We start from the raw sequence: 72,089 nt of genomic DNA, 5'->3' as shown, positions 1-72,089 counted from the left end.
TAAGGTTTGTTTTAGATTGTATTTTTGAGGGTGGGTGTGTTTTAGGTTTTAGGTGGTGTGGGATTGCATTTAGGTTAGGAGATAGGGTGAGAAATTAATTTTGGAGAGTTGAAGGTTTGTGGGCCTTAGGTGGGCTTAGGGTTTTTTTCGGATTCGAAGGTGGAGCGGTGGAGCGTTATGTAAAATGCTGGGTATCCCAAGTCTCATATTGCATTTATTTATTTTTTTAAGGATCTTGGGGATCTTCGGATTGATCAAATGCCACGTGTTGGCAAATTGGGCTTTTTAAGCCCATTGGCAACTTTTATTGAAATTCGGTATTTTGGTTTCGGGAGCGGAGCGGTGAAGGTGGGGTACACCAAATCTTTTTGTGTGAGCCCACTAGACCATCAGGGGGTCTTAGGATCCTCCAAATCGATCAAAATGTCATTTTTCAATAATTTGGGCCTTTAAGATCCATTGGCAACTTTTGTTGAAAAATCTATATTTTTGGGCCCTTTCAAGTAGGGCCCGTTCAAATTTGGGTATTTACACAGTAAATGCATAGCTCCCATGTGAGGAGAATCTTCATCATCTCGTCCACTCGTACTATCGTGACTTAGGTCACTTTGGGAGGCTAGTAATGATGTCAGCCTGGTTTGCTATAGGCACTTATATGTTTTGTGCAGCCCACCACACAAAACATATATAAGCTTGTGGCAACGTTTGGCTGGTAAGGTATTTCTGCTCTGTGAGGGAAAGGAAATCCCTTGGGATTTTTGACTAGAACTGTCTTTGCCTTTCATTATTACCATTCGAAGACTTCTTAGTGTGCTCATGTTGCTACGAGTACCCCTTTGAGTGAGGTTGTACATTTTGTTGGCTCCCTTATGCGGGAGTATAATTAGTCAACTGCTCGGCTACGGCAATTGCAGACATGATATCTTGCACACGTTGCCTTTGAAGTTCTGTCTGAACCTAAGGCTTGAGCCTTTCTTGGAATGAGAACAACTTGTCTTTCTCTAACATGTCATGGATATCAAGCATCAAGATGGAAAACGGCTTGACGTAGTCGTGAACTGTACCTATCTGATGGAATTGCCTCAACTTCCTACGGGCAATGAACTCTACATTCTTTGATAGAAACTGGTGCTTCAACTTATTTTTAAGATCTTCCTATGTATCGATGAACCAATTACCACTTTCCATCTCAATGTACTTTGTTCGCCACCATAGTTTTGTGTCACCTGCAAGATACATAGAAGATTGTTGTTACCTTTACCTCTTCTGAATTTGGACGAGTTACATGGAAGTATTGCTCCATATCGAACTGGAAATTTTCGAGTTATTTCGCATCGCGAACACCATTAAAGGTGCGTGACTCGGGGACTCGCAAAAGCGAGGGAAAAACATCACTACTAGTAGGCCGATCATTACTGACGGCTCTGACAAGGAAACCTACTTTCATAGTGAGCTCCGTGATCCATTCATGTAAGTTGGCTAGGGATCCTCGGGTATCTTCCTCGAGGTCAACTACTTTAGCTCTGAGGGTCACGAATTCTTTTTCCAACGTGTTTTGGCAACTATCTAATTGTGCAATACCATCAACGAGATCCAATAACTGGGCCATCTTATCTTCGAGTAGCTCAATATGTTCCTTGTTTGTATGTGGTGGTAGTGTGGTTGGAGCGGGTTGGTCCGCGGTACTTTTCTCTCCTCTTGCAATTGTTCACGTGAACTAAATGAAAATTGGGGGAAGAGCTTCGTGATTAAACCAACGTGAACCTGAACCAATGTGGTTTGGCTACCAACTGTGCTCTAACAACTGAGCTCTAATACCAACTGTCACAGTCGTATTCTTTCGAAGCGAGGTTGTGTTGGCCAAGGGGGTGATAATCTACAAACAAGCCTGTAAAAATGATCGTACACCACAAATGTAGCAAGCGAACAAGATAACGGAGCAACGCGAGGCAAAGTCCGGAGGCAACTTTGTTGATATTACACGGTGTAACACGTTACAAAAACAATAGGTGTGTTACAACCAATAGATGATGCTATGACATGCAGGACTTCCACGTAACTTGGCGTGAGGGCTTCAGTCAACGTGGGTGTAGGCCGGGGATTGGGAAGTACTAAACACCCTTCCTACAAAGAGTACGCTAAGTCTTTCCTAAATTTCTAGAAGGAAACATAAAAAATAGAGGCCGGTCATACTCTCTTATTACTAAAATGTCACTAAGCTAACATATATGCCCTGTCATGGGGCTGATATGGCTTAATATTGAGCCTTACATAGTATTACATGGGCGTTCTCAAGTGACTCCGGGACGAACTTACACCTAACTCTAGGTAATAGAATGTATGGCCGTCACACACCGCGACTCCCACCATGGTTCCTACCGTGCAGTCTCAGACTTTCATAGTGAGTGTTGTTTTCCGTAGGTTTGATTCATATTTATTTTATTTGTATTCTTCGCATTATTTGACAATAATTTTTAGTTATTATAATGATATTAAAACACTAGAGTTTAAAATCCTACTTTTAAAATAATCAAGCACATCTACCAAGCGAAATCATATCTTCGTGATTACAATCATACAAACATAAATATTTAAATAAAATTAATTCAAGAAAAAGATATCATATATATTTTTTATGATCAAAATATATGCCACACTCATATAGTGAATTTTATCGAAAGGATTTGAAAATGAAAATATTCTACTGTCATGGTAATATAAATAAAAACTTTTTATAAAGGAATACCAGTGTATCATGCTTAAGGATGAAAAATAGCTACAACATAGTTGTGAATTCTCGATGAAATCAAGAGGGAAAGAATTCTACCTCTACTAGATCGATGTTCCTACACTTCTGAAAGCGCCCTCGATCTGCGGGGTGCGCGGATCCGTTTTTGACCTTTGAGGTTTGGGAGTCGCCACCTAGTTATTACGGCCTAGGAATCGAATATAGACTCAAAACGGATAAAAACGACTAATCTACTAAAAAAAACTGAGTCCGGGGATCAAGTTACGGGGTTGGAAGGTGTTAGGCACCAACCCCACCTGGCAAACGCCGGTCTCTACTAATTCCCAAATAAACTACATCGCTAAAAGACCTAAATAATAAAAAGATTACGAAATTTATACCTTTCCGAAGACAACGTTCTCATTCCCTCAGATCTGACAGAGTAACTACTTGTACAGTATTCCTCGCTTTGTTCTGTCTCCAGATTTGATTTCTGATCTCCGAGGCGAGGTATCTCTTTTTTAGATTTTGGTTCTTCGGATTTGTTTATGAATTTTGGCGTGTTTTTGAAGGGCTTCTAGTTGTTTTTCAAGTTAAAATTGAAGTATGGGTGTTAGGTAAGGAGTTGGACTTCAAAATTAGGGTTTATGGGAGGCTAGGAAAACTTTTTGACCTACTTCTCTTGGGGTTTATTATTTGAAACGAAAATAGGGTGTGAGGAACCCTATTTATAGATTTTTTTTAAGGGTTTGTTTAGATAGAATTAGTGTTTAATTATAATTCTTTTAGTTAGAGTTATATTTTAATTAGAATTATTTTAGGTAGAGTTGTATTTTAATTAGAATTATTTTGGGTAGAGTTATATTTTAATTAAAATTATATTAAATAGAGTTATTATTTAATTAGAACTCTGTTAGGGTTTTGACTTTTGGTCTTATTTGATTGACTTTAAGATTTTGACTTTAGTCTTACTTGATTGACTTTAATATCTTGACTTTGGTATTACTTGATTGACTTTAATTTTGACTTTAGTCTTACTTGATTGACTTTAATATCTTGACTTTAGTCTTACTTGATTGACTTTAATTTTTTGGAGAACCCCCCTCTATTATATCTTTAATTCTTTGGACCCCCAAATAGAGGGGTCCTTGAATAAATATCTTGGCAACCATCAACAATTTTGCCTGAGAACCTAATTGATCGAATTTTTTGGTTCAAAATTTTAAATTAATTTTATTAATATTTCAATTTAATTATTTAATATTTTATTTATTAATTTCAAAAATTTTAATTATAAAAATTGTAAAATTACCGTTTTATCCTCGAAGAGGACTTTTTGTGTTTTAAGTCGATTTTTGATGGTCCAGGATGTTTTGGAATCGATTTTTCGTAAGGAATTCAATGGGAATATTGGTTTGTGTCATTTATAAAATTTTTTGTGTGGAATAGTCGTGAACTTTATGAGGGGCATAATCGTAATTTTGTCAAATTTTGTGAAAATTGGCGAAATGATTTATTTGATTTCGATTTGTTATTTTATGTATTTGAATGGGTTTTCCTAAGCGTAACGTAGGCTCTAGGGATGTTTTAAGGTTAGGGGTATTTTGATAATTTGATCATTTTTTAGTGATTTTTATCGTAAAGTTTCTTTTTGTCTGTAAGATGATGATTTTTATGTTTCTGGGGTTATATTTTCCTAGCGTAGCGTGATTTCTACAGTTTTGTCAATTCGAGATACCTCATTCGGATTTCTGAAACATATCTAGTAACAAAATAAAGCATTGGAATAAACATCCATCATTGAGAATCGTTGCGATCGGGTTGACGAGTTGATTGATCAGGCGAGTGCAAAAATGGGGTGTCCACAACTTTCAATTCCTTCAAATCTGTCGAACTCCTTTACGTATATATTACTTCCTCGTAACTAAATACTCCAACTTCACGTAAGAAGTTTGAAGGTTGAATTTTACCAATTTTTCTTCTTGGGTACAACATAATTAAATTTTATGAGGTAGTATAAGGAATTCCAATGTTGTTGTAAACTATAGCTGAGGATTAAAAGATCAAGTATTTCTCTTGATGGCAATACACACACACACATACACATATACTAATAAAAAATGTCTAATTATGGTTACTTTTAACCATGGTTTGATAAACTCTTATCATGCCCATAAGCTGCCACTTTGGCATTGATGGTCAATTCGTCGTGTCATGCTAATAACCCTAGAATACTTGCAAGATGACAAGCAAGTGGTTAGGTGTCAAGGTTATCAACCATCTTGACCAAAGTCAACACTAGTTGACTAGGTCAACTGATCATGGGTTTGACTTAATTATTTAAGTTTAGTGGTGGGTCCCACTAAGATGTAATAAATCAATATCTTATAAATATATTTGACTTTGGTCAACTTATGTTGACCGCGATTGACAAATTTTGGAAATTCATCTTCGAATCCCTTGACCAGACTCCATTCTCTTCGGACTTCGACTTGTGGATATATCATTTCAATTATCTTTTTGAGATCCATCCAATGATGCATTCGTCTTTTTAAAACTACGTTTCCCTTATACTCCATCCTTATGATGCTTTCTTACTTACATTTGTTTTTCCATAAATTCTTTCAAATTCAATTTTTTTTGACAAATCTTTCGATACAATAATTTTTACTCAAACTTGTTTACCTACAACTTCCATACTCTCTGACTTCTCAGGCCTTATCGGAAAGGTTCATCAAGATTCATAATGTTTTAGACGGATTGTCATAACTTCTATTCTTAGAACCCCCAACAGGTTTCTCATGAGCCTCATTCTCAAAACCTTCAATATGTTCTTCCCTTTTCTTTTCTCTTTCACCAACTATTATCTCAATCACGACGTGATTAGACTCAACTTGGATATAGTCACCTCTATCGACGTATTGATCTGATAAACGGACTTCCAAATCTATTTTCCCAAGTGTGTCTGGTAGCACTTTAGAATCAATATTTATAAGCCCTAAAAGCTCAGCTCGAACATCATTTGTTGATGCTTCAGCCCTTCCTAATGAATGCCTCCTGTCAAGCAGATGGGTCTCCTCCAAAAATGATTATTCAGGAGTATGATTGGCTTGGGTCTTGCTAAGCTTGTCAAGGGTGGTCTATGATGTCGATTGGGTGAGTTTTCAATTTAGAAGTCTTGATGAAATAGTCAAATGCCTCAGAAGAGGGCGGACGCTCACTATGGTTGTAAGGCACTGTCTAATAAAAAGAGCATCTACAGATGTAATGGTCAGGGTTATATTATTGGATCCTCAACATCCTCCAAGGTTAACGATAAAACCTGGTGTGGTGTTCATTGGAGCCATGACTTGGCCAAGTAGCCATTACAATATGTGCGCCAAAAGTAGCCCAATATCATCATTTTGAAAAAAAAGTAAGGTTTTGGGACACACCGCTAGGGATGCAAGTATAATGGCATAAACTAACATATGGCAAGGAATATATTACCATGGTAAGATCTATGGCCGATTTTCCTTGGCATCGGGCAAACGCGCGAAACAACAGAAAACGTATTTACTTCCAACCTCAAGTCCATTCTTTAAAAGATTACCAGCTTTTTATCATAGGTGGAAAAAGCACGGGTCTAGGCGTTGTAAAACTAAAGTATTTCATATCTAGATCTGAAGGAAACTTGCATGAAACAGAGAATAAACTAAAAAGTTGCCACACGACATCTTCAAGTCGCTTTCAAGGGTGTAAAGGTATTTGTACAAGTTACCACAAAAGATAACGCCAAATAGAAAATGCAAGCCTGCTGTGAGCTTAATAGCCAATGGAAGCAAAAAATGGTTGGACCTTTTCATGCAATTCACATTCAGTCACGTGGTGGGATAGCCAATATGCTATCAAAGCTTCTAACTTGTAAGGTGACCCATAACTTCAATAAATTGATCATCAGCCTTCTGTCCCCAAAAATGCCTCACCAATCCTGCAAAATTTGCTCTTTTTGAACGTGTCAACTTCGTTAGGGGGTCTAGGGAAGGATCGTGAGTCACCTTTGAGGAAAACTATGCCTTGGTAAGGGAATCTCTAATGATAAGTTTTCGGGAGTCAAGAGCTAGCTTCGCCTTCCCAACCTTTCTAGTGGCAAGGAAGCCCATCAACATAAAGACATCCTCAAACATGATTGTCAATTTGTCCCATGTGAAAATAAAGGTATGATATCACTATACCAACGACTAGTGAGACCTACGAGGCTAGCAACGTCTTTCTTAATCTTTAATCTTGTAAAAATATACATGGCATCGTATATTCTTGCATCTTTTAACTTACTTACGGCTGCATCCAATTATGTCTCTCTAAACCACTCGACCCAAATGTTAGAAGGAGAGGCATGGTTGTCGAACTTGTTGTGCGAAGGCATCACAACACCCTTTTCCAAAGGAAACTTAAAGGTACCATCAGGGTTCGCACACTTGTCGCCTTCCCTTCATGCCACAAAAAGGTCCACTCATAACCCTCAGGGACCAGAGGGTAGTTGACGTCTATGGTCTCATGGATAAAAGTTATCCTTTGTACAAGGTAAATCTCGAGGCCTTTTAAGAAGTGTCTTGGTTACAATGTCCTTGGCTTGGTGTTCACGGTGGCCGTTTTTCAATGCTTGCAAGGTTTGTTCTCTACTTACCATTGGCTATTCTTAAGAAAAAGAAGAATTGCAAGATTTCTTGAAGGAAAGAAGTGAGGAGTTGGCAGAGGGTTTGTGAGCAAGAGAAGTGGTTGAAATGCCACCTCCTTTTATATGAGAAGGCACCAATCATGAAGGCAATAATGCCTCTCAATGTTGGTAGTCGTTAGCCATCCATACATGTGTGAAAAATGAGTGCTGCCGTCACACTTAGATAAGGTCTGATCATAAGGATGTTAGTGGCTGATAATTACAAATATAGATAATGGGTAAATCGATGCAACACAATGGGCCATCGCTTCAGTATAACGCATTAATGGCTTCACAAGATAGGCGCCGTTGATGATTTTAGGTCCAAGGAAGGCCCCAACGTGATGTCGACGCTATCACCTCGGACATGCAGGGGCTAAATGTAAGAAATTGAAATCAGGAAGGTTGAATAGTCAATGCTGACTAGTCGTCCCTTTGATGATCATAATAGACACCAAGAGCAAATCGATCAAAGGAAAAGAAAATGTTCCACATGGCACCCTTCTATTAGAAGAAGATATTGAGGAGTGATGACACAACGCCAATATAGGGTGAAAACGTGGAAATTGTGCACACATCATGAATGGATCAATGATATTGTAACTACAATCCTAAGTTGTTAGGAAGGGGACAAGGGACATTATTAAACCATATTTAGCCCATTTTTTATTTAGATATACTCCAAGGATTGCTATGACAATTTTTTAATTAAATTTTGAATAATTCCAACCCATTTTATGCCTTATATCTAAACAAATAAACCCTTTTTCCCTATAAAATGCTCCCCCAAGCGAGGTAGTGATGGATTATATATGATAATATTCATAGATTTTTCAAACAAAAGTAGTAGAAAAGAATTTTTTTTAAAACTTAAAGATATATATTTGGATCTAGGGGGGATATGGATAGATCTGTACCTGACTCAGATCCAAGTGTCTGGTCATATATCAACCCATTTTGATTCAGATATTGTCTAAAGGATTCGAAGTTGCGAAATTCATTTGTTTAAAGCAAATTTCGAACAAGTCTAAGACCCATTTGTGCCTTTATATAAAGTGTGTTTGTTTGCCAAACTGTATATACAAACAAACCCTTTTTCCAATGAAAATGCAGACTGATAGTTCAACTCCAACCCATTTCATTTCCTACGTGTTGATTACTAGGAAACCTAAACTTCCGTCCCAATCGTAAGTTTGACATTTGTCATCTGAACTCGTATGAGAGAATAAAGTAGTCACTTTTCCTGAAAAAAGAAAAGAAGGGCCTAAGTTGTTTTACTGCACATGCAAGAGAGAGAGAGGTTTTTTAAATTTTGATTTTGCTGCTCTCCCCTCCCTGCGCCAAGATGTTACCGAGTTCTTCCTACAGTAATGGCAACTTGCAACACTGTTATTCAGGGAAGCAACTCGGGCAGAGTCAGAGGAAGCAATTTCGAAAAGGGAATCGGAACTCGAGAGATTTGAGAATTGACAGGAATGGGGTTAGGGTTTCTGGGACGGAGAGGCCTTGTTGTACGGAGTTTAACAAGGCGTATTTTCAGTCTTATTCTCATGCAGGAATCCTCGAAGAAATGATTAAGGTTCTTGAGTTTATTTACTATCTCAATTTGTTTCTTCTTTCCTTCCCCTTATTTTATTTTATTTTTTTGCAAATTTTTTTGTGTTGTTAACCTGTGCTTGGTTGAAAGTAAAATATGGAGTTATTGTTACCTTTTGAGCTTTTTCGTATTGCGAACACCATTAAAAGTGTGTGGCTCGAGGACTCGTAAACGTGAGGGAGAAGCATCACTACTGGTAGGCATTACTGACAGTTTTAACAAGGAGACCTACCTTCACATTGAGCTCCATGATCTATTCTTGTAAGTTGGCTAGGGATCCTCGAGTATCTTCCTCGAGGTCAACTACTCTAATTTTTAGGGTCACGGATCCTTCTTCCAACATGTTTTGACGACCATCTAATTGTGCAATACCATTAACGAGATTCGATAACTAGGCCATCTTATCTTCGAGTAGCTCAATACGTTTTTTATTTGTACGTGGTGGTGGTGTGGTTGGAGTAGGTTGGTCTGTGGTACTTTTCTCTCTTCTTGCAATTGTTCGTGTAAACTAAATGGAAATTGGGGGAAGAGCTTGGTGATGAAACCAATGTGAACCTGAACCAATATGGTTTGGTTACCAACTATACTCTAATAACAGAGCTCTGATACCAATTTTTATGGCCGTGTTCTTTTGAAGCGAGGTCGTACGGCGCAAGGGGGTGCTAATCTACAAGCAAACTTGTAAAAATGATCGTACAACACAAACGTAGCAAGCAAAAAAGATAACGGGACAACATGAGGAAAAGCCCGAAGGCAACTTTGTTGATATAATATTGATATTACACGGTGTAACACGTTACAAAAACAATAGGTGTGTTATAAGCAATAGATGATCCTATGACATGTGGGACTTCCACGTAGCTTGGCGAGAGGGCTTCAGTCAACGTGGGTGTAAGTTGGGGATTGGAAAGTACTAGACACCCTTCCTACAAAGAGTACGCTAAGTCTTTCCTAAGTTTCCAGAAGGAAACATTAAAAGTGGAGGCCGATCATACTCTCTTATTACTAAAATGCCATTAAGCTAATAGATATGCCCTAGCATGGGGCTGATATGGTTTCATATTGAGCCTTACATAGTGTTACATTGGTGCTCCCAAGTGACTCTGGGGCAAACTTACACCTAACTCTAGGTGACAGAATGTATGGCCGTCATACACCGTGACTCCCACCTTGGTTTCTACCGTGCAGTCTCAGACTTGTATAGTGAGTGTTGTTTTCCGTAGGTTTGATTCGTATTTATTTTATTTGTATTCTTCGCATTATTTGTCAATAATTTTTTGCTATTATAATAATAGTAGACCACTCGAGTTTAAAATCCTACTTTTAAAATAATCAAGCACATCTACCAAGTGAAATCATAAATTCGTGATTACAATCATACAATTATAAATATTTAAATAAAATTAATTCAAGAAAAAGATATCATACATATTTTTTATGAACAAAATATATGCCACACTCATATAGTGAATTTTATCGAAAGGATTCGAAAATGAAAATATTTTACTGTCATGGTAGTATAAATAAAGACTTTTTATAAAGGAATACTAGTGTATCATGCTTAAGGATGAAAAATAGCTACAACATAGTTGTGAATTCTCGATTAAACCGAGAGGGAAATAATTCTACCTTGGCTAAATCGATGTTCCTACACTTCCAATTCCTTCAAATTTGTCTAACTCCTTTACATATATATTACTTCCTCGTAACTAAATGTTCCAGCTTCACGTAAGAAGTCTGAAGGTTGAAGTTTACCAGTTTTTCTTCTTGGGTACAACATAATTGAATTTACGAGGTAGTATAAGGAATTCAATATTGTTGTAAACTATAGCTGAGGATTAAAAGATCAAGTATTTCTCCTAAAGGCAATACACACACACACACACACACACATACTAATAAAAAAGGTCCAATTATGGTTACTTTTAACCATGGTTTGATCAACTCCTATCATGCCCATAAGCTGCCACTTTGGCATTGATGGTCAGTTGGTGGTGTCATGCTAATGACCCTAGAATACATGCTAGATGACAAGCAAGTGATTAGGTGTCAAGGTTATCAACCATCTTGACCAAAGTCAACACTAGTTGACTAGGTCAACTGATCATGGGTTTGACTTAATTATTTAAGTTTAGTGGTAGGTCCCACTAAGATGTAATAAATCAATATCTTATAAATATATTTGACTTTGGTCAACTTATGTTGACTCGGTTGACCAATTTTGGAAATTCATCTTCGAATCCCTTGACTAGATTCCATCCTCTTCGGACTTCGACTTGTGGATATATCATTTCAATTATCTTTTTGAGATCCATCCAATGATACATTTGTCTTTTTTAAACTACGTTTCCCTTATACTTCATCCTTATGATGCTTTCCTACTTACATTCGTTTTTCCATAAATTCTTTCAAATTCAATTTTTTTGACAAATCTTTCGATACAGTAATTTTTACCCAAACTTGTTTACCTACAACTTCCATACTCTATGACCTCTTAGGCCTTACTGGAAAGGTTCATCAAGATTCATAATGTTTTAGATGGATTGTCATGACTTCTACTCTTAGAACCCCCAATAGGTTTCTCATGACTCTCATTCTCAAAACCTTCAATATGTTCTTCCCTTTTCTTTTCTCTTTCATCAACCGTTATCTCAATCACGACGTGATTAGACTCAACTTGGATAGAGTCACCTCTACCGACGTATTGATCTGATAAGTGAACTTCCAAATCTATTTTCCCAAGTATGTCTGGTAGCACTTGAGAGTCAATATTTATAAGCCCTAAAAGCTCAGCTCGAACTTCATTTGTCGATGCTTTAGCCCTTCGTGATGAATACTTCATGTCAAACAGAGGGGTTTCATCCAAAAATGATTATTCAGGAGTATGATTGGCTTGGGTCTTGCTAAGCGTGTCAAGGGTGGTCTTTGATGTCGATTGGGTGAGCTTTCAATTTAGAAGTCTCGATGAAATAGTCAAGTGCCTCAGAAGAGGGCGGATGATCATTATGGTTGTAGGGCACAACCTGATAAAAAGAGCATCAACGGACACAATGGTCATGTTATATTCTTAGATCCTCAACATCCTCCAAGGTTAACGATAAAACCTGGTGTGGTGTTCATTGGAGCCATGACTTGGCCAGGTAGCCATTACAAGATATGCGCCAAAAGTAGCCCAATATCATCATTTTGAAAAAAAAGTAAGGTTTTGGGACACACCGCTAGGGACGTAAGTATAATGTCATAAACTAACATATGGCAAGGAATATATTACCATGGTAAGATCTATAACCGATTTTCCTTGGCACCGGGCAAACGTGTGAAGCACTAGAAAACGTGTCTACTTCCAGCCTCAAGTCCATTCTTCAAAAGATTACCAACTTTTTATCATAGGTGGAAAAAGCACGGGTCTAGGTGTTGTAAAACTAAAGTATTTCATATCTAGATCTAAAGGAAACTTGCATGAAACAGAGAATAAACCAAAAAGTTGCCACACGACATCTTCAAGTCGCTTTCAAGAGTGTAAAGGTATTTGTACAAGTTACCACAAAAGATAACGCCAAATAGAAAATGCAAGCCTACTGTGAGTTTAATAGCCAGTGGAAGCAAAAAATGGTTGGACCTTTTCATGCAGTTCACATTCAATCACGTGGTGGGATAGCCAATATGCTATCAAAGCTTCTAACTTGTAAGGCGACCCATAACCTTCAATAAATTGATCATCAGCCTTCTGTCCCCAAAAATACCTCACCCATCCTGCAAAATTCACTCTTTTTGAACTTGTCAACTTAGTTAGGGGGTCTAGGGAAGGATCGTGAGTCACCTTTGAGGAAAACTGTGCCTTGGTAAGGGAATCTCTAATGATGAGTTTTCAGGAGTCAAGAGCTAGCTTCGCCTTCCCAACCTTTCTAGTGACAAGGAAGCCCATCAACATAAAGACATCTTCAAACGTGATTGTCAATTCATCCCATGTGAAAAATAAAGGTATGATATCACTACACCAACGACTAGTGAGACCTACGAGGCTAGCAACGTCTTTCTTAATCTTTAATCTTGTAAAAATATACATGGCATTGTATATTCTTGCATCTTTTAACTTACTTACGGCTGCATCCAATTATGTCTCTCTAAACCACTCGACCCAAATGTTAGAAGGAGAGGCATGGTTGTCGAACTTGTTGTGCGAAGGCATCACAACACCCTTTTCCAAAGGAAACCTAAAGGTACCATCAGGGTTCGCACACTCGTCGCTTTCCCTTCATGCCACAAAAAGGTCCACTCATAACCCTGAGGGACCAGAGGGTAGTCGACGTCTATGGTCTCATGGATAAAAGTTATCCTTTGTACAAGGCAAATCTCTAGGCCTTTTAAGAAGCATCTTAGTTACAATGTCCTTGGCTTGGTTCTCACGGTGGCCGTCTTTCAATGCTTGCAAGGTTTGTCCTCTGCTCGCCATTGGTTAGTCTTAAGAAAAAGAAGAATTGCAAGATTTCTTGAAGGAAAGAAGTGAGGAGTTGGCAGAGGGTTTGTGAGCAAGAGAAGTGGTTGGAATGCCCCCTCATTTTATATGAGAAGGCACCAATCATGAAGGCAATAATGCCTCTCAATGATGGTAGTCGTCAGCCGTCCGTACACGCGTGAAAAATGAGGGTTGCCGTCACACTTGGATAAGGTCTTTTCATAAAGATGTTAGTGGATGATAATTACAAATATAAATAATGGGTAAATCAGGAAGGTTGAATAATCAACGTTGACTAGGCGTCCCTTTAATGATCATAGTAGACACCAAGAGCAAATCGATCAAAGGAAGAAAAATGTTCCACTTGGCACCCTTCTATTGGAAGAAGATATTGAGGAGTGATGACACAACGCCAATATAGGGTGAAAACGTGGAAATTGTGCACACATCATGAATAGATCAAAGATATCGTAACTGCAACATTATTAAACCATATTTAGCCCATTTTTGATTTAGATCTACTCCAAGGATTGCTATGACAATTTTTTAATTAAATTTGGAATAATTTCAACTCATTTTATGCATTATATCTAAACAAATAAACCCTTTTTCCTTAGAAAATGCTCCCCCAAGCGAGGAAGTGATGGATATATATATGATGATATTCATAGATTTTTCAAACAAAAGTAGTAGAAATTTTTTTTTTTTTTAAAACTTAAAGATATATATTCGGATCCAGGGAGAATATGGATATATCTGTACTGGACTCAGATCCAAGTGTCTAGTCATATATCAACCCATTTTGATCCAGATATTGTCTAAAGGATTCGAAGCTGCTAAATTCATTTGTTTAAAGCAAATTTCGAACAAGTCTCAGACCATTTGTGCCTTTATATAGTGTGTTTGTTTGACAAATTATATATATACAAACGAACCCTTTTTCCAATGAAAATGCTGACTGATAGTTCGACTCCGACCCATTTCATTTCCTACGTGTTGATTACTGGGAAACCTAAATTTACTTCCATCTCAATCGTAAGTTTGACATTTGTCATCTGAACTCGTATGAGAGAATAAAGTAGTCACTTTTCCTGAGAAGAGAAGAGAAGGCCTAAGTTGTTTTGCTGCGCATGCGAGAGAGAGAGAGAGAGAGAGAGAGAGAGAGAGAGGTTTCTCAAATTTCGATTTTGCCGCTCTCCCCTGCCTTCGCCGAGATGTTACCGAGTTCTTCCTACAGTAATGGCAACCTGCAACACTGTTCTTCAGGGAAGCGACTCGGGCAGAGTCAGAGGGAGCGATTCCGAAGAGGGAATCGGAACTCGAGGGATTTGAGAATTGATGGGAATGGGGTTAGGGTTTCTGGGACGGAGAGGCCTCGTTGTACGGAGTTTGACAAGGCGTATTTTCAGTCTTATTCTCATGTAGGAATCCACGAAGAAATGATCAAGGTTCTTGAGTTCATTTACTATCTCAATCTGTTTCTTCCTTCCTTCCCCTTATTTTATTTTATTTTTTTGCAAATTTTTTTGTGTTGTTAACCTGTGCTTGGCTGAAAGTAAAACATGGAGTTATTGTTACCTTCTGAGCTGATTTTTAAATCACTAATTCTTTTCAAACAAGTATTAAATTTGCTTCTGTAAATGTTTATTTATATATTGTTATTACAATTTTGATTTTAATATGTTTGGAGAAATTATATATGGTGGTGGGAAGTAGGAACCACAGAATTCTTGTTATATAATTAAACTATGCAGTGAGTTGAATTTGATCCTTACCATCATTTCCACAAAGCTAAACTTATTGAAAAGTTGAATAGAATTAGAAACCAAGGGTTTTAAAGAACAGAATATGAGAGCTCTGTGGAACTTTAGTGTGACAATCTTAGAGATGACATGCTAATCGAATAAAAATATCTCATAGCTATCATTTTCATTATTTGGAACTTTAGTATGACAACCTCCAATTTATAGTGTCCAAAACGGTTCTACTTTGCAACATAAATTTTGTTGCTTGAACTCTTCATCCAGTTGTTCATGTAGTTGCATGCGATCTTCGTCGTCTTGTATAAAAACAGTCATGGACATAGCAGAAGTATGCTCCAGAGTGGCGCGCTCAACAAAGTTTTACGGCATATTTGTTAGCTCCTTTAAGAACATACCTGTCAGTTCCATCTTTCCTCAATGCGATCTGCTGATTCGTTTTGCTTGAACCTATGCTTTGATGCGAAATTGATGCAGGATGGAAGGAAACATGTAATACAAGGTAGGGGATTTGGTTTGGGAGTGGGTTAAAGAGTTGAGCTACAATGCGGTTATTGTAAAAGTTTTAGGGTAAACCTAACAAGGGCTTGTATTGTGGGATTTAATTACATCGTTTTGTAATTATGATTAGGGATTTAGGTTTATAGGATAAAAGAAATGGTTAAGGGTTGAGGGAAAGGGGTTTCCAGAAAAGGTTCTAGGCTTAAGAGGTTTTATCAGCCATTATGATAGGTTTTGTTAGAATTTATATTATTGTAAGAAGAGCCTATTGGTCTTTTGACCAAATTTAATATAAATAGGATGAGAGGAGGCTTCTCTCCAAAATCTCTTTTCCTCTATTTTTCTTCTTCTTCTCTCCTCTTCTTTATTAACCTAGATTTTTACATGGTATCAGAGCACTAATCTAAGATAGAGATCTAGGGTTCTTCCTTCAATTTTTTTTCCTCTTGTTTTCTCCACTTGGTGTGAACAAAACCCCGTGTTCTAGGGTTTATTGGTGTTTGTTTCAAATCTAGATGTATATCTAAGGTTTGTTAGTGTTGGTTTGAAGTTTCAATGCGATTGGAGCTAGTTCAAAGTTTAGATGCCAAATCCCGAACTTTTGGGTTTTTGATTTTCTTCACAACTACTCACATATAGGCATCCTTACCCAAACCGCACCACTCATAGGGTTATTCCTTATCATCGTCCACCATTATTTTGTTTGTTTGATATTCGGATAAGTTTTCAATTTTTTTTCGGGTTTCGGTTTCGACGAATTGTGGTTTGTGAGTTGAGTAATTTCTTTTGGCATCTACTACTTTTGGTAAGGGTAAACAGTCATGGGATGGTGTTGGTGCCTATGTGATAGTAGTTAAATTGAATGCCACTAATTATTTTCATTGGTCTTTCTCCATGATGATTGTGATAACCGCAAAGAAGAAACTAAAACATATCACTTATGATCCTTCAACCACAGATGATAAATCTTATGAAGGCTGGATGAGTGAAGAAGCTTTGGTTATGAGTTGGCTTTTGGCTAGTATGGATCTAGTGATCAATGCCAACATGGTATTGTTGTCTTCAACTAAGGTTATCTGGGATTCTGCAAAGGAGATGTATTCTAATGGACGAAATGTCTCCAAATTTTGAGATATGGGAATCTATCTTTACCCTAAAACAGAACGGGAAGCATGTTAGTGAGTATTACAACACTCTTCAGGGGGGACTTTGGGAAGAGTTAGCTAAGTATTAACCTCTCACCACTAGTTTAGAAACACAAAATGATATCATGAAGAATTTTATAGTACAAAATTTCTGTTTGGAGTGAATGCTGAATTTGAACCTATAAAGGGTCAAATATTGGCTAGCGAAACTTTACCTACAATTGTCAATGCCTTTTCTTGAGTTGTACGGGCTGCACCTATCTCATCTGTGGCTTTGTGTTCTTTATCTCCAGCTGGTAAAGAGTCCTCCACTCTCACCACAAGCAGCCCCACGTTGGTGGTGGTGGATGTGATAATCCTAGTTGTCGTGGTCGTAGAGGTCGTGGTGGTAGTAGTGGTGATAATGGTAGTAGAGACACTAACAGTAATATGAAGTGCATATGTTGTGGTTTCAATGGTCATATTGACGATTTTTGTTGGGAGAAGTGTGGTAGGCTTGCTTGGGCCAATCAAGCTACTGAAGAGTCTCAACAGATTGGAGAGTCTGCTACTCCATTTGTGCCGGTTTAATATGAAGTATCTGCTGGTGCACAATTTCAAGAAGATGTAATTGCCCAGATGGCTGAGCTTCTTTAGAGTTTCTTTGTGTCATCTAGTACATTCTATATAGTCACGCTTGCCAACACAGGTAATTCTGCTCTTATGGTTGCCCAGTCACTATCTACCTGGGTAATTGACTCAGGAGATAGTGTCCATATGTCTGGTATACCTTCTCTCTTTTCCCAGTTTCGTTCATCTAAGTCTAATATTTTCCTAGTTGATGGCTTTACTAGACTTGTTTCTAGAGTGGGAACCATCCATCCCATTTCTAAGTCTAATTCTACTCTTGTGGTAGAGGCGCTGTAATAGGCACGCTTGTCTAACGAATAAAGCCCAGTCAACATCTTCTTGGGTGATTGACTTAGGAGCTAGTGTCTATATGTTTGGTATACCTTCTCTCTTTTCCTAGTTTCGTTCTTCTAAGTTTAATATTTTCCTAGTTGATGGCTCTACTAAACTTGTTTCTGGAGTGGGAATCATCCATCCCACCCCATCTATATCACTGTCATCTAGCTTGTATATGTACCTGATTTTCCTTTTAATTTGTTATCTGCGAGTCAATTTATTAAATCCCTTAATTATTCTATGACATTCCTTCCATCTTCTTGTGTTATCCAGGATCTCAAGACGAAGAGGATGATTGGATTGGAGTATGAAACTATTGGGTCTATATTATCTAGTTATGGGAAAGACTGAATTGACATTGAGCACATGTCTCCCCATTGCAGTGGCATTATCATTTGGGTCATTTGTTTTTAGTTAAGTTGCGTCAATTGTTTCCTAATTTTAAGCAGCTATCGAGTCTTGAATGTGAGGCTTGCCAATTCGGCAAGTATTACCGTGGTTCTTTTCCTTTTAGAGTTGAGAGTTGTTAATTGAATAAATTTGATGTAGTCCATTTGGATATTTGGGGACTTTTGTGAATAAAAGTATTTCTGATTTCTCTTACTTTTTTTATCTTTGTGGATGATTTCTCTCGCATGACGGGGTTATTTTTATTAAATGACAGATCTGAATTTCATCATGTTCTTACTACAGTTTACAATGAAATTCGACTTTAGCTTGGTACATCAATACAATTTTTCATTCTGACAAAGCCCATGAATGCATGCAGATTTCAGTTCAGCCTATGACATTATTCATCAAACCTCGTGTGCTCATACATCCCAACAAAATGGGGTGGCTGAGTGTAAGCATCACTTATGTTTAACATAAATGTGCTCAAAACTTATTGGTCTGATGCTATCTTCATTGCTTGTTTCCTAATTAAATGTATGCCATTTACTATTTTTAAGGGTCAGGCACCATTTTTTGTGTTATATCCTTCTGGTTAACCTTTCATCATCCACCACGTGTGTTTGGTTGTGTGTCTTTGTTCACAATTTGGAACCAAGTTGAGATATGTTGGCTCTTCGGGCTATCAAATGTGTATTTCTGGGCTATTCTTACACTCAAAAGGGGTATCAGTGCTATAGTCCAGAACATCGTTAGTTCTATGTGAGTGCAGTTGTTTCTTTCTCTGAGTCAACACCTTTCTTTTCTAAAAAAGGGGAAATTTTTTTAAAATCAGATTGGTCTCTTCGAGTCAAGGGGGGATTCTTCAATCTACCCCTATTCTAGTTATTCCCTTATCTATAGATGATGTTCTGTCTCCGTTGCAGGTTTATAGACAAAACAATATGAGAAAAACAATACTAGGGATACCAACCCCACATCCAACGTCTTCTAGTCTTAAGGCTTTGAGACCAGCTGATTTAGACTAGTCAATTGCTCATAGAAAAGGAACTCAGGAATGCACTAAACATCCTATAAATAACGTTGTGTCTCTTCATCGAATCTCATCCATGATGAAGTCCTTTGCCTTGTTTGTTTCTATTCCCTCCTCTTATATAGATGCATTGGCTTCACATGGTTGGAAGTTGGCTATGGATGATGAGATGAAGGCATTATAGGACAGTCAGATATGGGAGCTTGCATCTCTACCTCCTACTAAGAGAACATTGGATTGTAGATTGGTCTATGTCATTAAATATCTCCAAGATGGGTTAGTTGAAAAGCTAAAGGCAAGGTTAGTAGTTAAAGGCTGCACTCAGACTTGTGGAGTTGATTACATGGAGACTTTTTCCCTAGTAGCTCGTCTCAACTCAGTTAGAATACTATATCTGTGGCCATATGTTGTGATTGGCCTCTTTATTAATTAGATATTAACAATGCATTTTTTCATGGAGATCTGCAAAAAGTTTATATGGACCAACCCCCATGATATGTAGTTCTTAGGAAGTTAGAATTGGTATGCAAACTGAAGAAGTCCATTTATGATATGTTGATGACATAATCATTTCTGGTAGTAACTCTGCAGGGATAGTTGAGTTGAAAACTCATCTTGCTAAGTATTTTCATACTAAGGACTTGGGGGTCCTTCAATATTTCTTGGGTATTGAGGTTTCTAGATCTAAATCTCTCTTAAAGAAAATGTGTGTTGGATTTGTTGTCTGAGATTGGTATGCTTGGTTCTAGGCATGTGGATACTCTTATGAATAGCTCGGTCAAGCTTGATGTGAACAAGGAGAGCTATTTGATGACCTCGAAAGAAGTAGAATGTAGTAGCTCATTTTAGTGCTGAAGCCGAGTATAGAGCCATGACTTATACTGCAACTGAGATGATATGGGTTAGGTCATTGCTTCAAGAGATGGGGTTTTCTGTGCCTACACCTATGCATATCTTCTATGATAACCAAGCTGATATCTTCATATCCAATAATTCAGTGTTTCATGAGAGGACTAAGTATATTGAAGTGGATTGTCATTTCTTTAGAGACTTGGTTAAGAGTCATCATATTTCTACTCTGTACTTAAGGTCGGATAGTCAAATTGGTGATATCTTCACCAAAGCTTTGTCTAAGGGTTATTTTCTAAGTTTTGTAACAAGTTGGGTATGTTTGATTTATATGCTTCAGCTTGAGGGGGAGTGTTAGAATTTATATTATTGTAAAAAGGGCATATTAGTCTTTTGACCAAAATTTAATATTAATAGGGAGAGAGGAGGCCTCTCTCCAAAATCTCTTCTCCTCTATTTTTCTTTTTCTCTTCTCTAGTAACCTAGATTTCTACAGGTTTCAATAAAGGCCATTTGGAAAACAACAAAAAGAAATTAAAAAAAAAAAAAAAGAAAATATTATGGATTTACCTTGGAGCTCCTCTAATGATTTCCATGACATTTCCAAGTTGAATGCCCCAAACATTCAAGGAAAGATTCAGAAAATTATGTAAATTTTATTCAAAAGCTCTTCTAAAATAATATAAAGATCTCTTTAAGAAAAAATCAAAGAAGAAAATTAGTTAAACTGACCTTAACTTAAATAAGAAAATTACAAAAATACCCTAATTTACGTAACTTTATCTCCCTTAAATTTCCGGCTCTATAAACTTAATAAAAATACAAAATTACCCTCAAATATCTATACTTAGACCATGGGCTAGTAAACATAAAAATAAGCCCAATACTAATCTTAATCATTAAATAGACTCTCTTAAACATAAAACTAAATAAAACATAGAATCCGATGACCCAATGGAAAAAAGCTCATAATCTTCTACTAAATTCTACTATGTTCATATCCACTCTTATTGCCTCGATCCATGTCCTTTTTGGTCTTCCTCTCACTTTGTTAGGACCTTTCAACTTAAAAGAGCGAGAGGATTGTGCGGGGACTTAAATTTGAGCGCTCTTTTCACCCTCTTTGTTGTTTGACTGAAATTTTGCTTCAATTTTACAGGATCGTGTGCGCACTGAAACTTATAGATCCGCTATTTTACAACATCAAAATTCGATCGCCGGCAAGGTAATGTTATTTTCAATGCATGTGTGGAGAAAACTTTTGATCTCTCTACATTCAAGAGCCACCAAGGAGGCTTGAGAGGAATATTCACTCTCTGCCCATCTATATGTGGCAGTTCCTCAAATCTGGAGACATCATATATTTGATCTCTATAGGGAGTTATAAATCTTTTCCATGCGTGTCTTTGTGTTTTCTCGGAAAATCTATGTGACATTCTTTGAGATATTTTATTTTATATTGGAAGATTTTATTTGGAGAACTTGCATAGCCATGTTCCAAAAGAATGGGTATGAGTGTTGGATTATGGCAATGTAATAACCGTAGCTCAGATGAATTATGATTACAAAACAAAATATTTAATAATTTTAAAATATAGTAGGGTTCTATTTTTTTCTCTGTTGATGCTTTAAATAAAAAACTTGAGGCTTCACTCCAGTACACCAGGGTTACACCATTTATCTGAAAATTCCAAAACAAGACCTTACATTAATTTTGGAGGACAATTTAGTGCTTTGAATCTTAGTTTTCCTGACCCATAACAAATTATTTAGGCTAATCCTGTCCTGGTCTAATTCACAGATTGCACTACTTTAATTTTTTGGTTTGGATCACCTGCTTCATTTTTTTTTCTAATAAGTAAAATTCATTGATGAAAAAGCACAGAAACACAGGTGGTCGAGAAGACCGACCTAAAGAGAACAGAAAAGCCAAACAAATACAGCCCAAAACAGCTTACAAGTGACTCTCAGAGCTATTAGAACAGACGTGCTCCCATCTGAACAATAAGCCCTTAAAAACTTATGGAGAATAACATTAGAAATAGAGTTCTTTTCCTAAAACGGATGGACATTTTTCTCCTTCCATGAGCAACATACAGCACTGTGAATCATCTGCCTCGTTAAAAATATTAAAATCCCAAAACAAATACAGCCCAAAACAGCTTACACATGACTCTCGGAGCTATTAGAACACACTTGCTCCCATCTGAACAAAAGGCCCTTAAAGACTTGTGGCCAATAACGTTAGAAATAGAGTTTTTTTTTCTAGAACGTATGGACATTTTTCTCCTTCCACGAGCAACATACACCACAGTGAATCATCTGCCTCATTAAAAATATTAAAATCCCTATTATTTTCTTTTGGTTTTGGTGAATACAATTTGCACAATGGGATTTAGTAGGAAGCCTTCTCCTATTTGCTGCTAACTGGCAATGCTATCCTACAATCAAACGTTTCTTAGTTGGCTGAAAACTCCGTTAAGGAAGAGTTGAGTTGGGTTCAAAAAGGAATACTTGCCAAATCCTACATGGCTCTAATATGGGTAGTCCACCATTTTGAAGAATCCATGCAAATAGGCTACATAAAGAATGTTATAGCTTGTTTGCTTCTGCATTTACTTTTGAATTCATGTTTGCAGGTTGTAGTTGATGTTGGATGTGGCACTGGAATTCTTTCTATATTTTGTGCTCTTGCTGGTGCAAAGCGAGTAAGACATGTTGAAATTTATGTCTATTACATTTAGAATTATCAAAATCTTTTTTGGTATGCTGAATTTTGTTTAGTAAATAAATGTTTGGTTTCTGTAACTATGAGAGGAGATGTACATGGACTGAAGCAACCTCCCAGAGCTTGGTTTGACAAGTTCAGCTCTGTGGTGTTGGATTATGGGTTTCAGAGATCTTCTTCTGATTACTCAGTCTTCATTCAGAAGACGATATGTAGGACCATAGTGCTAATTGTGTATGTTGTACTTTTAATCTGCCAATGCAGTTAATAGGCAATTAGATGTTTTGATTTTTTTTTGTTTCCTACAAATTGTGACTAATCATGCCCCCTTGGAGTTTTGCAAAAGAGAAACTTTGGAAAGGAATAATTGCACCTGTGAACCTATCAACAAAAAAATTTCACCTGTTGAAAGGAAATATTTTAGTACATAAAAGACTGCACAAGGGATGACTAGTCTCCAAATATTGCAAGAATGATTCAGTATTTACCTTATTTAAGATACTAACTAGAACAAGCATTTAAATATTTTATCTCCTAGATCTTGTAGGTAAGTTTGCATAAACCTAGTTTCTGCCTTTTATTAGAGTTCTACCTTTTGCTTCACTTGAATCAGTACCTCCATAAAGCCTCAAAGAGAAAACCATCCTTTTTTGTCTCTAGAGGCATTGACCATGCCAGAAAGCTGCATTTTGTACTTATGCACCCCAAGTTAGGTAAGAAGAAATCATCGAAAGAGAATTCTTGGAAGACATGGAGGAACTCATTCAAAGAATTCTTGGTGGAGATATAATATTTATAGGAGACTTAAATGGTTGTATAAAAAAGTAAGAGGATACAAGAGGGTACTTCGAGGATTTGGGTTTGGTGAAAGAAATGAGATAGGAAAACTGATACTTGAATTTGCGACAGCATATATCCTTGCAATAGTAAACACAAACTTCAAGAAGGAGAAACATTTAGTTACTTTTAAGAACAAAACCGATAAAAGCTAGATGCCCCCCCCACACCCTTTTCCTATTTAGGAGAAATGTGCAGTCGATATGCAGTCTCTGGTTATCTCCGGCATAAATTAATTTAATAATAGGGGTTAGTGGGTAATGTTTACATAAAAAAATTGAATAAAAGAGGTGAAATTAAGGATGTCGAGGAATTAGGTGGTGGAATCTAGAAGGAGAAAAATCGTTGGCTTTTACAAATAATTTGATAAAGGAAGAGAAGAGTTTTAGAAGAGAAAAGTCAAGTCTCATAATGAAAGCTTGGCATATATTTATAATCAATAATAATGGAATGGACATAAATGCCCTTACAAAGAAATAAGAAATAAAATGAAATAAACTAATAATAGTCAAACTAAAACTGACTATTCTAATATTTCCAATACTCCCTATCAAGCTGGGGCAAATATATCAACTAGGCCCAGCTTGGCTAGGTGAGAGTTAGTCACAGAAGGTCCAACAGACTTTGTAAGCATATCGGCCAATTGATCTGAAGAAGGAACAAATCGAACTTTCTCCCTGAGAAAGTGAATATCAACCTTGATGTGCTTAGTCCTTGCGTGAATGACTGAGTCAGATGCAAGCATGATAGCAGACTTGTTGTCATAGAATAGCAATGAAGAACTAACAATAGGAAATCCCAACTCTGTCAGTAAAGATCTAAGCCAAAGAAGCTCACATGTGCCAAGAGCCATAATACGATACTCAGCTTCAGCAGACGAACGAGAAACCACACTCTGTTTCTTACTTTTCCACGAAATAAGGTTACCACCATAGAAAGTACAGAAATCAGTTGTAGATCTCTTATCTGTAAGAGAACCCGTATAATCAGTATCAGTAAAACATGACAAATGTGGCTGAGTAGTAGTCGAATAAAATAGGCCTAGACCAGGACGAAACTTCAAGTAGCGAATGATACAATACACAACGTCAAGATAAGAGGTACGCGGAGCATGCATAAACTAACTGACTACACTAACTGCAAAGGTCAAATCCGGTCTAATGTTAGTCAGATAAATCAAACAGCCTACAAGTCTTTGGTAAGATGAAGGATCAGATAAAAGTTCCCCAGATTCAACATGAAGACGATGAGTCTGATTCATTGGGGAAGAGGCAGGACGACAATTAAGTATACCAGTGTCCTGAAGAAGATCCAATGTGTATTTGCGTTGAGATAACGAAATACCACGATGTGAGCGGGCTACCTCTATCCCCAAAAAATACTTGAGGGGACCTAAGTCCTTAACCTCAAAAACATTACCCAATTGTCTCTTAACCTTGTCAATCCACTATGCATCATTTCCAGTTACTATAATATCATCCACATATATCAAGACAATGGTTTTGCGATCATCTATCCCTTATCGAATAAAGCAAGTATGGTCAGAGTGGCATCTAGAAAATCCCATAGATAAAATGACCTCAGAGAAACGCTGGAACCAAGCTCGCGGAGACTGCTTTAGGCCATACAGAGATTTGAGAAGGTGACATATTTTCCCAGAATACTCCCCCTGAATACTAAACTTAGGAGGGGGTCCATATAAATGACCTCTGTCAAATCCCCGTTTAGAAATGTGTTCTTCACATCAAGCTGGTGAAGAGGTCATGAATGACATGCCGGTAAAGAGATAAGAAGATGGACAGTAGAAAGTTTGGCTACAGGGGCAAACATGGCACCAAAGTCCTTTCCCGGAGTCTGCATGAATCCCTTAGTGACAAGGCGGGCCTTGTAGCGATCAACAGTACCGTCTGCGAGATACTTGACAGTGAAAACTCATTTACAGCCAATAGTGCGCTCCCTAGAGGGAAGAGAAACAAGTTCCCAGGTATGATTCTTTTGCAATGCATCCATCTAAGTAGTCATGGCTTGAGTCCACTTAGGATTATGTAAAGCCTCAGATATAGATCGAGGAACCCGAATAGAGTCTGTGGTAGCAAGATAGGCTCGATAAGAAGAAGAGAGACCCTGATAGGAAACAAACTGGGCAATAAGGTGATCAGTAACACACCCTCGCTTACCCTTGCGAAGTGCAATAGGTAAGTAAGAGTTAGAAATGAAAGGAACAAGAGTAAATGTAGAAGGAGGTATACCTGAGTTCAAGGAAGAGGTTGGCAAGGTTTGAGAGGGGGGGGGGGGCGACAAGAGTAAACCTGCAGCGGTGGTGAAGATGAAGGTGGAGAGAAAACTGGAGACGGTAACACTATAAGAGAGTGATTCTGCAAAGGAAAAGAGTCCTGCAAAGAAGATGAAGCACGAAAAAATGGAACATTTTCAAAAAATGTGACATCCAAGGAATGAATAATATGATGAGTGAGTGGATTATGACACCGATACCCCTTTGACATAGATGAGTAACCCAAGAAAACACAACGAAGAGCTTTGTCATCGAGTTTGGTGCGATGGGGAGTTTTATCCTGAACAAAACAGGTACACCCAAAGACTCTTGGTGTAATGGGGAAGAGGGTGCTATCAGGTCGAAGAACATGAAGAGGCACCTGTCCCCCTAAAGTACGGCTCAGAACACGATTTAGTAGGAAAATAGCAGTAAGAACTGCCATATTCCAATATGATTTGGGAACATGCATCCTTCGCAGAAGGCAACAGACGATGTTCATGAGGTGGCGGTTCTTACGTTCCGCCACCCCGTTTTGCTTAGGAGTGTATGGGTAAGTTAACTGATGAAGCATACCATGCTCATGGAGATGGGATCGAATCCTATCAGAAATATATTCCCTTCCATTATCTGTTCTAAGTGATTTGATAGTAATGTTGTACTGAGTCTGAATCATTTTAAGGAAATTAACAAAAATAAAGAGCACCTCAGAGCGAGAACGCATTAAATAAACCCAAGTACAAAGAGAATAGTCATTAATAAATGTAATATAATATCTATGACCATTAAAAGCAGTAACAGGAGAAGGCCCCCCACACATCAGAATGAACTAAATAAAAAATAGCATTAAATCGATGCATGTGAGGAATATAAGATGTATGTGTGTTTAGAAAGCTCACACACAGAGCACTGAAATTTGTGTCCACTATAAGAATTTTTTAAAGCAGGAAATAATGAACATAAGTGCTGGAAATTAGCATGTCCCAAGCGAGCATGCCATAAGTCTAAAGTCTGGGAAGAAAAAGTATGATTCCTAGTGAGTGGGAGGACGGAAGCTGGAGCAGCAGTAGGTGGAGTGCCAAACAGGTTCAACCTTTCCCTCTCATACCCCTTGCCAAAATCCTCCTCGAAGTCAGGTCCTGAAAGACACAGTGAACAGGAAAAAATGTTATAGAACAGTTTAGAGATTTTGTTATACTACTCATAGACATGGAGAACAGAATCAAGAGAAAAACTCAGGGTTAAGGAGATAGTACCCTTGTTGTGAATAGTGGTAAGAGACCCATCAGCAAGGCGAACCTCCTTATGAGTAGTAGGAAAAATGGAAGAAATAAAATGAGTAAACTCATGGCCATGTGATCAGAGGCACCAGAATCAATTATCCAAGTTAGAGGAGCAGAGCCAGACTGAGAGGCATGAAATGTAGAAGAGGTACCTGGAGGTGTGGTAACAGATGCAATAGTCGAGGATGAGGGAGTTTGAGCCTGGAGTTGATCCTGTACAATAGTTGTAATTTGCGTCTGTAGATGTTGCAAATCAATAGGTCCAAAGGATGCAGGATCAACAGAGTTAGATTCCACAACAACAGCACGGGACTGTCCCCCAGAAGATCTTAACAGGTGGGGATAGACTTGAAAGCAGCGGGCCTTCTTATGGCCAATCTTCCCACAGTGGCAACACGTAAGGCCACTACCTTTACCATGTCCATGGCTTCCACAACCTCGATTCCCAGATCCTTGAGTACGGGAGGTGGCTGCAAGAGCCATCTGATCTGTATCTGGAGCAGAGATAATGACAAGAGGCTGAGACTGGGAGGGAATTATATGGTGACGATGCTCATCGCTATCAATAGTCGCAAATGTCTCAAATAAGGAAGGTAGAGGAGTGGTATTAAGGATTTGGATTCGTGGTGCCTCAAACTCAGGGCGTAGACCCATGAGAAACTGATATGTCTGATGTCGAGCAATCCTCTTAACTACATACCTGGCTGCTTCGGCAGAAAACTTAGCCATAGACTCATAGTGCGAGAGCTCTTCCTAATGGGATTGAAGGATTTCAAAGTAAGCTGCAACACTCTGATTTCCTTGTGTAGCCTGAGCAATATCGCGGTAAAGTTCATAGATCCTCGAGCCATTGCGAGCATGTGTAAATGTCTGAGTAAGAGCAGACCACAAAGAAGAGACAGTCTCATGATACATAAACATAGTGTAGATGCGTTGCTCCATGGAGTTAAATAACCACCCAAGAATGGTGTAATTATCAATTTCCCATTGTTCAAATTTGGATCAGTGATGGGTGGCTTAGGAACAATGCCTGACAGCCAACCAGATTTTCCTCTACTACCCAAATAAAATCGCACTGATCGAGACCAGGACTGAAAGTTACGACCATCTAGTAGGGCATTGGTTATGCGCTGGATTGAGAAATTAGCCCCAAGGCTAGTGGTAGAGTCCTTAGTCTCGTGAGTCATCGTCATTGCACACTATGAACAGAAGGAAATTTTGGATTGAAGGAAGATCTCCCGTGTTAGTATTATCGAAGGTCAAATAATGCTATTGATTGTGTTGCTGTCGAAGAATGTCACACAAAAAAATTATATATCTTTCTGCTGCTGTAGAAGCCCCAAACTCTATATATATATATATATATATATATATATATATATATATATATATATATCTTTCTGCTGCTGTTGAAGCCCCAAACTATTATCGTAGGTCACAGAGACAACCTTTACTGGTGGTGTAGGTCTTCGTACCACCTTAGATCTACTGTAGAATTGATCGCAGGATAGTTAAGAACCTTTTAGACTGATCGCAAGACTTCCAACTAGAGGTTGCTGCTGTCGTAGGGCTGTTCAAAGCCTGTAGGTGGTATCAGATCTGATCGCAGGGCTGTTGTAAGTTACCTGTAGGTGGTATTAGATTTGATCGTAGGGCTGTTTCAAGCCTGTAAATTTGATCGTAAGACATCCAACTACCTATTGTTGCTGTCGTAGGGCTGTTCCAAGGATTATACACTTATCGCAGGGCTCCCCACCACTAGCAGTTGCTGTCGCAGGGCTATTTAAGGTCTGTGGGTTTGATTGCAAGTCTATTTAGGGCATATAAACTGATCACAGGCTCGTTTAGGTCCTTTAGGTCTGATCAGGATGTATACAACAACACGTTGTTGTTGCCTGCTGCTGTCGCAAGTTGGATTGAGTTTGTTGGGCTGATCGAAGTTCACCTAACAACTCAAAGGGTTGATAAAATCCTTCTAAAAGAGAAGCCCTAACGTAGGGCAAAAATCACAGCGCAAAACTCTATTGTAGCATGTGAAGAGTTAATAAATTCTCTATCGCAACATGCGATGAAGAGCCCCCGAAGGGGAGAAACTCTAGATGAGGCTATCGCTAGGTGAGAAAATTTTTTTGAGGAAAAACGAAGATGGAGGGTGAAAGGTTTTTTCAGCTCTGATACCAAGAAGAGTTTTAGAAGAGAAAAGTCAAGTCTCATAATGAGAGCTTGGCATATATTTATAATCAATAAAAATGGAATGGACATAAATGCCCTTACAAAGAAATAAGAAATAAAATAAAATAAACTAATAATAGTCAAATTAAAACTGACTATTCTAATATTTCCAATAGGAAGAAGTACGGAACTTAGAGGTAGAGCCTATAATAATGTGTAATGAAGTAAATAACAATATTAAAAGAGTAGCGAAAGAGTTTCTTAGGAAGTCAATTGGAAAAATCACACATATTTGTAATGTAGGGGCCGCCACTTAGGGTTCTTTCCTTTGCTCTTTTTGATAAGTTTTTGTGACCCTAGGGTCATCTCATCTTCATTTTTTTTCAATAATTTTTTTTTTTTTTTAACTTAATCCAAAAAAAAGGTGATGATGTTTAAAAGGTCATTAGAGAAAGGAAAAAATGATTCATCACAAGTTGTGAAAAATAACTACTATTGAAGAAAACTTAAAAAATATTAAAATGCTAAAAATAAGCAAAGCAAGTGGTAAATAAAGTTAAATATAAGGGCATTAGATGATCTATATTACAATTCGGGCACTACAAAATGTGAGAATTTTTTTTCTACAAGTTGGCACAAAGTAGAGAAAGAAAAACCACAGATTTAGATAATGTTGGGTGTGTTTAAGGTGGAGATGGTACTACATAACTGTGGTGGAGTTATTCTTTGAAATTATCAACTGAGGGCCGTACAAGAAACTTGAGGTTTGCAAGAGATGATATATATCTGAGAGCAGACATACTTCCTTAGAATGGGAGCAAGACTAGCATCCGTGGTCTCTCTATTCGAGGAATCCATTGAGCCCGACATGTGCGATACGTCATGACCCTCCTGATGCCCATCGAAAGAAACACAAGCTTTCCTACTCGAAATGCTACATCCAACGGCTCGCAAAGCACGAAGACATTTGTGTACATTTTTGTTATGCAACTCAAAAATAACAAAAAGATGACCAAATTTCACACTTTTCTTATGTTTACAACCATTTCTTTTCGGGGTAAAAAATCATCTGGATAGGATGATCCTTACTGTAAATGGTACGAACAATTTGTTTTTTATCATCCATGAAATTTTCTGTGACCATTAGAAGCATTCTAATGGCTTAGATTCTTGGGATTATTTGATGGATTATTTTGGCCTAGACCTCTAATGTACTGAACTCCCTAGATAATAAATTCCTCCTTCCTCTCTTTGTTTTTTCTGAGTAAATGTGTACTTTTTTTATCAATTGAATTTTAATTCACGTAATGTTCTCAAGACACTATTTTGCTGCCAGGTTTATGCAGTAGATGCAAGTGAAATTGCAGTGCAGGTACTTTCTTGCTTTGGAAACCATTTTTAATTGCTTATGTTTAGTGCATTTTCAATTATTCAGTCTTAGGCTCTTTCATCATTTTTGGATTCTAAAATTTTTCTAGTTGTGGTTGGCTACTATTGTTGGTTAGCTCAAGAATCACCCCTACTACTGTAGTATTCTTTTGTTCCTTTACTATATTGTATGCCTTGTTTTTAGCACTGTAGCCCTAGGTTTTAGGCTAACTGTTTTTATCCAAAAATGGTCACCTATTGACAGTATTGTAATAGTCACACATTTTTATTTTTGTTTTTTGGTGTAGAAATTTTATAGACAAGCAAGAAAGCAACAAAAGGAGGTTGTACAGACCATTCTACAAGTCCAAAGATAGAAAAGAAGTAAAAATGGAAAAGGAGTGAAAAGAAGAGGAAACAACAAGAGAACTTGCTCTTGGACAGCCAAAACCTAAACAAGAAGTCTTAAAAAAGACTCTTAATCTCCTTAAAAACTTTATACCAAAGTAAATTAACTCAAGGATTGATATTATAATCTCCTAAATTTTGTGCTTAACTCCATCAGAGGTCTGGCTATTCCTTTCCTTCCAAAAACCCCAACAGACCGCAAAAGGGGTCAAAATCCAAAATATCCTTTCTCTATAGCTCAAGGCCATGGATTGCTACACTTCAAAGAACAATTGAAATTGAATTTGGGAAACACCACCAATTCAGATTATATAAACTGAGAAAATGGGTTCAAAAAGCATGGGTGAAATTATAGTGAATTAGGAAATGATTGATAGGCCCCATTTAACTACAAGAAATTGCGAAGGAGCAAGGAGAGGGACTGAACAAAGAATGATAAAAAGGAACTAATCTAAAACTGCCCAACTCATACCTGACAGTCTTTACCCATAGAAAGATAGGGATGCTAAAGAACTAGTTAATAAGAGAAGAAATGCATTGGATCTACCAATCATTAAACTTCTTCCGAGACTGAAAAAACCTAGACAAATTATCCCCACTCACTTAAAGTAGGCCATAGAGAAGTCTTCAGGCCTCGAGGCTTTACCCTTATTCATCATACAAATGGTTTGAAATACTTCATCCTCGTCAAAAGGTCTCTCAAGCCTCTATTGCCGTTCTGTAGACATGAAATCAAACTCAAGATTATCAAGGGATGGAAGAAATTGAAATCCTTAAAATACAATGTCTTATCATAATCAACTGCATCCCTAATATGTATTGTCTTCTCCTTCCAATGAGATGCCATCGATTTGAGCCTGGAAATGAAGTTTGACTTCTTGTGGCTATCTGTCATCAAGTGGAGGAATTTTGTTTTTTTGTGTGATGAGGTCATCAGAGATCATGGGTCTTTTCCAATGTGCCATTAGTTATACTTAATATTTTTTTTATGAGGGTCTATTTTAGTGATTAAGATTAGTATTTAGGCTTATTTTTATGTTTTTATTCATCCATGATCTTAGTATAGATGTTTGGGGGTAGTTTGGTAACTTTATCATATCTTTCTAGTGGGTTTTCTTAGGCTAAATATTTAAGAGGAATGAAGCTACGGGATTGGGATATATGGTAGTTTTGGTCTTGTTATATTTAAGTTGTTTTAAGTATTATGTACAACTATTAAATCTTGTTATTAGTACGATGGTTGGGATTAGATTTAGGGTTTAGCGAACTTTATAAATAGACGTTTAGTGTTGTAATTTTTTCCTAGTGAATGAATGAATGAGATTGTAGAAATTACAGGTTTTAAAGCTTTTGTGAATGGAGTCGATAGTTTAAAGCCACGATTGCTTTGGTGTGAAGCCAAGAGCTCGATCAACGACCTTTGGTGTGATTCCAAGGTAAGAGATCACCTATCTCATCTCCTTTTCTTTTCTTTAGCTTTTCAATTTATCTTAACATCATACCCTGTTGCCATTAAAAATACAGCACCCTTTTTACTGGCAGAATCATTGATTCCCACCCCAAAACAAATCATATCTTTCCTAAATCTCAAGCTACCCGCCGCCCCAAAAATACAACACCTATAGGTTGACCAAAAGTTCAAAACCCCTTTTGGACCTAAAAAATTGCCTAAAAATCCCTTAAATCTAGTCTGAACTTTCCCATGACCTATGCTACCCATTTACTCTAGTTTTGACCCTTCTAGAAACGAGTCCGATTTTGAAGTGGCCAGACTGCTTCAAAATTTTGGAGGAAACCTCCTCGTTACAAGTCACATGGCCTTTTATATATTGTTTTGACATGCCCTAGTTTTTTTGACCCACAACCTGATCCATGAATGAAGTCCCACGGCCCAAAATCGGGGGTGAGGTGTATTACAACTCTAAAGAACCCTTCATGACTCAATTTCGATGTTGACTAGGTCAAACCATTCCATACTACCACAATTCTAGACACATCACATTACGTGGATAACTTGACCTTAGAATACTAATCCTTTTCTATAAAATCAAAAATTCAGAACAAAATAGAATGGGGCCAAATCCTATGGAAAACCGACTTCCCACATTTTTGGGGAAAAATAAAAAAAAAGATTTGTTTTCAAGAGTTATACAAAAAAATTCACTCAAAGGGTACGATTGAGAAAACAAAAACGGTAGCTACCGTTGAAGTTGTAGCAGAGAACTTTTTGCAAACCACAACATGCCGAAATTGTAACCCAACCAAAAGTAATGGAAAAAGGATTCACAGAATCCTTTTTTTCTAGTTTTGATTAGGACTTCGTTCCGCACATAAATCTATGAAAAAAGGCTTCAAATCAGTCCAATCATTGGATTGACCAGAAATTTCTGTCCAACACCTTGCGTTTTAAAAATGTGTAGTTAAATATAGAAAAATAATTTTAGTATGGGACTGTTGGATTTTAAAAATGTGTAGTTAAATATAGAAAAATCATTTTAGTATTGGACCAAATCCTAGTGGAAGTTAACTGAAACTACTATTTGGGAAAAATATAGAAAGACTGTTTTGTTTGAAGGATGGGGTTTGACAATTTATGGATCAATTGGGTGATAAAATGCATCACTTCTCCTTCCTTTTCAATTTTGGTGAATGGATATCCCGAATGGTATTTTAAGAGTTCTAGAGGTTTAAGACAAGGGGATCTATTATCATCCATTTGTTCTTGTTAGTAATGGTAGCTCTTAGTAGAATGATATCGAAAGCAGTTCAGAATGGTAGTTTGTCGAGGTCAAAGCGGGAAGTCAGGGGCATCGAATAATATCTCACCTTCAGTTTGCGGATGACACTCTTTTTCTAGATTATTCGGCATCGCATTGAGAACAAAGATAAGAAATGAGTAGGGATGCTAGACAAAGTGCTCCTAGTTAGTATCAACTTTCCACCCTTAGAAAGATACTTTGCTTTCCATGAGCCCCACCTCTTCCTAAACCTCTCCACCAAAGGCTCCTAGATTGTTGTTGATCTGTACACTGCTCCCAATGTAAGCGCCACATAAGAACAAGGTAAAACACCAAATAAGAATAAGGTAAAGCACTAACTTGACATCCCATAAATTCAGCCCAAGCCTCGATGTCAAGAACCTAGCGTAGATCTTACTCTTCCTCAAATTTATTAGAAGGCCAGACACCACCTCTAACCAACATAGACACCCGCTAATTTAACACGCCTTACTCGTTACTGCCTCCAAGAAAACTAGAATATCTCCTGCAAACTTGAGTTGTGATACTTTTGGCCACTCTTTAGAAACTCCAAACCCAGGTAAGGTCCCCAAGGAAGTGGCTTTCAAGAAACTCTTCCAAAAGCTTTCACCACAATATTGAAAAGAAATAGGGAGAGTGGATCACCTTGTCTCAAGCCTCTTATGCTATTAAAAAACCCAGTTGAACTCCCATTGACCAAAATAGAAATAGATGTCGAAGATACACACTTGCTCATCTAGGCAATCCATTTCCTTCCAAAATGCATGCTGTCTAAGAGATATAAGAGGAAATTTCAATTGACATGATCATAAGCTTTTTCTATGTTCACTTTGTAATTGTAGACAATTGTAGGCCATCATTTATTCTTTGAGTCCCATAATTGACAATTAAACTATCATTTACTTGATCAAGTTTTGTTTCCTGAAGGACCATAATGTATGGCTTCCCCGATCTAATAATTGATTTGATGACTGTTCACTTGCTTGTATCTCTCAACAAACATTTTAGAAGATGATTTTGATCATCATTAATTTGAGAAACTGCCTCATGCCTATGTAAAAATTAATCTAGGGTTTAGAGAAGATAAAGAAAGAAAAGGGAGAGAGAGGAGACGAACAAAATTCCAGAGAAATCTCTTTATTATTTCAATCCTATTTATAGAGATACATAATAAATAGGAAAAGACTAAAAAGGACATGAACATAGTAAAATAAAAATAATCTCTATTTGATAACATCCTACTCCTGTCAATAGACTTCATTGGATATTCCAATAAATCTGCTTCTAGCCTCCTTACTTCTTTAATCAAGCCAGCCTGACACTTTTTTTTCATATCCGGGATTGTATCTTTTGAGACTAATGCTAGAGGTCTCATGATTCTCAATTAGCTCACCCCCTCTTGACTAGGAACCCTGGATGTGAATGGACTTTCCCTCCTTCCATAAGAATTGAGATGTCGTGAAACTTTTTTTTTGGCTGAAAACTAGTACACCATAAGTGATCAAGCCAACCTTTATAAAACATATCTGTGTGGTTGGTCCTTATAGTAACTTGATAGTAACATTATGATGGACCACTATGGATATGCCATTCCTATTGTTAGTGAATGTCCCAAGCTTAGCTAAAAAAAACTTTCTTCTACCTTAGGGTGCTACCTTTGGTTTGCAAGGCTACCACTATCAAGATTCCATGAAATCATATATATATATATATTTTTTGGATTAAGTATAGAATTTATTAAAACAAGCGAAAACAAGTACAAGAATACAAGGCAGTTGAGATGCCAACCAAGAAAAGAGGCACCTAGCTAGAAACACAAAATCTTCAAAAAAGACGTCCTTAAAGTCTGGGCAAAACTTACACCAAAAGAACAAAAGACCTAAAATTTTCAATACCATGTCCTGGCATGTTGGAACTTCACCTTTGAAAATTCTCCCATTCCTTTCCAACCATAAACCCCAACAAATAGCAAACAAAAGTAGCCTCTACTAGGTATTCAATCTCCCATAAAAGAAAGATCGATCCTAACTCTGAAATAAAGATAAAACCGAATTTGGGAGGACCCAAGGAATCCTGAATAGATCAAAGAAATGATGCCAAATGGGGGTAGAGCATCCACAATGAAGAGGATTGCAATTGGCTCACTCTACACTCGATATGCAAAGTTTGCAAGAATTGGGTGTTACAATGCCTCTCTTGCTTAGAATATCAAGTGTTGGTAATCTATTCAAGATAGATAACCAAACAAAGAAACCTACCTTGGAGGGGACTTTCGTACATTACATGATCGACGAAGGAAAATGCTCAATTGTGTTGGAAGACTTTGTTGATCCTTTGAGTGAAGGAGTTAACAATGAAGTTTGTACTTTTGGTAAGAGTTCACTCCCTCTTGTCTGTTAGAAAATAAGATGCACTCTATTAAAATGCATGAGATACATTGTATCTTTATTAGTGTATCTCACACAAATGGAAGGTTGTGATGAAGGATATTCTAGAATATATATATTGATATTTAGAATATATCAATTAGGATATTCTAGAATATTTATATTAGGTAGTTTTCATATATCTTGGTGATGTAATGCCTATAAATACCCTATTGGGGTTTTTGTAATATTCTTCCAAGAATTATCAATAAAATTCATATTTTCTACATGGTATCAGAGCTCAAGCTCTATTGAGCACATCGATCTTGGTGCGCCGTTCTTCAGCGATGGTGCCACTGCCATCGCCGAACCTTAATCATTTTATTTACCTTATTAGTATTTTTTTTTCAATAAAAATACCATCTTTCTTTATGTTTTGGATCTAGATATCTTATTTTCTTCTTTGCTATTATTTAGTTTTTTTTTTTTTTTTTTCCAATAAGAATCTCAATTTCTTTTATATCTCTACAAATCTCCCAATTTCACACATTCATGCTACACGATCTCAATTTTTTTTTTCCATCTAAAATCTCTCCAATGAGAGTTCTTTCATTTAAATGGCACAATCCTACTTTTTTATACTTCTAGGAGAGATCATGACAGATCTGGTCTAATAAGCCACCAGCTCCAACAGACTCAAAAAGAGCAGGATGCGACAGTGATGGACTTCATAGACATACGGTGACCACCAGCAAGCACGATTGGCACTTCGACGATCAATGAACATATCCATTATTGAGATCAAGCAATTATTCAACAAAACCAATTGCATATTCCTTTTTCAAAGGACCATGCAATTGCGGAAGGATGTTAGAGAATAAGATGCACTCTATTAAAATGTATGGATACATGTATCATTGTTAGTGTATCTCACACAAATGGAAGGTTGTGATGAAGGATATTCTAGAATATATATTGATATTTAGAATATATCAATTAGGATATTCTAGAATATTTATATTAGGTAGTTTTCATATATCTTGGTTGATGTAATGCCTATAAATACCCTATTGGGGTTTTTGTAATATTCTTCCAAGAATTATCAATAAAATTCATATTTTCTACATTGTCGTCTTTTGAGGTGTCCCATTGAGCGTTATCAAGGTAGGACATTAGATTTGCAAGGTCTTGGACTTTCCCATCATTGAAACCTCGTCTGAATCCCAAATTCAACGCAGGCTCACTACCTTCGAGGTTCAAGAAGTCTGCACATGGCAAACCTTTCTTTAAGGAAAGGTTGAATAGATAGGGGAAAGATTGCAAAGAGCCGTGTCACCACACCAGCAATCCTTCCCCCCTTATAGCAAAACTCAAAGTCACTTCCCTAACAATGCTCTATTAGCAACTCTGAAGCCCCTAATGCCTAGACCACCAATTTTGTTTAGGCTCACAAAGCACTTTCCAGTTCACTAGATGAATTTTCCTGACTTCATTCTTGTCTTTCCATAGAAAGTCTCTAATACTTTGCTCTGATACTTCTCTACACACTACACTCGTATGATGTTTTCACTTCCTTACTCTCCCAGCTGTTCCACAATTCCCCATACTTTGCTCTGATAACTTTCCTCCACAAGCTAGAGTTGTATGTGCCATACCTTCAGAGGCACTTCCCTAGCAACGCTTTATTAGCAACTTTGAAGCCCCTAATGCCTAGACCACCATTTTATTTAGGCTCACAAAGCACTTTCCAGTTCACTAGATGAATTTTCCTGACTTCATTCTTGTCTTTCCATAGAAAGTCTAACCAATTTGTCCAATCTTGCTTCGACTTTCGTTATTGAAAACAAAACGAGATGTTCCACGAGGATGCTAGTAAGCAAGCTCTTAATCAAGGTGAGTTTGACACCTTTCGATAAATATCTTGCCTTCCAAGTGCACAACCTTTTTTCCATACGCTCAATCATCTAATCCCAAATGGTCTTACTCCTACACTCCATAGTGAGGGGGAGCCTTAGATATGTTGAGGGAAGATTCTCCCTCTTGCACGCAAACATGGCAGCCTATCTATCCACCCTCGCCTTGCACCCGACTCCGAACATTTTACTTTTTCTAAAGTTGATTCTCAACCTAGACACTGCTTCGAAACAGCAAAGCACTCCTCTCTAGTACCTCACTTGATCATTTGAGGCGTCCAAAAAGACTGGAGTATCAACAAATTGAAGGAGCGAAAACTTTAGTCTTCCCCCCCTTTAGCAAAACTCAAAAATAAATTTAAGCCGGTGGCTCTCTTAAGAAAACGACCTAGCACCTCCACCACAATTACAAACAACAAAAGAGATAGGGGATCCCCCTTGATTTATACTATATCATATTTTTGTTTCTTGAAAGCTATACTAAAAGCACTTATAAATGGATATATGTTTTTTTGATGTTGTAGATTAGTGTATCTTGATAATATGTTGATTGCAAATATATATTAGAAGATCTAGTGATGAGGGGACATCAAATGAAGAGTAAATTTATGATTATTTTTTTTTTTCATGTTTTGAACTTTTATTTTATGTTTTTTGGGCTTATTTTCTTGTTTTATTAGCCCATGGTCTAAGTATGACATTTAGGGGTAGTTTGGTAAACTTACTTTGTATCTTATTTAAGTTTATTAGGGTTAAACATTTAGGAGAGAGAAAGTTATAAAAACTAGGTTATTTTTTTAGTATTTTAGTTTTATTAGGTTTCTTAGATTTAGTTTCTTTATATATAAATTGTATTAGGATTTTTTTAACAAAGAGAGTTTATGAATAAATAATGTTTCTTTCAATGGAGTTTCTTGGTGCGAGTTCTCCATCATTCTTGGTGCGATTCCAAGAACCCTTGGTGTGATTCCAAGGTACTATATTCTCTCATCACTTTTTCCATTTTTAATTGTTTTCTTGATTTTACAAATCTTGAATTCTTTAATTATTGAATTATTGAATTCTTGAATTTTGATTCTTAAATTCACGAACCTTGAACTTGAAGTGCCGTGGTAAGACGTGCGGAGTGTTGCTCTCACATCCTAGGTTCAAACCCCATTGAACCCAACTTCATATGCTAACCACTAACGCTATACTATAAAAACAAAGCCCTTAATTCTTAACCTCCAAACCTTAATCCCTTCATTTACCCTATTGAAAAAGTCGTAGTTGTAAAATTTTGCATTTTTTAACTTTCCACATACAACCTTTGGGATTGTGGTCGTGACCCAAATTCTTTAGATTTAGCCTATTGTAGCCCAAATCCTCAACCCAATCCTAAACCACATTCCCTATCCCCCATATTTCCTCTTCTTCCCTTACCGTCCTGAATGATCTAGGCTGGTTATATTATTTTTGTGTATGGTTCCAATTGCTCCTACTTCTTGATTTTTTTGAGAACAAGATATTCTATAATCCTAAGTTTACAAATATTCTTAACCTCCAAACCTTAATCCCTTCATTTACCCTATTGAAAATGTCGTAATTGTAAAATTTTGCATTTTTTAACTTTTCACATACAACCATTGGGATTGCGGTCGTAACCCAAATTCTTTTGATTTAGCCTATTGTAGCCCAAATCCTCAACCCAATCCTAAACCACATTCCCTATCCCCTATATTTCCTCTTCTTCCCTCACCGTCCTGAATGATCTAGGCTGGTTATATTATTTTTGTGTATGGTTCCAACTGCTCCTACTTCTTGATTTTTTTGAGAACAAGATATTCCATAATCCTAAGTTTACAGCTATTCTAGTTCCCATTTCATGCAAAAGTGAATGAAAGAGTGCCATATGCATGTGTTATGGCTTTCACTCACTCATGTAGTCACATGTTCAATTAGGTGTTATTTTAGGATACTGCTTTTTTTCATCGGTTCTTAGCTGTGTGGGAGGAGAGAAAGGTTGTTATGATTTAGTTCACTTGGTATAGAACATTATGGGGATCCTTTGACTGTTAGGTATGGCCTTCCTCGTTCTTCCCCATTGCTTGAAGCATTGGCTTTAAGTAGGCAATACTTCATCTTCTAGTGAGCCCAACTTGGTTATCTTGGCAATACTTGACGCTACCTGGGAATGGTTTTATAGTCTCTTTATTATAAAGCTCATTATCATAATACTTGAATTTTCTTTCAGTCAGCGTGAGAGAGCTTGTAATGTTTACAAAATAAGACTCCTAATAATGAAACAAAATAGCTATAGGCCGGTGGTCTTAAGGATATTGCTCTTTTACTCATTTTGAAGGAAGCATTCCATGTGTTCATGAAACATAGAAACTATAAATTCTTGCTTTTCATGCAGGATACTCTTCATATATGGGAATAGTACAGGCTTGGGTTGGTGGTACTAGTGATGCGAGCCTTGGCTATTGCAGCTGGATACTTAGATTAAATTTCTGCTTTTAGGTCTTTATTTTCTCCAGACTAGCTGTGGAGGCCACAGGGGAGCCACTCTATCAGCAACCCAGAGGAATGGTTGTTAGCTTGGCAACTAAGTGACTAAGGGTATTTTTAAGGAACCAGATTCATAGTCTCTTTTTGATAAGATGGGGCAGAATATTGGATTGGAACCCTTCTTTCAGTTGATATTCTCTGAAGTCATCCTAATGATGAATTCCTTAGTTTCTTTTCTTCTACTCTTTGGGCCATTCTTCCATGTGGCTCTTCTTTTTTAAATCAATAATGGACTTATGCAGATTGAAGAAAGAAGATTCCTCTCAAATTTAAGTAGGGGAGGGTGGGGTTGGAAGGTGAAGCTTATGGAGTACCTCTGAAATATTTTCTTAGTAATCCTTTTGGTTTAATGTTCGTTAATTGGCATTTTCAGCTATAAACAAAAATTTGTATGTTACGTGTATTCTTCTTCTTGGTCAAGAGTAACTTAAAGGCAATAATATTATTGAACAATTATTAGGATTCTTTCAATCCTTTTAGATCATTAATCTTGCCAGCTTCTGAAATTTAGATGCTATATGTTTCTTCTCTCTTTAGTGTTGTATTTTGATCAAATCTTTTGTAATGTTACACTAGGCAAACGAAGTTGTGAAAGCGAATAACTTATCTGACAAAATCATTGTTTTACTTGGGCGAGTTGAGGTAAGTTTCTATATGCTATCTAATATACAACATTTCTGTGTTAAGACTGCATTTGGCTAAAGCAGTTCTCCTATTTGTATGGGTTTGATTTTAATATTCTTTTTTCATGATATGAAATCAACTAAGATAATATCTGTTGCATAAATATTATGATGGACAGTAGCTATTGGGTGCTGCTCTGATTTACAAATTTCTAGGTTTCTAGTAGGTGCATTTGTTATTCTATCTGTAGTTGTTGGATCTTCTCAAAATCTCTAAAGGTGCTGAGTTGGAATCCCATTCTAAGGATTCTTGCGGTTCCAAAGAATCCAGCTATGGGTACAATTAGTCCTAATGCATTATATATATTACTTACTAATGTTTATAGACATGCTTCTTTTTTGTCTATCTTATTTTCTTTGTGCCATTAGAGTATTATTGTCACTTACCTTCAATCCAATTACTTGTAAAGTTATTGTTAAGGAAATAACTACTTTTGATTTATTTATTTGTTAGTCCATCATGGAAAAAAAAACATTTATATTCCCCAACAAACCCTTTCGAGGGAGAAATGAGGCATATTCTTTGCATATTGGGATATCAACAAGATCATCACTCGACTTCCTAATAAAACTTTGGACAATTTTTTTTTTTTTTTTTTTAATTCCTTTTTTCGGGGGGTATGTTCAGAGATTTTATTAGACAATGTTACTAGCGAAAAATAACTTTTTTCCTAGAACAAAGAGTATTACAATAGAGAAATCACTAACCACCCCCTCACAATAATGCTCCATCTATATACAATCTTGAGTGTGAGCTTTAGCCCATGGTAGTTTGGTTTTGGCCTCTAAACCGGAATATTGATTGGGAAATGATTGATTTTTTATGATGCATACCAATGGCATCGAGAGCTATCAGCAGGAGTTTGTTCAACGAAGTGCCAACATCAATGAAGGCACACTTCAACTCCATATCATTGATATGAGCGTGTTGACAGCTTGGACTTATTGATTTGGGGTGTCATATGGCATGTCAAGTGTGTCAAAAGTGGTAGTTGACTCTCAGGGGCGACACAACTTTACGTCAATAATTGTTTCCATCTAATGACAGTGTTCTCAGGTCGAATGGAATTGGTAGCAAGAGAAAGTGGCATCTCTAAACATTTGGGCTAAAAATTCCATGTGATTGAAGAAAACTAATGAGTATGGTGTGATGCTTAATCCATTATTCATCTATCCAATATTTGTTGTGCTGCTGGTCATTGCAGGATGTAGAAATCGAGGAGGAGGTTGATGTTATAATTTCAGAATGGATGGGCTATATGCTCCTGTATGAGGTATTTTATGTCAGCTTCATTTGAAATTGAGTCAAAATTATTATTACAACAGTCTAAGAGTAGTATCTGGAACTTCTTGAGGTGTTTATATGGCGTGTTGATTTTAGTGCCTTGTTATCAACTTCAAATGCTCTTTATTAACTTAATGACTAGTTTGTTAAGCTGATTGCTTTGATTATTGTTGTTTTTTCTCTTTTTTCGAATTTTCATGTAGAGCATGCTAGGGAGTGTAATTACTGCAAGGGATCGTTGGCTTAAACCTGGAGGGCTTATTCTTCCCTCACATGCCACGGTAACACTTGTGTTAGAAAACCAGTTTCTCCTATACTTCTACTGCTCTTCGTTTTATGACCTTATGTTGCAGCCTTATTTAGTAAAGATGTATTTTATGTGGATCAGATTCCCCATTTATAATGATTTAGCAAAATGCAGCTTTTAATTAATGTGGTTATTCTTGAACACATATAATTCTGCTAGATTATACAATTTTTTTTTTTTTTTTTTTAAGAATCATTTGTCATTCTTAATTAATCTTGCAGTTGTTGGATGAAAGAAATTATCTAGCATTAACTTTCTTTTTTAATTTTTGCAGTTATACATGGCTCCTGTAACACATCCTGAGAGATACGGTGAAAGCATTGATTTCTGGCGCAACGTTTATGGGATTGATAGTAAGTAAGAACTAGATCTGAATTATTTTGAGTGGATAACATTCATGCTAGCGGAATGTGATCTGAATTATTTTGAATCATAAGCATTACAAAATGTGATGTCAGTTTAAAATTTTTTTCCATGTTTTGTCATGTCAGCATGCTGACATGGCACAACACTTCATGCCTCTAGGCAGCCCATGCTATGTCTATAGTGGAACCAGTCCCCCCCCCCTTTTATTTTCTTTTCCTTTTCAAATGAATCAACATTATTTGTGTGGAATTGTGTATACTCAAGTAACTTGGGTAGCTATCCAACTCCAAGTTTATTCCATGTTTCATGAATTACTAGAATTACATCTACCTAGAAAATTCGTTATACCACAAGTTAATATTTGTACAGCCATGTCACTGTAATCCACTTCGGAGATTGCCGTGTTGGACTCCTTGGTACTTGGCATGCATGCCACTTATCAAGGTAACACTTTGTGATGCAAATTGTACTTATCCGACCAATAGGCCTATAGATTCCCTAGCTAAAAAATAAAATTGGGAGATACAAGCAAAGAAACAGATCATATTGATATAACACAGACATAAGCTTGTGTATTCTAGACCGACACAAAGTGTTGGATGCACTAACTTCTACAAACTCTATATGCTGACATGTCTGTACAATCACTTCCATGTGTTGAGAAATGTAATTTTTATTACAGTCCCTTCCATGTCAAGTATCCCATCGATAGTTTCATATATGTTAAAACATATAAACAATATTTGAAATCAAATTTTTTTTTAAGTATTTGATAGTAAAAGTGTCTCGACATGTATCCGACATTGCTGACATGTAAAATATTTGATAAATGGAGTGTCTTGACATAGGCTCATTACAATCCAAAAGAATAGAATGCAATTGGTTGATCAATTAGGATTGTTGGTCTATCTGGATTTGTCTTTAGGGATCTTTTTGATGTTCTTATCATAACACATTTTTTAGTATTATTAAACTAATTCTAAATGATCTTTGTCTGTTTCGGTTAGTTAAGTCTTGACTTTTATGGTGAGTGAAAACTTTTTCTGGTTGCAGTGTCTGCTATGTTGCCGCTGGCAAAACAGTGTGCATTTGAGGAGCCAAGTGTGGAGACAATAACCGGTGAGAATGTCTTGACATGGCCACATGTGGTGAGTCTCTCTTGCTATATACGACGTTGATTTGCTTAAAGGAACTTGCTAGCATCTTGGTAACACCTGTCTATGAGGCTCACATAGAGATGAGTTGAGAGAAGAGGAATATTTGGTAAGGTGATCTCTTCATGTGGAGATTATCATCCCCAATAACCTGCTTGAATCTTCTAATGCTATAAAAAATGGATGAAAAGTTGAAACATTCTGGAATATTCATCTTGCCATTAAGAAGTCCATTTTCATAGGTTTAAATTTTTTGGGATGGCTGATATTTGGTGATATTATCATAATTGGTTCCCAATTCATGTCCAGGTAGGTCCCACAAACCCACGTAAATGAAGCTTTGTAGTTATACAATACACAAATGCACGTATCCTTGCACACATGCAACCTGATTTGTACATGACTTTTACATGGCTATACGAGTGTCTGATTTTGTTGATGACCATCCTCACCAATAATCAGCTAATTATGCACTTCTAAACTCATCAATACAGTTTTTAGAATTTAAAACAATTTGGATTGTCAATCTCCCAAAAAACTTGAACCGAAAGTTGGTAGAGTTAGGAGTTTCTTGGTGAGCTGATTCTTATCAGCCTTCAACTCATTTCTATGTGGAGCTTACAGACCATCTATAATATATATATATGGGAGTGTTCGGAGGCCCTAAAAAGAGCCAAACACTGTGCCAAACATTTTTCAAAATAGGGGTTACAGGTTTCAGAATGAGCTGATTTTTTGTGAGTATGATCTCTATGGTGAAGAGATCATCCTCACTAAAAATCAGCTCATTCCAAAACTTCTAACCCTAGTTTACAAGTTAAAAAACCGTGGACTGTCCATTTTTTGTAAACCACTTTTGATGGGGTTAAAAGTTTCGGAATGGGCTGATTTTTTGTGAGGATGATCTCCTCATCGTAGAGATCATCCAAAAAAAAAAAAAAAATCAGCCTGTTCCGAAACTTCTAACCCATAATTGAAAAAATGTTTGGCTCTCTTTAGGGTCTCCGAATGCCACCCATACATATAGGAATGACTCATGGAAAAAACACATGATCCCAACTGGTTAAACATAAAATCCAATGTTTGAGATTTATCCTCAAAATAGATGAACTTGAAATTCGTGTTATATGGATTTGTATGAATCCAGATTGTTGGATTTCATGTTTACATGGGTGAGATCATGTATTTTCTAATGAGTCGCCAGATCCTGACCCATAATCAGCTTCATGGGTACTTTAGCATCGTTTTCTAAAAATTGCTTTGAAATGAATTTATTATTGTCTTTTAGTGAAAAAGATATTTTGGTCCTTATGCAATAAATGCTTTTACAAAAATGCTATTGCAATAAATGTAATAAATAATTTTACAAAAAATGCCATTGATGTTTATTATATTCATATGGGTGTGGAGTATGGAGAGGTATTTCTAGTATGAGTTCTTGTTTAGGGTGGCAAACCTGCTTTGTGGTGGGGAGAGGGGATCATATTCGTTTTTGGGAGGATTACTAGTTTAGTGAGGCCCACTGCAAAGTTGTTTCCTGGGTTGTACTCCTTGTCTGTGAGGAAAAGAATCTGCCTCTGCCTTTTTGGTTCTAGATGAAATGGGTGCATCTTTGGATTTTGGGTATAAAAGAAGATTGAACGATTGGGAGATTGGAGACATGGCCTCTATCATTGATTTGCTAGCCTCCACGGGACCTTCCCTTGATAAGGCAAATTGTCCAATTTGGAAGGGTAGTCGTGACGGGATTTTCTTGGTTAAGTCATTCTAATCGTTGCTAATAGGAGATCAAGATCCTTGTTTTCCGGACTCCTTTGTTTGGTCTTTTAATGTGCCTACCAAAATCTCTGTTTTCATTTGGTTGGTGACTTTCAATAAACTTCGTACAACTGATCTCCTTAGGCGTAAGGGTCTTGTCTTAATGGACTTTTGTTGTTTATGTAAAGCGTGTGGAGAGTCCGTGGATCACATCCTTATTCATTGTGTGGTGGCTCATAGTGTGTGGTCCAATTTTCTTACTCTCTTCAAGGTTTCTTGGTGTCATCCCCACTCGGTTATATCCCTTTTGTTTAGTTGGAAGTCCAACATCTTTTCTGGTAAGTTGAAGATTCTGTGGAATTTCTTGTCCTTTGCGATTTGTTGGTGCTTGTGGAAATAAAGGACTTGACATACGTTTGATGTGAATGAAAGTTTTTTGTAGGAGTTAATTTTTAATATTGTTGGTTTGTTGTTGGTTTGGTGTAAGCGGTTCAAGGATTCCTTTTAAGTGGGATAATGTTTGTAGTGGGAGATTGTAGTTTTGTTTCTTTTCTTTGAGGACACCTTGTCCTCCTATTAATAAAATTTCAGTTATTAAAATAAATAAATTGTACTAGTACCAACATAACCCTTACTTTTTGCACTAAAAGACAATAATTTTTTTTTTCTCAAGGGTATTTTTTGGAAAATGAAAGTTGTGGAGGATGCTAACGTGCCCATGATCTTTGTGCTTACTTTCTATTTGACCTACTATTTATGGGAACCTCAAGGATGTCATGTTTGGTGATTCAACTGCATAGAGAGTTATTCTCACTGGATGATCATCCATTTGGGCATTGCCAATCATTTGAAAACTTGACCTTTAATAGTCCAACTGGACCATTTAAAATTTACCATTTCTCAACTTCTCATGAGATTAGGAATATCAGAATTGGCTACTTTTGTGAGAGTGGTCAACACGCTACACTATTTGAACAAGTCTCTAAATGGATTGATTGTCCAACTTAACATTTTTATGGGTCCCACAATCAGGAGTAAGTAGTTTGTGCATGCAAGTATATTAAAATACATAAAGTGCAGAGTATGATCAAAATATAATAGCTCCTATCTGGTTCAAAGTTCTGTTCCGTTCCGGAATGTTTTTAGATGAAGGATTCCAATTTTTTGATAAAACAGATAAAAGGTTGCTCTCTGTTTCAAAATTTTAAATGCAGCACAATGTTTCGCAAAACATTTCTAGATATATTGCCACCTACAGAAAATTATATGTTAGCACTAGGCCACAAGTATCAATACTCACTACACAAACATAACTTATAAGTTCTTTAATCAAGTAAATCTGGTTTGTGTATGCATCAAATGCAATGTTTGAGGTACTTACGTTTGTTTTGTAACATTTCTCTGCTGTGCAACAATGTGAAAAAAATGTTTTCTTTAATTCTAACTACCAATTTTTTTATGAAAAATTAAAAATCAGTTTTCGACTTTCATGCATGAAACTAATTTTTATTGATTAAAGACAATGTTTTAAAATGTTTTTGGTTTTTCAAAAAGCTGGATTCCGGAATGAAACATTCTTTTAAACCTATGTTCCTTAAAAAAACTGTTCGCTAGGTGTACTCTCGCTTTGTATGTTTTTCTTGCTTGAATAATGGAGCGAGCAGAAAGAACTTGAGTAAGGTAACTTAACTAAATAGAGGCAACTAAACCATATTGAAAGATTCTAACACACTATAGGATACAAGTGACCTTTCTAAGGGAGTGGTCACCTTATTTAAACATAGCCCAAATGTTGAGACTAAGGGTATCTAATGGAGTGGCCATAGTCTTAGATAGCTTGATTGTTTACCCCTTTATGAGTTTTCTCGGTAGCTGTAGTCTGAGCAAGGCATAGTTGCTTAAAGTGTAGCGAAGAGATGTTCTGAAGCAGTGCATGGCAAGCATTGGCAGATACTCAAAAAAGTGCCCGACCAATTCATAAATTGGACTTAAAAAAGATCATCATTGATAGGATCTACATAGATAGCCTTTGGCCTGTCGATATCATGGATCAGGATACTGAAAGCCTGCCTGATCAGCTCAAAAAAAGCTATTTGCCAACATTGTCACAACCTGGGCTAGGGCCTATCAATTGCATATTGCCTGCGCTCCAACAGCTCTCGTTAAGCTAAAACAAACCTATTCAATAGATATTTTCAGATGACAGAATGGGTTTGGTTGCGTTCTGTTAGATTTTTTTTCTTTGCTTTGTATTTTATTCAAGGTTTCAATTTTTTTTGGAGAAACATTTCCAATTTTCTCTTTAATATCTTGGGAATGGAAGTTAGCTTGTCATTATTTATAAAAAATTATCCCTTCAAATCTATGTTACTGTTCATAAAAATATGGTATTTAACTGTTAATTATCTATCAATTCTTTTTTCTTCAAACAGAGTGTTGGAAATTGATTCCATGTATTTACTTGGTGAATAGATAAAGCATGTGGACTGCTACACAGTCACAATTAAGGAGCTCGAATCTATTACAGAAAGATATAGATTTATATCTATGCTTACAGGTAGAATTTTACCATTATTTTATTTATTGTTATATTTTTCAAGGTTTTTACTTCTTTTAGCTGTTTGATTTCGTTATCTTTATTATTTATGCTTGATAGTTGTTCTTTTCGCTCAACTTCTAGAGTTGGTCCAATGTATTGTACTCTGGGGAGCATATTCTGATATCCCAAGAAGATTAGAAAGGAGATCTTTTCATTATCATTATGCAAAAAAATGAAACTTGATTAAAATATTTCTTTATTTTTATGATTTTTTTAGGTGCTAAAATATTTTCTTCCTTTGCTTTCAGCCCCACTTCATGGGTTTGCATTCTGGTTTGATGTTGAGTTCAGTGGGCCTGAGAATTTCCCAACAAATAACAATGCACAATCCCCACCTAGCAGTACCACATCTGAAATCTACTCTCCAGGTTCTAGTCAGAGGAAAAAAAGAGTAAAATCAAATGAAGCACTCGTTCTGTCTACTGCACCTGAGGATCCTCCGACACACTGGCAACAGGTAATACTTCTTATATCCAATTTGTTAATAGTTTTTATTTTTAATTTTAATAGATTTGAGGCTGTTGGCAAGCCTGTGAATACATTTATACACAAATAACGCGGATGTATGTATTGATTTAGACTGGGCATGCTTGATTTATATAACATGCTTCATGCAACTTTGCACACATACATGTTGGGTAATCACCGTTTTTTATGATGCCGACTGGGATCCTTGTCAAAACTGACTTGGTCATATAATCTTACCACCTAGGCCCTACTTGTTTGCGCCGTGAATGTTCCAACCTACACTGAACAAACTTTAAACTTTGAATGTTTGTTTGGAACAGTAGGTTGAACTTTTTCATCTATGGAATGCACAACCTGAATGTTGTGCACATAGACTGGACCTGGACCACCTATAATACTCATCCACACCATTCAATTGGTTCATATTTGTTATTCTCTTACACTTAACCTTCTTGGTTTTACCTTGTTAAGGATCCTTTAGACATGTCCAGCATATATTTGGTTCATATTTGATAATCTCTTACACTTCAACTACGATAAACCAACAGGATGATCGTAAGATGGTCCAACAATTCAGGAACAACAATATCTAGTGCTCAATGTCTTCAATAAATAACACCAGTATAACAGTCCCAATTTCTCAAAAGCATGGAAAAAATAACCCAATTTCACAATTAAACCCAAATTCAGGAACAATTAAGAAAACCCACAATACAAACCTCAATTGTAGATGTATTACTGACTGATCTTTCTTTAGAAGAAAAAAATTGCCTCAATCTTTCAAATGCATAACTCAACAAAAATTCACGATTTCGCCAAAAAAGCAAAAGCTTTGAAAGAAAACAGGAATTGGGGAGGTGAATTTTGTGGTGGGTTTTGGTTTCATGGTTTAGAGAGATTCTATGATGGTTTGTTTGACTGATAAAGGAACAGGGAGTGAGAGCTCTGTCTGAAATTTTCAGGAAATTTGAAGGATGGTTTTTTTAGTTCCACAAATAAATGTGGAGGTTTGTTGTTCGGATTTATTTGTGAGAGATGTTTTATGTTTTGTGTTTTGCGGGATTTAATGGAAGAATATTGTGGGACCTACTTATGATTTCTACAACCAAGCAAACAGAAAATGTAATAGCATGGAAAACTTTGTTTCCGGCTTTTTGCGGCATTTCACGGTGCAAACAAGCAGGGCCCAAATCTGTCACAATTACTTGCACAAGATAATGAATATGAAGGTCCAAAATAAGTTGATCAATGGACGATTGCGGTCATGATGTCTTATTATTTGAAAATTGATAATTGAAACCAAAACATTTCCTTAAAAACTAGTTCTTATTCATGAATAAATATCGAAACATATTTTTAAATGATTAATTTAAAGATTAATATTTTTACTAGATAAGAGGGGGTGGAGGGATTTTGACCCCATGTCCGTTGTATTACTATTCACAGACTTTACCAACTCACCTAGTTGGAAAATTTGAAAAACAAATTACACTTTTCCATGTTGATACGCATTAAAAATGTTGGGAAAATATTATGAAACATGGAGTAAAATATTCTTTTTATTATTATTAATATAGATAATTTTATTAAAAGAAGAAATACAAGGGGGGTTGAGAGGACCAACCCAGAACAAAACAGAAACAAGAAAAGAAAAAGCAAACAAGGACCAAGCAAAATGCAAGACTCTCATGACAACGAGCAAACCCTATCTCATATGACAACAAAATCTTCGAAGAAGACCCCCTTAAATTGCTTATAAAGTTTACTCCAAGATAACAAAAGTTCCAAAATCGAAAGAATTACTACTTCCATCGTTGTCTCTTTCCCTTCAAAAATGGATCGGTTGCGATATTTCCAAATGCCCCAACAAACTGTGAAAGGAACCAAGAACCAAAGAATCCGTTTCGAAGACGAGAAGGACCCTCCCCACGACAGCCAAGACTCCAAAGCCGACTTAACTGATCTAGGAAAACAACCCACAATGCCAAACAAAGATAAGAAGTGCAACCAAATGTGGTAAGTTGCCTGACAATGAATGAGTAAGTGATCCACCGTTTTCGCCTGGGCTCTACAGATGCAACACGGATTCGGCGAAATAAAGCCATTTTTTATCAATTGATCCATAGTAGCAAGTTTCCCTAAGGCCGTCATTCAGAGAAAAGTCGAGATCGATGGAGGAATCTTACCACCCTAGACAAACGAGCACGGAAAAGACGTTACACTGCTAGGAGCAATACCTTCATACAAAGACTTCACCGTAAATCTCCCATCCCTAGTGCCTCCCCACACTCTCTGATTTTCGAGGAATTCTCCATGCTACTACTTTCCATCAAGGAAGTTAACCTCCCAATATTATCCACCTCCCAATCATTAAAAGATCTTCTAAACCCAAAGTCCCAATTATACACCCCATTCTCAGAACTTCTGAAATGTGAGATAGCTTGGTTCTTTTTTATCGACAAAACATAGATTTCCGGAAATAGGTCTTTAAGCGGACCATTCCCGTCCTACCAATCCTCCCAAAATCTCACCTTATTTCCCCTCCCCACCTTACATTTCACTTTTTTCTTAAAAAACGGAAGTCTTCTAAGGATACCTTTCCACACCCCGTACGTCAAAACATTACATTTATGCATGAATAATGTTAGAATTAAAACTTTTAAGTGAGCAAATGAACCATAGAATTTTTTTCCACAATTGTTTCATATCTATACACATTTGGACAGAAGGACCATATAGAAACCGTGGACCAAAGTCCTCATTTGGGCCACTGATATCTCAACCCCTCTAAGGTCATGGTTTAGATTAGGTTTTAAAAATTCATAAATTTTTTTTTCCTCTTGGTCAAAGGCTTCGAAAATGGAAGGCCATTTAACTCCAAAATTTAAAAATCTCTTTAGCCAATGCTAGAAAAATGTCGTTTAAATTTATTTAGTTATTTTTGAGTTCTTTGTGCTCTCTATCCACATGGCACTTGATCATGTTTTTGGGTTCTATGTGGATGCATAGTGTATATATGGTTGTCATTCGGTTATTGCGACCCAATCTCATATATATATATATGTACACACACACACACACACACACACACACACTCTTTGTTTGGTTGTTTTGGTCCTTCTCTCTTCCTTAAATAGATAATGGGGGGCGTTCAGAGGCCCTAAAGAGAGCCAAACATTGTGCCAAACATATTTTCGAAATATGGGTTCGAAGTTTCAGAATGGGCTGATTTTTTGTAAGTATGATCTCTATGGTGAGGAGATCATCGTCACAAAAAATCAGCCCATTCTGAAACTTCTATCCCCATCAAAAGTGGTTTACAAATAATTGACAGTTCATGTTTCTTCAATTTGTAAACTAGGGTTAGAAGTTTCAAAATGGGCTGATTTTTTTTAGGATGATCTCCTCACCATAGAGATCATCCTCACAAGAAATCAGCCCATTCCGAAACTTCTAACCCATATTTTGAAAATGTTTGGCTTTCTTTGGGTCCTCCAAATGCTTCCCATAGATAATAGGTAAGTCTTTGCTTTTTTGTTTTTCTTTCCCCGACCCATGATCTCTGGAATTGGACATGTGGGAAACATTTCAAAACATTGCGAGTTTGTAATACATTCAAAATTTCAGTAAAAGAACATTCTTTACATAATGTTTATTTTTGGTAGGTCTCCCCAAACAATCTAAAACGTTGTATGAAAATATTTCATTTCGGTATGTGAAAACCTAAAATGTTTTTGGTAAAACAATCCAAAATGGATTGAAACTTTGGACCTTGATTTGATTATGGGGACTTTGTAAAATTACCTATTAGATATTATCATAGGAGGAGGAAACCACCAGTTTCTTTGTGGATAGATAATGGTTACATAGAGAGCTGGAAGAATCCATGTGCAATGCTTATTGATGAATCTACATTGGAGAGTGCATGTAAGTTGCATTTGAATCAAGGAGGAGCCATTGGATTGACTAAAATGGCCTTCAATGGTCATAGCTTTAAGAATGTTTAGATTTCAATTTTTATATTTTTGTTTTGGACTTTTACGGAGGGCTATTTTGTGGTTTTTAGTTATTAGGACATGGGCCCAAGAAGGTCTTTTATTTTAATTAATAAGTGTAGCAACTAGTTAACTATTGTGGGCCCTACAAGGGAGTTTGGCACCCCATTATTCGACTTTGTCGAACAACTCTTAACTTGATTGTTTTTTTAATAGTTACTTGCTTCACAAGTAACTTGTTATACACGTTATTAGAAATTAGGAGTCCTTTGGTTCTAGGTTTCAAAATTACTATTTAAAAGAAGGGTTTTACCAAAAAGAAAATTAAATAAAAATGAAAAAAAAAATTTATCAGAATTTTCTGTATTTCTTCTTTGAATGATGGTGCATTCATCTTGGTGATCAAGGTAACGTTAATCTCTTCTATCTACTTCTTGGTTTACAAGTATAATTTCTATATACACTTCTTCCCAATCCTTCATTTATTTTTCTGTTTTCTAAGCATGGAACCAGTCCCAAACCGATCCCTATTTTGGAGCCCTACCTTCTAGTTGAACTTCCAAAAACCTCTGCTAACCCTACCATACTTATGCCCATAGTCCCAAACCCCAATAACACTTAGCCGGATCCTTTTACTACCTCTTTCAGCCCAACCGAAGCGTTACTACTATAAAAAAGTAATTTAGAGTTTAGAGAAGATAAAAAAGAGAGGGGAGAAGAGAAGAAGACACATATGTTCTCTTTATTCCTTTCATTCTTGTTTATATTAGAGATACGATAAATAAAGAAAGGCGTACAAGGACATAAGAGTCAAACAAACATAAATATAGTTTATAACACCCCCTTTCAGGCTGGTGTGAAGATATTACACATGCTCAACTTGTTATTAAGATGATCAAAACTGATAATATCGTCCGCATAAAGTAAGAGAATCAAAATGCCCTCTGGATGTTGATAGACATACTTTGAGGAGTCTGATTTGTTACAATAGAAGCAACGTGTGATATAAACGTGCTGAACCGTTCAAACCAGGCTCGTGGTGCTTGTTTGAGGCCATATATTGCCTTGTGAAGACGACAAACGGGATGAGGTTATAAGGGATCTTCAAACCCTGGAGGTTGTTCTATAAATACTTCCTCATGAAAGGTAGCCATGGAGGAAAGCATGTTTTACATCCAACTGACGTATTTCCCATCCTCATATCGTAGCAAGAGAAAGAACCAACCTAATTGTAGTTGGTTTCACTACTGGACTAAAGGTCTCATCATAATCCAATTCATGCATTTGAGCATACCCTTTTGCCACTAATCTCGCTTTATAACGCTCAATCGAACCATATGACTTGAGTTTGGTTTTAATAATCCAATGACACCCCACTACATTCATTTCAGGAGTGCGTGATGTTAGTATCCAACTCTGATTTTGGTGAAGAGCCTGTATTTCGTCATTCTTAGATTTCACCCTATGAGGAAATTTACAGGTGACTTGTACCCTTTGGCCTCGTTAATGGCTATGAGAGCATTATGAAATTGCTGTGTGTTGATTGAAATGAGATAGATCTCTTCAGGGTACCATGATGACAGCTTGTTTCCATGTTCAAGGCATTATGATGATTATTTGATTTTGCTCTTGCTCATATAATCATATGATGAACTTTAGCAGTAACATAAGGAGTATCCAATCTAATAGGTAAATCAGTAGCAGTAGAGCCGCCTAGAGCGTGGGTGGAATCTAAGATTTCTTGGGGCATTGTTTCAACGGATGTATACTGACCATTGATAGTATCATTGGTATGGGCATCCTTGACCAAGATTGGTTGAGACTTTGGGGCTTGCAGTTGAGGCATCCCAAAAAGAGGAAGCTCCACTCGCGGTGTCAAAGATAGTGATCCTTGTGGCTTAAACTTGGTTCTGATGCATGTTCTAGTTCTTGGAATGTGATAAAATCTTTCAAGGATGAAGAACCAAGGACTGTGTCTGAGAAAGGAAAAACAGATTCATAAAAAAACACTACATGTCTTGAGATATAAACTCGATGAGTAGATATGTCAAGACACCTAAAACCTTTGTGAATATTGCTATATCCAATGAAAGTACAAGGAATACTTTTTGAAGAAAGTTTGTGATGAAAATAATCACGAAGGTAAGGAAAACAAAGGCATCCAAAGGTTCGAAACATTGAGTCACATGGTGCCTTACCAAAAACAGTAGAGTATGAAGAAGAGTGTTTGAGAACAGCAGTTGGGAAGTCTGTTAATTATGTAGACGGCTGTTGCAAAGGCATCCACCCAAAGACGAGTAGGAGCTTGGCTGTGAAAAAGGAGAGTAAGACCTGTTTCAGTGATATGACGATGTTTACGTACTTCTCGACCATTTTGGGACCGAGTGTGAGGACATGAAACCCTTTTTGTAATCCCACAGTTGGACAAACGTGTTAAGAATTCATTTTTGGAGAATTCCAGACCACCATCACATTGAAAATATTTGATTTTTCGGTCAAATTGATTTTCAACTAATTTTTGAAATTGAAGAGAGATGGAAAAGAAGTCTGATTTCAATTTCATTGGATAAAACCATGTAAACCGACTATAATTGTCAACAAAAATAACATAATATTTGAATCCAGAAGCAGATAGAACGGGAGAAGGGCCCCAAATGTCCACGTGTATTAGATGAAGAGGTTCACTACATCGTTCATTGTTCAACTGAAATGGAAGACGATGGCTCTTACCCATTTGACAACTATAACAAATGGAAGGACTTAATTTATTGGGATCTGCAATTTTAATATCTCCATACTTATTTAATAACTCTAAAACTCTTTGAGTAGGGTGACCTAGGCATGGATGCCAAAGATTTGAAGAGCCCTTGACTGATGGAGAATATGTGGAAGACAAGGATAAGTCTACTCAATCAAGGGTGTATAATCCAACTCTTTTACTGCCTGTCCTCAACAGTCTCTTCATTCCCTGTTCCTATGTGACAAAGCCATTAGGGTTGAAAACAAATGAACAATTATTATCTTTGGTAAACTGACTGACCGAAAGAAGGTTCTTTTTAATGTGAGGAACAAAAAGAGTATTTTTCAAATGTAAAGAGCCAGAGTGGGTATTTAATGAAACTGTTCCTGTATGAGATACGGGTATAGATGACCCATTGCCGACTAGAACACGATCAGAACCCTTATAAGCTCTCTTATGAACAAGATTACCTTCTGTGTGTGTGTGTGTCATGTGTGGTGGCACCACTATCAAGATACCATTCTGGGTCTTGAGGAACATGAATAGTGAGGGAGGTGGAGGCTTCTGGAATCTGAGCTGCCTAGTATGCATGATCGAACCTATTATAGCACTCTAGAGCAGAATGACCTCCTTTTCCACATATCTGATAGACAGATGTGGGAGTGAAGTGGAAGGACCCAATAGGCTTTGTTGAGATCGTTGTGTATAGATACCTTTTTGAGAAGTTCTTTCCATGATATCTTCCTCTGAAATTTCTGCCACACCTGTACCATTCCTTCCAGAATGTCCTCCCCTTTGGACAGAAAAAGCTGATTCATAAGGGGTTGGATGTGATGTAAGGCTTTTGAGGAGAAGTTCATGACTGAGGAGTGAAGTGACTTCCTTGAATGAGGCAATGGAAGGTTTTGCAAGGACAAAAGAAACAAATGTGTGATATTTAGTTCCTAGTCCCCTTAGGAACCAAAACACTTTTTCTGCATCATGAACCATGCTTCCAATGGCTGCAAGTTGATCACAGATAGCCTTGAATTTACGAGCATGTTCTGAAATAGTAGATGTGCCCTTTTTGAGAAGTTGAAGTTCTTTGCGAAGTTGTAATTCTCTCGTTTTTGACTTATGAGAGAATGATTCTTCTAAAGCTGTCCAAATTTCGTGGGAAGTGGTTAGTCTCATAACTTCACTCATGACTTCTTCAGAGAGAGAGAGAGAGAGAGAGAGAGAGGCATTAATTAAACTAGTGACAAATTGGTCTTTTATCTTCCATTTTCAACTATTTGGATTGGGGTTCACTATGCCTTCAGGTTGAGCCACTGTGGGAGAAGGAGGGAGAATTGTGCTCCTGGCTTCCAAGGAGAGATATGAATTGATTTTTCCACAAGAGATAATAGTTTGCCATTAACTTAATGGAAATCATATTTTTCATAGAAGAGAGACAAAGAAGGTCCATTGATGGGTAGTGGAATAAGTTGATTATCCATGGAAGGAGATGATAAAGAGACAAGAATAAGAGATGAGCAGAGGAGTGTGGCTATTCAATAACAAAGGCTGCCCAAGGATGGTTGCAGCTCTGATACCATGAAAGGAAAATGTGTGTGTGAGAGAGAGAGAGAGAGAGAGAGAGGACCCAACTATGGAAGCTCTAAGTAATTCTTTCACATAGGCAATCAATTAATAATGAATCAGTTTACATAAAAAAGGAAACTGAAATTAGTCTTTTTAAAATTATATAAACAGAATATTATAATCAAATATTATCTCCTTCTAAATCTGGAATTTAGAGAAAATAGAAATTTCCTCCTACAGAAATTTCTGGAGAGATTTCCAAGATTTGTCATTGATTTAGCATATTTCCTTTTAGAGAATATTGTGCACAAATTTATCATTGATGTAGACTTTTTTCCTTTTAGAGAATTTTGCATTGATGCTTTGATTGATTGGATAAGGAAAAATGAGCTGGTGAAGACTTGTAGGGTAGGAAAGTCTTGTGTAGTACGTTGTCTTGCATTGAAGAGGTAGCAGCTGAGTTGGCACCATTCTGAGTTTGAGTCATGAATTTTATGAGTTGAGGCATGTGGATGATTTTCATTCTTAATACTAGAGGTAGATCTCCTATCTATAATCGAACCAGCATAATCAACATCAATAAAGCAGGACAAATGCGATTGAGTAGTGGACTAATAGAATAACCCAAGACTAGGATGTGACCTCAAGTAGCGAAGAATGTGATAATCAGCATCAAAATGAGAAATGCGCGGAGCATGCATGAACTAATTGACCACATTAATTGCAAAAGTCAAATCTGATATAATGCTAGTCAGATAAATCAGACGGTCGACAATAAGAAGGATCAGATAATAGATCACCAGATTCGGCATGAAGGCGATGATGATGATCCATTGGAGAGGAAGTAGGACGACAACCAAGCATACTAGTATCCTGAAGAGGATCCAATGTGTATTTGTACTGAGATAGAAAAATATCACAAAAATAACGAATTAATTTTATCCTCAAGAAGTACTTGAGGGGACCCAAGTCCTCAACCTCAAAAGCATGGCCCAATATCATCTTTACTTTGTCAATCTATTCAACATAATCTTCAGTCAAGATAATATCATCCACATAAAACCAGAACTATGGCGCAACGGCCATCCAATTCTCGACTAAAACAAGTATGATCTAAGTGGCATTTGAAAAACTCCATATTTATGATGACCTCAGAAAAGCGCTAAAACCAGGCTCGCGGAGATTGCTTTAGGCCATACAAAGATTTGAGAAGGCGACATACCTTCTTAGAGTACTCCTTCTGAAGATAAAACTCAGGAGGGGGGTCCATGTAGATAATTTTAGTCAGATCACCATTCAGAAAAGCATTTTCCACATTGTGTTGGTGAGGAGGCCATTAGTGACATGCAGGTAGAGAAATGAGGATGTGAACAATCGAAAGTTTAGCGATGGGCAAAAGTAGTGCCAAAGTCCTTTCTAAGAGTATAAACCCCTTAACAACTAGACGTGCTTTGTACCGGTCAAGTGTACCATCCGTGAGATATTCTGCAAAGCATCCATCTTAGTAGTCATGGCTTCAGTCCACTGAAGATCTCATAAAACCTATGATACAAATCGAGGAACTCGAATAAAATCAGCGGTGGCAAGGTAGGCCTGATAAGAAGAAGAGTCCTTGATTGGAAACAAACTGGGCAATAAGATGATCAGTAATACACCCCTGCTTATCTTTGCGAAGTGCAATACGCAAGTAAGTCAGAAATAGACGGGATAAGAGGTGTAAAAGAAGATATACCTGAGTTCAAGGAAGAGGCTGGCTAGGTTGGAGAGGGGTGATGGTGACGAGAGTAAACCTGATGCTTCGACGGAGATGGAGAGAAGACTGGAGAGGGTAACACTATAGGAGAAGGATCCTGCAAAGGAAAATAGTCCTACAAAGATGTTGTACGAAAGTAGGGAACATTTTCAAAAATGTGATATCCAGAGAATGCATGACAATTAGAAATGAGATTATAACATCGATACCCCTTTGACAAAGACGAGTAATTCAAGAAAACACACCGACTGGCTTTGTCATTAATTTTGTGCAATGAGGGGCCTATCTTGAGTAAAACAAATGCCCCCAAAGACCTTGAGTGTAATGAGGGTAGAGAGTGCTCTCAAGGCGAAGAACATGAAAAGGCACCTGTCCCCCTAAGGTATAACTCAAAACCCAGTTAAGTAGGAAAGTTGTAGGAAGGATTGCCATATTCTAATATAACTTAGGAACATGCATTCCTCGAAGAAGGTAATAAACAATATTCATCAGGTGGTGGTTCTTTCGTTCCGTCACTCCGTTTTGCTCAGGAATGTAAAGACAAGTCAATTGGTAAAGCATACCATGTTCATAGAGGTGAAAACAAATTCCATCAGAAATATTCCCTTCCATTGTTAGACTTAAGAGATTTTATAGTGATGTACTGATTCTGAATCATTTTAAGAAAATTAAAAAAAATAAGTAGCACCTCAGAACGAGAACGCATGAGATAAATCCAAGTACAACGAGAATAGTCATCTATAAATGTAACATAATATCGATGACCAGTAAAAACAGTAACATGAGAAGGCCCCCACACATCATAGTGAACTAAATCAAACATTGCACTAAACCGATCCATACGAGAAATATATGAAGTATATGTCACGCCCCGAAATCCTAACACGAATTCCTATGATTCATCGGTCAGAATCTCGAGGTGTGAGGTAATCAATCACACAACCTAATAGAACATTCACAAATAATAATACTTATAGAAAAGAAAATATACGCAGCGGAATAAACATTTAACTAACATCTATACGAGAGTTTAGAATAAGCGGAAGAAATTGACAAACACTGATATAAGATCCTCAATCTCATAATACATCAAGTTACAAAAATTTCTAAACTAACATGTTTCTTATCTACAAGCAAAAACCGCTAGGATCCTCTACTAATCCTCAATGACATGGTGGCGGCAAGACATCAATTTGATCCTCCTCGAGGACCTCCTCAAAGAACGGCTCTTCAAAAGCTGAATAATCTGAAAGGGGAAGGATAGGGTGAGTAACAGGGGAATGTTACTTAGCAGGATGAATGCCGTTCTAACAACGAGTCATACATGCACGAGTAATCATTTGAACAGTTAAATAATGCAAGTTTTTCATAATGTAACATACGATAAATGTCTAAGCATACTCAATAAACAGTTAAATAATTTCAACCAATCATTTCTATCATTTAAAGTAACCTATGTATCTTTCAAATAAAAACATCTATCAAACATCACAAAATAAGGAAAAAAAGTACATAATAAGAACATGGCGGTATAGTCGATAAGAGAGCAGAGGAACACGCCGATATAACCGCCTCGGCTATGGCAATTCGTTATTTCAGACTTCCAATCCGACGTGGAATCCTATTGTTATAATATGATTTTGTGGCAGGTCTAGCATACCACAGTAGGATGACCATTTATCTGGCTCAGACTGGCCGTTGACCAAGAACCCAATACTGAGTTCAACTAATGGTGAGATCGACCGTTTGACGACTACAGACTAACAGTGATCACTAACTAGTCCAGGAGACCCTTCGCGTCGAAGCCTATCAAGAGGCAATGCATGTGAACCCCACCTACCTCTACACTATACAGAGACCGCCTTTACATATAACGTTCCCCAAGAAATAAGTAGGAGAAATTTTCGGATCTCATAAACTGTAATATGCTTTAAGGTATTCTATACTACCGAAGAGCATGACATGTAGCACTATCCTAGATTGACTCGCCGCTTCCGGATACACAGCAACGCGTCACTCTTTATGGGTTTTCTATGAACCTTTTCTGGTAAACAAAATAGTTTATTTTGTATATAGTATATCATTTTTTTTAATCGAAAATACAAAAAAAGTCTGGTAGTACCCTCCAGTGATGTTATCTGTCATTTCCATCCATCAACCATCTCATCCCTTTATCTATCTATCATGTTTTACGTGGCATGGCCACTACGTAGAACTGGAGGCACTGTCCCATCAATCAATCGAGAACATACATTCTCTCTATCCATTTATCAATTAAATCGATCAATCTATCATCTAATTTCTTCCATATCTATCAAAGTAATTTCACCTTTAAAGTAATTTGAAATCCATAGAGCATCAACCAATTCCATTCGATGGTTTTGGTTGAGTCGAAAAACTCGTAAACAAAGATAAAACCATAAGACGTAAAAGCTGAAAATCTATGAAAATTTGGCTAAGTGTTGAAAACATGATTTTTCAAAGTCGAAATTGAAAACGGGTTATTTCTTTTTATTTTTATTTTATACAACCATTCCCAACGTTTCGAAATGGGAAGGTTAAAATCTTCATTTTATTAAAGAATTTAAAGTAATACTTTACTGTTTTTAATGAAATGAAGGTAGGAAATGGGTATACATACTATATAGAAGTAACACAAAAAAATTGGAATCAAACTCAACATTCGGATACTTTCCGGATTACTGATTTTTTTCGTCGAAACTCGACCATAATCGATCCAAACCTTATACTAATAAAATACATCAAATAAATCAAATGAACTAAAATGAATAAAAAATAGTCATGCAAACATGATCCAATACGTTTAAATATGTATAAATGTGATGAAATAATTGATCTATCGAAGATCGCATGGATTTTCTATGAAATTATTGCATAACTAGAAGGTAGAAGGGAGGGCAAACTACTTTGAGCTATATTCGATGATTGAACGAAGTTTAAGATCGCCTCCGGCCAATCTCCAAATTTTTCCTCCTGCGAAAATCGAATTTCTTTGTGTCCACGCGTAGTCCTTGACGACGTGCACGACTTTCCTTCTTGTGGCAAAGTTTGAATCGTTCTAGTTTGGTATAGATCTGAGTTGCAAATTTTGAGAAAAAAAGGATGAGTTTTGTTTGGAGAGGAGAATAAGAAATCAGATTTTTCTAATAGAATTTAGATATTTGTAATTTAAGTGGGACGTAAGTGTCATTTCGGGAGTTGTTTTTCCCGAATGCCGATTTAGATAATCTTATACTCTATTTCGAGTTATTTTTCGATACGAACCTAATGGTATGATCGGATTCCTCAAATTATTTTTCTAAAGTGTCATTTACCTATTTGGTAAATATCTAATGCGAAACTCGAGGATTTTGTAACTTTTTCGTCCGAAATCTAATTCAAACGTGTTTATAAGGTAAATTATGTTTTTTGATCATTTTGAAACTAATGGCGAACTCAAATTTCGTTAAAGGTGGACAGAATAAAATCTGAGTATTCTACCTTAAGTCCCTATGTTAGAATTTCTTCAAATTTCATTATTTTATTTTCCTGAGATACTAATTAGAATTCGGGGTATTACAGTATGTGTGTGTTTAGAAAGCTCACATAGAGTATTGAAATTTGCGTTCACTACAAGAATTTTTAAAACAGGAAATAAATAACATAAGTGCTGAAAATTAACATGTCCTTAGTAAGCTTGTCACAAATCTAAATACTAAGAAGAGAATTTGCCTCCTAGAGAGTGGAAGTATAGAAGTCGGAGTAGCAATAGGTTGAGATCCAAACAAGTACAACCCATCCCTCTCATACCCTTTGCCAAAAGTCCTTGAAGTCAGGTTTTGAAAAATACAATGAGTAGGAAAAATGTTATTGAGCAATTTAACGATTTTATAATACTACTCATAGACAAAAAGTTAAGAAATAGGTGAGAAACATGAAGTACAAAATCAAAGAAAAAATCAGAGGATAAAAGGATGGTACCTTTGTTGTGGATAGGGTAAGGGATCCATAGGCAAAGTGAACCTTCTTATGAGTAGTAGGAGAAATAGAAGTAAAATGGCTAGATTCACTAGTCATGTGATCGAAGGCACCAAAATCAATTACCCATGTCAAGGGAACAGAACCAAATTGAGTGACATGAAGTGCAAAAGATGTACTTGGAGGTGTGGTAATTGAAGCCACAGTCGGAGATGAGTGAGTATGAGCATAGTTCTGATCCTGTACAATAGTGGTAATCTAGGACTGAAATTGTTGCAAATCAATAGTACCAGGAGAGTTAATGGTGGAAACTGGTGATGAATCAATAGTGGTAGCACAGGGAGCAGAATGCCCCAAAGGAGTGGTTGTAGATCGCAATAAATGAGGATAACGCTAAAAACATTGTGCCTTCTAATGGCTAGTCTTCCCACAGTGATTGCAAATAAGGTTACTTCCTCAACCACGGCTTCCTCGGCCACAACTCCTAGATCCTTAGGTACGAGAGTCAGAAAAACCTGAATTGACTAAAATCATCTGATCTATCGCTGGAGCAAAAAAGAATACCTGGTTCCTTAGTCTAAGAATGAACTATACGATGACGATTCTCATCCCCATCAATAATCGCAAAGGTTTCAATTAAGGACAGCAAAGGAGATGCGTTGAGAATTTGGGTCTATAGTGCCTTAAACTCAGGTCATAAATCCATGAGAAACTGGTATGTCTGAGGCGAGCAATCCTCTCAACCACATGCTTGACTGCCTCCGCTGATAACTTGACCATAGACACATAATGAGAGAACTCCCATCGAGACTAAAAAAATCCAAAATAATCGGTCACACTTTGAGTCCCCTAAGTGAGCTCATAAATCCTTGAATCATTCCTAGCATGAGCATAGATCTAAGTGAGAGCTGATCACAAAGATGAAACAGTCTCATGGTATATAAACATAGTATAGATGCGTTGATCCATGGAATTAAACAACCATCCAAGAATGGTGCAATTGTTGATCTCCCATTCAAATTTGGGACCAGTTGTGGGAGGCTTATTAACTATATGCCCAAAAGCCATCCAAATTTGCCTCGGACTGCCCAAGTAGAGTTTTACAAATCGAGACTAGAAATTGAGACTATCCAATAGAGCACTCGTAATATGTTGGGCCGAAGAGTTGTGCCCAAAACAAGTATGAGATTCCTTGTTCTCTTGATTTGATGCCATAACTCACAAGGCAAAGGGATAAAAAACAATAGAACAAGAATCAAAGGTAGGAAGGTTCCAAGAGATTACGAGAATTTTGGAGAAAATAGAAAGAAAAATGGAGATCTAGGTACTCATAGCAGCCTCACATAAAAAAGGTGGTTCTCCGTAAACTCGAAGAACAAATTATTAGGTTGAATATTTGGCTTGAAGGAAAGTCCTTCACAAACCTAAATCCAATGTGCAAGTGCATTCATTAAGAGGGGGGGAGCAAAGAAAACAACACTATTCCATTCACAAAACAGTACTGTAGAGCGACCCGCAACAATCAAGTCGCAACCAACACAGCAACCTTACCACAACAGTGCTGTCGAAATAAGAGCCCTATCATAGTAGCAACCTCATTGCACGCAACACAGTGCAAAAGACAGCATCATCGCAGGAAGCATCCCCATAACATTCTTATCGCAACCCTACAGTGCAGAAGACAACCTATCACAACATGCGATTAGGGTATCTAGGGCCAAAACTAATCAAAGAAAGAACCCTTCCCCCCGACGGGGAAGCACCCACACGAACTTGTTGTTAGGTTTGGTTGGTCGCAAGATCTAAAGAATAGAAAGGAGAAGAGAAGAAGGGTGGTGATGGCGGTGGAGATTCAAGAGCCCAAGAACAAAGAAAAAAATTTGATGGGTTCTCTAGAGGTTCTGATACCAAGAAGAATTGTCAAGTCTCATAATGAGAGCTTGGTAGATATTTATAATAATAAATGAGTGAATGGACATAAATGCCCTTACATAGAAATAATAGAAAACTAATAATAAAAAACTAGGAAACTACATTATTTTAAATACCTACAAGCCTTTGTATATTAAGATGAAGGCAAGATTACAGATTTACCAATATATCCTCATACATACACATGTAAAAAAATAATACAAATACACACGTAAGAAACTAGGCATTTTACAACACTCCTCAAGCTGGAGCATAAACATCAAACATACCCAACTTTATTGTGACATCTTGAAGGATGGATGGTTCGACAACTTTAGTGAATATATTGGTGAGATGATAAGAGGAAGAGACATGTTGCAACTTAAGGAAACCATCTTGAACCTTTTCGTGGACAAAGTGTATATCAACTTCGATATGCTTGGTTCACTCTTGAAGAATAGAATTAGAGGCTATCTTCTCCGCTTCTTGATTGTCACAATATAACGGCATAGATCTCTTGATAGGAAATCCTAACTCATCTAGAAGAGATCGAAAAAGCTCACATGTACCATGAGCAATAGCCCTATACTCAGCTTCAGCACTCGAGCGAGATACCACTGGTTGCTTTTTACTCTTCCATGCAACCAAATTGCCTCCTAGAAAGGCACAGTATCCTGAGGTCGAACGACGATCAGAAGCAGATCCTGCCCAATCTGCATCAGTAAAAGCGGTGAGATCCAGATGACCATGCGAACGATATACAAGTCCACGGCTCGGACTAGACTTGATAAAACGGAGAATACGATGAACTGCTGCGAGATGGGTAGGACGAGGAGCATGCATGAACTGACTAACCATACTCACAGCAAAGGCAATATCTGGTCGGGTGAGGGTGAGATAAATCAGCCGGCCTACAAGTCGCTGATAGGTATGTGGATCAGGAAGAAGATCATCCTCAATCTCATGTATGAGATCCAAGGCATACTTCCTTTGTGAGAGAAAAATGCCTTTCTTGGAATTACAAGAAACTGGACACTTTACAATAGAATCTAGTATTTGACTGTCTTTATTGTTCTTGGTAATTCTATTTGTCCTCAGAACCCTCGTCTCAGTTAAGTTTATAGTCCTGCATCGTTATATCTATCAGTAAGATAATATCCGAGGTAGAGATATTGAATGGTTCACCCCATGCTGAGATTTTACTGCATTACAGTTTTAGACATTTCCTCTCATTCACCAATGAATCTTGCAGACTTTGCTCTATTTTTATGACCCTATAGAGGTGAAGCAAGATCAAGTCATTGAAGGCTCTATAACGCTATCACAGAGCAAGGAAAATGCGCGGTTCTTAAATATTCACCTAGAATATGCGTGAGTTCCTATATTCTGTTTTCATAAGCCAACTCTATTACACATTATCCTCTTACTGTACTAGCTTGACATTGTTTTCTCTCTCTGAACTTTGTTTTTGTAGGTCTGGAGGTCGATCTTTCGTGAAAGAATCAGTAATGCGGTGATCTGCATATTAGAGGTTCTCCTTATTAGTCCCAAAGCCTTTATCAAAAGTAAAGCTGTTTGTGGGCCTCATATCTTGGCTTCCATACAGATCCCCTTCATAACAATTTCAGTGGTGGATCTGTGAGGTCGCAACATTTGTCTGTCAGCATCTGGGCTCCCACTTTACTTCTATTCTGCAAATTTCAGTTAATCACAATTTAGAAAAATTTTCATGTGAGACATAATTTAGATTATAGTTGTTTATCAATTTAACTATTCAGTTTGTTGTATTTTATTTATTTTAGGTGTAAGCTCTATGGGAAAGATCTCATCAAATCATTAAATTGATTATCCATTTGTTGAAAACTTATTTTTCAGCTTATAGCGGTTCCTGTATGTACTTATCAAACCATGTTTGAGGGCTTGTTTCAGCTTATTCATTGTTGATGCATATCTATTTTTGTCTAACCAATTTGCTTTTTTGGTGATTTAATTGGTAGTTATACGGGCCAGTCAACTTTTTTCTCATGTTGAGATTGCATTGATAAGAATCCAACGAATGCTGTAAGTTGAGCCAATATATCCATATTTTAGGACAATTACTTGTTCATCTTCGATCCAATGAACAAGGCAGGGTGTGCAATGTCGGTACTCTTAACCTGTATTGTAGATCAGCTATATTTATACATGGTGGTGTTTCCATTAGCCCTGTGATATTTCGTTCCAGAAAGTATGGTTTAAGCTAAGCTTTGGAAGGCATGCAGTATCTGGAACGTGTGTGCATATACAAGGGGGAGGTGCCAATAGGGCAGAAGTTCAGAAAAAAGAAAAGAAAAATATGGTACTAAAGCTGTGTCTGCACAGGCAAGTGTATTCATTCCATTGCCAACTGCCATTGAGGACCTCTAGATTGGCTACCATAATATCCATATCATGCCTAAACCTTTACGGTAACATGCATTAAAAATCTGTTGGGACTATTAGAATGATGTGTTACTTTGAGATCTGAGCCGGGACACAGATTTATCGAAGTTGTTCATAAGTATGTAATCCAATGTGCTTTGCACCGGGATCGTGTAGGATCAAAGATATCATGAAGATTGATCCACAATTTGGTGGTCTATGGGATTTCTCGTAACAAAAAACTCATTTATACTTTTGACAAGGACAACTCAAGAGGACACGCCAACCAAAGAATCCAATGGAGAAAATGTTGACGCAAGTGGAGATGGAATAAGGAAAGGACAAAAAGGAAGAAGAGTTTAGGAGAATGAGAAATGTTGACAATAGTTGGAGGAAGAGTCGGGGTTAAGAGCAGGTCCAAAGTGCAGTCAAAGCCCAAAGGTGCTCGTAGAGTTGGGACAAAGGAACGAGTGGTATGAGCATATTGTTGACTCCAAGGTTTTGACGTGGGATCTAGAAGCTCCCAAGCGTGATCAGCCCCAAGTTGGTTGGCAAGACTGACGATCAGGCTACTGTACCCCCAATATGGTTGAACATGTCCACAAATGTAAACTTTGGTATGCCAAAGCATTGAGGCTACATTTTGTTGATTAATGAGTGAATAAGTCAAGGCGATGAGGTCCAAGAGTTGTTATTGTTGGAAAATTAGTACTGATTTTAAGAAAAGTGAGTGTAGAAGATTGAGAACACTTAAAATTTCGGATTGAATGTAATGGAAAATACAATACTTAATCTTAATTGATTGGTCGAGGCATGTGTCAACACAACTGTTCTGAATAAAATTTTCCCTTTCTATGGTACCATAGTTCTATAAGTGTTCACTTTCCAGGATATAACCAACCACGCTCCAAGGGGCTACTTTAATTGGAATGTTACAATAAACTTGACGAATTAAGTGCTCTTCCAAGGGAATATATTAATAAAGTAGAATGGTGATTAATCTGTCTAAGATAGAGAGTAGATGTCGTGAAAACTAGTGTGGAGAGATGAATAAATTGATTGATATAAATAGGGAAGAAACATCCACGGAATTGCTCTAGTTCAGAACAAAAGATGAACAGAGAAGAAATTGTAAGGACACCAACGAGATTTTGAAGAGATATCAATGGATTGCGCCTGATTTTTCAATGCATGAAAAATGGTTAGATTTTTCAAAACGAATTTAAGTTAAAAAATATTAGAAAATTAAAACCCAAACCCAAATCCAAATCTGAGCCCAGTGCGTGTGTGTGTGATATGTATCGCCCGTGTGCACGCATTAAAGTTTTTTGAAGCTTGACCCAAATCCCAGTGAAACGATTGGATTTCCCTCATGGACCCCCATGTGCGCACGGTCCTACCTACTATCTCTCTTAACTCCAGGGCTAGTAAATGCAAAAACAATGTAAGAGTTGGTTTCCAGTTCTTTGGTTTTTTTTTTTTTCCAATGTCGGACTAGACAAAACAAGAGAACAAACGAAAAATCATACTTAAACAAATGGGTTTTTCAAAAGGGTTAACTACATTCACCTTATAAATAAATATATAACTCATATATCTTCAACAATCCCCCCGTCAAATTTAGAAAATACAAAACACTGATAATATAATATAAAAAAAAACTGTGAAGAACAAATTTGATGAACCGTGTGTTTTTTGGATTTAAACTTTACCTAGTATAAATCTATTTGGTTTACTAGTAGGTCAGTGAACTTTAAGTCTTGAACTGCCAACTTTTACTATAAACCATGATAATAGATTTTTTTTCTTATTGTGAGTAATCAACACCCTTCGGTTTGCCACTAGGCCAATAGTCAAGTTTTTCATTATTTTCAGTTGGGTCCTGATTAGTATCTTGTTTTCATTAGTACTTTAGAGAGCTTTTAATCCAAAGTCTCATAGAAATAGTCCATTTCTAAGCTCATTTAGATGTGCCGTTGAGAAGTATCATATATTCCACTTTTGCAAATATAGACAATATTAAAAAGTTATAATTCAACGTTTCTTCTTTTACAAAAAGTACAATTACTTTATAGGAATGGACTTGGAACATACATATATGTTCCATTTAGTGCTTTTCTTTAAATCATGGCCAATTAGTTTACCCATTTAAACTTAGATCTTTGGATATCCAATTAACTAGGTTGGATTGAAGTTTTAGACACCCCAATTTGATCGGACAAGCCTGAGAGCTCAATCAAATCTAGTGGTAAGGATCAAATTGACATAATTTCGATCAATCAAGTGGGATCCACTCAAATCAAACAAATAGTAAAAAAAAGTGATATTTGCCTGACTTTTAGTACCAAACAGCCAAGCATAGGCATAGCCTGACTGTTTGGCACTTATGGCTAGGCCATTTTTTCTTCTAACCTCTTGTTGTGTTGTGCACAGGTATAAAATGCACTGGCCCTTCTCCACATACATCCAAGGTTAAATTCTTTTTGCCGTTCTTTGCATATGGCCAATTTAGTTAGGTAGTTCGAGAGCCCATGTGTGCAAGAGACTCTCTCCAGCAAATGATCTCACAAGCCCTCTTAAGTTGGATTTTCCTCCAATTAATCACTTGTAAATTCCATCATTAACCATGCCTTAACCCTTCAAATTTCTCAACACCTAAACCTTTTGGTAATCTTCATTGTATCCTAATCTTGATCTAAGGTCGTTCTTGGTTCCCAATTAAGGTGATTTACCTCATCTAACCACAATTTGTTGAGACTCATTAAGAGCAATTCACCCTTATACCTTTCTTCAAAAATCAAAGAGATTCCATGGCATTCTATGCAAAATGACCTAATTCTAGGACATATGACCATTTTGTCCACTCTCAAGAAAGTTCTAGTGTGCAAAGACTCTCTTAGTCCTAGATTGTTAGAGGTCTAGCTAGATACAAAATCTAAATTGTGCAAAATCCCAGCACCAATTTACATTCCATCTAGCCTAGGTCTCTAGGAATTGACACCAAGTCAAGGGATTAGGATACTTCTATCCCTCATTTAGAATTCTCTAGAACTTTGAGTACAATTACACCTTGACTTACTGATGATCATGATTAGCTAGACTTATAGAGGTGTAAAAGACTATTAAAGACATTTTCATGGAGGGTATTTAGTGTCTTTCGTTAAGATTTTAGTGAGAATATAGGGAGGTTTATGTTTTAGGATCAAACTATCCCCAAAGGTCTCTCAAAATCTTATAGATAGGAAACCCATCTAAGGCAAAAAGGAGGAGCTCAAGTATGATATAAAATTATGCCCAAATCTCTTCTCAAAGCTTTCTAGCCTTCTAATTCTCTCAAACTTCTCTCAATTTCATAGAAAGAAGAGACTAAGAAGAAGAAGGAAGAAGAAAAAGACCAAGGTGGGGCCAAGAAAATCCCTCAAATCCCCCTATTCTCATCATCTCCCTTTTTATTTTTAAGCAAATTTCTTTACTTACAAGCTTTTCTAGTTTAACAAAGTAGTTATCTTAGTTCCTAGCCTAAAGGTTTGGGGATAAAAAGTAGTTCGTCTTTGAGGTAGCCTCCCCCCAATAAGTTCTTAATAAACTCTTTGTGAGCACTAGCATAGATGTTCTTACATTATTTACTTTCATGCAATTTAATTTCCTAGTATAAATGTCTCTAAATTCGTTGGAATTTAAATATCTAGATTAGTTATTCATTTTTTATTTTGTTGATGGTAATAGAGCTAAAAGGTAAACCCTCTTTGGAGGTGATCTTCTCTTGATAAGTCCATCACAAGCATACACACTTGCACACACCACCTTTTATTCTTCAAAAAGATTTAGATTCAAAGATAGTAATATCTCTAGATCCCTGCCTAACTCTCTAAACCAACACAAAACAGTTCCATGGGAACACAAATCATACATCAAAAGTCCTTAGTCTTGCAATGATGGTGTCTAACTCATAGATACTTCTTAAAAACTAAACCAACCAAAAAATGTTCTCTAATGAGCACATAACCCTCTAAAAGGGCTTTAGGATCCAAAATGCTGGAATCTATGTAGATTCGCATCAAAATCCTAGGTTTACAAAAGATTCCAACAAGTACCCCTTTCTATTTTTAGCTTGCTCATTGTCTCTTTTTGTTCATTTTGCAAACTAAATTATAACCAATTTTCTCTTTAACTTTTATCATCTCTTCTACTATAAAAAAGACAAAAAAATAGTTTTAAAGCTTCAACCTATGGTTGTTTTGATATTCATCAATGGATGAGAGGGACAAGGTGCCTAACACCTTCCTTATCCTTTAACAAAACTTCCTTAGTTAGTTCTCTAGGTAAGCTTTAAACTTACCATTGAAAGTGAGTCACTAAAAATCAAAAATGAA

General features: G+C 36.9%; 1 protein-coding gene across 2 annotated transcripts; it reads left to right on the top strand.

Annotated features, from left to right (window-relative positions):
• Nucleotides 1-14,448: 14,448 nt before the first annotated feature.
• PRMT6 (protein arginine methyltransferase 6) lies at nucleotides 14,449-67,195 on the top strand. Of its 2 annotated transcripts, XM_086442917.1 has the most exons (13): nucleotides 14,455-14,925; nucleotides 21,260-21,325; nucleotides 22,740-22,808; nucleotides 30,729-30,764; nucleotides 41,333-41,398; nucleotides 42,645-42,713; nucleotides 42,928-43,005; nucleotides 43,306-43,384; nucleotides 44,451-44,545; nucleotides 48,782-48,866; nucleotides 49,157-49,365; nucleotides 66,569-66,687; nucleotides 66,791-67,195. In XM_086442917.1, exons 1-13 carry the CDS (start codon nucleotides 14,608-14,610, stop codon nucleotides 66,831-66,833), a joined length of 1,332 nt encoding a protein of 443 aa, XP_086299043.1. In that variant the 5' UTR covers nucleotides 14,455-14,607; the 3' UTR covers nucleotides 66,834-67,195. The 2 variants fall into 2 exon arrangements, with proteins under 2 accessions (XP_086299044.1, XP_086299043.1); XM_086442918.1 differs by lacking the exon at nucleotides 42,928-43,005 and having other exon boundaries at nucleotides 14,449-14,925.
• The last annotated feature ends 4,894 nt before the right edge of the window (nucleotides 67,196-72,089 follow it).

The sequence above is a fragment of the Akebia trifoliata genome, chromosome 5 (assembly GCF_017979445.1).
Source record: "Akebia trifoliata isolate Shusen 1 chromosome 5, ASM1797944v1, whole genome shotgun sequence".
Classification (NCBI taxonomy): domain Eukaryota; kingdom Viridiplantae; phylum Streptophyta; class Magnoliopsida; order Ranunculales; family Lardizabalaceae; genus Akebia; species Akebia trifoliata.
This window is presented reverse-complemented; position numbering and strand designations above follow the sequence as displayed.

Coding starts and splice junctions, on each gene's coding strand:
- PRMT6 (XM_086442917.1), top strand. CDS start 14,608: ATGCGAGAGAGAGAGAGAGAGAGAGAGAGAGAGAGAGAGGTTTCTCAA. Junction 43,006..43,305: donor TTCTTCCCTCACATGCCACG/GTAACACTTGTG, acceptor TAATTTTTGCAG/TTATACATGGCTCCTGTAAC. Junction 49,366..66,568: donor CTCCGACACACTGGCAACAG/GTAATACTTCTT, acceptor TGAATCTTGCAG/ACTTTGCTCTATTTTTATGA.